Source organism: Chanos chanos, chromosome 1, assembly GCF_902362185.1.
Source record: "Chanos chanos chromosome 1, fChaCha1.1, whole genome shotgun sequence".
Lineage (NCBI taxonomy): Eukaryota > Metazoa > Chordata > Actinopteri > Gonorynchiformes > Chanidae > Chanos > Chanos chanos.
The window spans coordinates 36,185,852-36,239,226 of NC_044495.1; the positions used below are offsets into that span (position 1 = coordinate 36,185,852).

General features: G+C 41.0%; 1 protein-coding gene across 1 annotated transcript; it reads left to right on the plus strand.

The window, feature by feature from the left end:
- Positions 1-14,717: 14,717 nt before the first annotated feature.
- Positions 14,718-45,116, plus strand: tspan18b (tetraspanin 18b). Its single transcript, XM_030777859.1, has 9 exons — positions 14,718-14,954; positions 30,541-30,621; positions 40,847-40,942; positions 42,737-42,931; positions 43,176-43,250; positions 43,346-43,444; positions 43,742-43,918; positions 44,334-44,417; positions 44,827-45,116. The coding sequence occupies exons 2-9, from the start codon at positions 30,619-30,621 to the stop codon at positions 44,872-44,874; spliced, it is 777 nt and encodes a 258-aa protein (XP_030633719.1). The 5' UTR covers positions 14,718-14,954; positions 30,541-30,618; the 3' UTR covers positions 44,875-45,116.
- The last annotated feature ends 8,259 nt before the right edge of the window (positions 45,117-53,375 follow it).

Genomic DNA, 53,375 nt, shown 5'->3' on the forward strand with positions numbered 1-53,375 from the left:
TTTTTTCTTCTTCTTTATGAGTATTATAAAATAGGAACGCAGTGTTCAGCTCTTCAGAAGGGATGGATTTAACTGTGTGCGTCATTAACACTTCTTAAATGTTACAGTGATCCCAAATAAACTTGACTTTTATTACCATGTACCATGTACATCTATTGCTGAAACACAGAAGACATTTCAATGTGTTTAGGTCACCTCATTTCTTTACCCATTGGGACCAAATGCCGACAAGAACAGAGCAAGTATAGGATGTTAGCTTCTCCATAGAATTTCTCCAACCCCCAGCTAAATTGTATATTTTTTTATTTTTCCACAGTCCTATTGCAACATTTGTCACTTACCTTCACTCACAGAACTTTGTGGCAGCACAGTTAAAACTCTCCAAGTTGCCACGATGATTAAAAATGTTCCTGTTTTGTCAGTGATTAGTTTGGAAACAACAGTGCTAAAGCATTAGTGAAAACAAACAGAGACTGAGAGTCTAGTAGGCTGTCGCGGTCTTTGTGTAACTGTATGATGCTTATTCAGAAAGAAACAAGTGAGCGTTAGCAGCCTGCTCATCACTGTTCAAGCTGCTTACTATGCTTTTGTCAGCTTTAAGGAGCAGATGGGCACAAGATGTCATTTCCAAAACTACAGACGGAACGTCACATCTCCCGTCCTCTGGCAAATTCACTTTCATCAGAAGTTTATTATTTCTCCATGTTTTCCTGATCCATCATCCAATCACTTAAAAGCACAAAATGGACATCCAGTCGTAAACAAGAACAACGTGGTCATCAGATCACTGCATCGAAGGCCCGTTAAACTGTTCCACTGAGAGTTCAGCGTGTGGCACTACCTGTGAGAGGAGTAATGTCATTATACAGGCTGAGCTTAGGTGGCTGATAAAGTTTTACACATCACGAGAGCTGGCGCAGATTCACGATAACCTTATTAAAACAAGCATGGCTATCAAGCCCTCCATTTTCTCAAGTCATTCATTTCCCTCTCCACGTTGCACCTGGTGTCTAATGATGACTACAAATCCCTTGTGTGAAGGTTGTGCCCAGCTAACAGTGCAAGGCCCGGAGCTTTGGGAATGGTACGGATGAATATCCTGGGAATGATGGTCCAGTGTTCCAGACATTCTCTAAATGTTCAAGCTTGCAAAATGTGCTATGAATGTTAAACACAAAATATTTTCATTTATGTGTTGTAACATTCTTTCATTATAACTGTCAAATGCTTTCATCTAACTTTGTAAGAACTTCTGCCCAAAGTCTAAATTCGGCAGTTCCTTTAACAAGAATCTGAGAACTGGACAGAGCAGGAACTGATGATAGAAGAAAACTTTACAAAATGCTTGAGTTCAGTCAGTTGGGCTTTCTGGGGTTATTGTTGCGTTAAAGAGGCTGCATTAAAAGGACACAGACCCGTTCAAAACCATGGCTTTCTGAACTCCATTTTGCCGCTCGCCAGTTTTTCCAGTTTAGATGTACTGTACTCAACAGTTATATTTGATGAACTCCTGTACATTTCTGTATGGAAATATTATCAAAAAGCACAGAAAGGCCTTGCCTCACATTGGATGTGGGTGCATCCATACTTTCCATACTTGGCTGACTGGATGTAAAAAGACTGCGTCCTTTGCTGCCAGTAATCACAGCGGGGAATCCGCTGTCCTGGAGAACAAGCGTTTAGCTACAGAACGTTTGTCAGCATGGTACATAGAAAAGTGAGGGGGAGAGTGCTGTGTCTCCATTTACATAGCTCTATAGATATTATTCAGGTAACATTTATACCTATAACCACTGAAAGCTCTGAACTGGAGGTGGGCTTGAACAGCGATATGTTGTAAGCGAAAACCCTTTCTCTTTTTGAACCAATGGTCAGCCTACGAAGTAAGATGTCAGATTTTTTACTGCAATTCTAAATGAGCTGATAAAGACTGTGTGTCTCACTTTGATGTTTGTTTTCCAGAGTTTTCAGGTGCCCCTGAAATTTAGCAAAACACATACAAATATGAATTGGCAGGCATAGATATTGTCATTACAAAATATAGACGTCACATTGGAGTGTCTGAGTCGTACGTAAAAGTGTGACAAAGCGTGTAACTCAAGGCAGAGCAGCTCAAAAGACTTCAAGAGCTTATCTTTTTTTGCAGAAGCCCTCCAAAAAAGTAAGAGGTCATCCATAACTTCCTCACCTCTCCCTCACTCGTTTCCTTCCTGCTTTCTCCCAGGGCCTCTTGAGAATAGAGGAGAAGAAGGTTGACTTGCGTGTCGTGCCGTTTGCATCCTGCAGAGATGAAAAGGGAAAGTGACATAGAGCGGACAAAGTGAAGTCTCCCAATGGGCCTTGCTGTCCTCCCATGTCAGTGATGTGAACATAATGGAGTCCAAAATAAACTCCGGGCTCACGGAGTCCGAGCTAAGTTGCTCTGAAGAGGGTGACATCACCCTCAGGGGATATAAGGTGACCAGTGTGCTACCCTTATAGCACTGACATGAGTTGTCAGTCTCCAAAAACTAAAAAAAAAGGCCTGTCTATAGCAACCTCAACTCAAAGGTCAAACCAGCTTACACAATAGTTTATAAAGTTAACAAAGGAGTTTCTAAAGGACAGGACCAACACACTGAAATGGTTACTGTGTGTGTGTGTGGGTGTGTGTGTGTGTGGTGCGTGTGTGAATCAGCTTGTCCAAGGGAGCAATTATTGTTATCTCAAGTCTTACATCATAAAGTACACAGGAAGTAAATACATGAGGGGGTAAAACTTCTACCTATTTTGCAGGCTTCAGCGAAATTCAAAACATATATCTTGCTTATTCCCTTTGTCTGTCTACCAAATATAAATAACCTTTCTGCAGTTGTCATATTTAAGACAGCAAATTGGCACAGACCCTTGCAGCGGTAAAGTTATGTGAAAAATAACCACAGTGATCTCCTCACAGGTGTAGTGGTTTTGTTTAGTTTGGTCCAGGTCATAAGGTCTTGCCAAGAGGGACAAGCAAGCAGTCACTTTTACCCTTGAGCCAATGGTAAAACCACTCCTATTGGAATTTCTACTGCCTGGCCTGATTTACGACATACCCAGTCACACATGTGAACCACAGCCCGACTGACCTAGGAGGAATGGCAGACGCAGCGCTTAATGGGAGCTCTCTGTACGTAAAGGAGGCCTATGTTTTTCTAAGTCATCTGGTTTCTATTACTGCACACTGCTGAGGTTCTGTCTGGTCTGCCCCATTAGATGGAGAGAAAAGTACAGTGTGAAAAGAGAGAGAGAGAGAGAGAGAGAGAGAGATAGAGGAATGGTGAGGGTGAGATTTAGGGATAAACAAAATCTAAGCACCTGATTTGGAGATAACAAAGGAAGAACAGGAGGGGAGAAAATTGGAGAAGCGAGAATCGGTCTTATTGGTCTTGCTCTCTTTTTTTTCTTCTGGTTTGAACATTTTTTTGTGGAAAAATTTGATGTTAAACAGGCCAGAGAAACTGATAGCACTCACAGTAGTGTAGTGCCAGCTGGCCAAACCTTGGCACCTCCAGGCAGAATAACTTAGAGCACATGCTCTGGCACGAGGCAGGGTAGAAACACCCCCCAATCCCCAATCCCCAAACAGAACATCATGCTTACTGTTAACCATCTCATGATGGAAGCTTCAGTGTGGATTGCACTGTCCACCTTGACAAAAAAAACCTCTCATTTCTTGAAACAGTGCAAGAGGAAGGGGTTGGTGTGATAAGTGAGAGGGAGAGAAAGAGCGAGAGAGAGAGAGAGAGAGAGAGAGAGAAAGAGAGAGAGAGAGAGAGAGAGAGAGAGAGAGAGAGAGAAATTATTTCTTTGGATTTCTTTGACCATAGACATGGGATTCAGTTCTATTTGATTTATCTCACAATAAGACCTTTTATCTTTGTGTCCCTCACAAGTTTCCTTTCATACCACATATCTTGCATCTTATTGCACTGGTCCATTTCACTGAGAACTATAACAAGCAGAAGATTTAAGCAGCATCTTGTAAAAGTCCAGCGTGTAGGCTGTCTTAGCCAGATGGGTGAAGATTCTGTAGGTATCACAGATGAATGGCAGAGGGGATTTTGACACTTCTAACAGCTTGTTGCAGACAGCTGTCAGGCAGGCAGGTTTTGTGGGTTGGATTGAACTGACAGTGTACAGTGTGTGTGTATTCATGCGTGCGTGTATGTATGTGTGTGTGTGTGTGTGTGTGAGAGAGAGAGAGACGGTCTGTGTGTGTGTGTGTGTGTGTGTGTGTGTGTGTGTGTGTGTGTGTGTGTGTGTGTGTGTGTTTGTGTGTGTGTGTGCAGTCCTTCCTCCATGACCTACACCAGGAGCTGAGACTCCCCATCGCTCATCCCTGACAGAATCCCTGTCTCTCTTCCCTAACTCTCCTGTCTACATTTACAGTATATCTCTCTTAGTTCTTTCAGTTTATTTATTTCATTTCCTACAATGCTCACACAGGACATTACTGAAGGAATAATTTATGTGTCTCAGCTAAATTATTCTCAAGTATAAAGTACGTTTGTTATTTGTGTTCATTTTGCTTTTATGACCTAGAAATACAACAAGCAATTCATTTTCAGATACATATCAGAGCTCAGTGCTTAATTTATGTTTAATCCTGGACATTAGTCGTACATGCCCCACTTAATGTTTGGTATCAGGAATAGCTGTGGTCAGCCCAGGCCCATTCCATCACTGCCTCCCAGTGAGGTCCTGGTCCAAGTGCAGTCTTGTCATGGTTGAAGCCTGAGGCTAAACCACAATGGGAGCATTGCAAGTTCTCTTTCTCATTTTACTTAATTAGAACTGAAGGAACCTCCACAAACAGCACAGTCCAAATCACAGTACATTCCAAGAGGTTATGAAGGATTGTCAGATCTCATGTGCAGTGCTCCCAATTGCCTGACACTGATTTCCTGTCAACTGTTACCTGGCAACAGAGTGAATGACAGTGAAGAGGAACAGGAGCTTTTAGTTGAGAAGTCTTGAGAGTTCTGGGTCCAGGGGGAATAAAATGGGTGTAAATTTGTTACATAAGAAATTTATCATAGGAATTTATTATACCAGTTATTAAACCAAGGCCCCTTCTGATATATATAACTTTCATTTTTGTTTTCTATGTAGCAGTTAGCACTTGCTTGAATTTTTCTTTTCCTCACACAGGAAATTTTGCCATGCTTCCACAGTAGGCAAACTGTGCAGTGATTTGAAAATGAATTTTTACCACCTTGAATATCGAATCAGAAAATGCCTTTTTGCTTTTTACATGACAGCTCACAATCTTTATCCTCAATGGAACCATGTTGTAGTACTCAGATACTAATAATACTAACCCTTTTTTCTTTTTCTGCCACACGTCCCAAGGCTGTGTTGTACTTTATCTCTCTCTTTCAATCTTTTGCCAGCCTCATCTTCTCATCCTGCTGGTGTAGAACTGAAAACGTACCCCCTCTTTCAACCAAAGCCCCCTGGGAAATGTCAAAGCAAAGAGAAATCATGTTTGTGTGCTCAAAACTTCAGCGGCACTCCCTGCCTTGTCCCAAAGTATGTGTGTGTTTGCGTGTGTGTGTGTGTGTGTGTGTGTTAGCACATGGACGTCTGTCAGAACCTCTTTGGAGCTCAATGTCTAACAGGAGTAAATCTGTCAGGCACCTTGTAAAGATATTCCTGTTTGGGACCAACATTTCCCACTCCTTCCCCCCTTTACACATCATAAAAAGATAGAAAAGGATGCAAAAAAGGAAAAGAGAAACTAACATTATTTGATATCTATAATACGGTTTCCTCTTCAACCTCAAAATAATTGTTCTTGTCGAGTCAGTTATAAAGCAGAGCTTTGTTGAATGTCCCTGATGAATTTTTGAAAGGCATCAAAGCATCACTGATAACCAAATGACCACTCTTTCCTGTTGTGTTGTGTTGGGATGGTCTCTGTGAAATAAATGTACATGCATTCAGCGTAATTATACATGCTGTGTGCTTGTTTGGATGTTACATTTTCATACTGCTAGTCTGTGCTCCAGGAATAACGCCTTCTTTGTTTGCGAAGAGACAGTATTCACTCACCCTGTCTCATGCGCCGAATCCTCCGTTGCCATGGCGACAGAGCGGTTGTAGTGTGTCAAATGTACCTCTTCAAAAAATAATAAGCAGAAAACAATACAGCATACACATATAGAGCACTTATAATTTAGACCCGTTTTTTTAAAACATATCATTTATATATATATATATATATATATATATATATATATATATATAAATTATAAGTATTTTCTTGCCCTGGATAATTTCATAGTGTGTGAGAGGTGTATTACACAGTCTGAGATCAAGCAAGATGAAGGACATGGACATATATGTAGGTTTGCTTCTTGACATAAACACATCTATGTCTGGATCTTTGACCCACTTTATGTTCATAAGCCTCACAGGACAATAAAACAACATATAAATATCCATTTTAAAAACCTCAAAATATAATTTTAAGAAGGTTTGTAAATCATAGTGCCACTAAATGAGCAAAAAGAACTTAAAGTTTTCAAATGTAAAGTATGTTGGAGGGTGTCAAACCAACTTAGAGTTGGGATAATAAAAAGATAAGCTAGTTATAAGGTTTAGTATTGGTTAATGTCACTGTCACATCTACAGATGTGAGGTCATAATACAGAACAATTACAAGATTGTGATGTCACTGAATGGCAAATCTACAGTTCTGTGGGATCACAAAAAGGTTTTACATGTCACTCAGACATGGAAAAAGATTCTCATTCCAAAGTTAGACAGTTGACTTTGGAATCTATCAGATAAAACGCTTAACACTTTTGTCCTCTATCAATTATATGTCTCCGGAATGGTCTACTGTGAGGCTTGATTAATTTTTATGGTCTGTAAATGTATGTCTCTCCTAAAACATGACTGATTTCTTGATTTTGTGACTCTGTTTGGAGTGTTCATATAAACTGTTCATAACAGTTATACCCATTATTGTAAGTCTGTGAGTTCACAGGATAATACATAGACCTGCATCGTATTTATTTCCATGACAGCACATGTGCAGCTGTGTGAGGTCACAGAACAGAACATCTTCTAGATTGTGGAGTCGTTAAACAGCACATCTGTGATGTCACTAAGCATGACATCTGTGAGTCATCACACCACATCTACAGATGTGTCACTCAACCTATTTGCGGATTTTTGATATCAATACAACATCATAGTGTAATTGATAACGAAATGACTGAGGTCAGCATATAAAAGAAAGTAATAAATATAAATTTAGACTCTTGTCATTTTGTTTGATGTTTTTAAGACTCACTATGAAAAAAAAGTAAAAATAAATAAATAAATAAATAAATAGATAGATAGATAAATAAAATACAAGCTGTGTTAGTGCTCCCTGGACTACATTATGAAAGCACCCTCACCAAATGGCATTGAGCAAATGGTTGAAACTGAACTAGTCAGAGCTTTGTATATTTTATGTGTCTGAGCACTTAACAAAAAGTGTTTTTGCTCTCCCAGCCCTCATTTTCTTCCATTCCATCTTATCTTGCCCCCCCCCCCCCCCTCTCTCTCTCTCTCTCTCTCTCTCTCTCTATCTCTATCTTTCTCTCTCTCTCTCTCTTGTCCTCTCTCTCTCTCTTTCCCCATTCTTTCTCCCTCTCTCTCTTGTCCTCTCTCTCTCTCTCTCTCTCTCTCGTCTGCCCTACCGGATGCTGTTAAATGTGTTACATTATTTCACTGTAAACTGTAGAAAAGAGGATTTCCCCTCTGGGTCCCTCTTGCTGTGCACCACAGTGACAGATTAAATCACAAGCACAGCCTTTTGAACAGGATATATTTTTCCAGCACTCTAAGAGAGAGATGTATGGAGAGAGAGAGAGAGAGAGAGAGAGAGAGAGTGAGAGAGACTCAGGGCAAGAGAAATAGAGGAAAAAAACTCTCCATTTTCCACGTTTTCTTCATTTTTCTCTCCCTCAAGCTGTTTTATTTAATGTGTCCTCTTCCCTTTCCTGTAGCTTCATATTCTCTTCCCTCAAAATTGCTGTATTATACGCCTCTGATCATTCATAACTGTCATGAATTAAATAGCCATTATCCCAGCTTCATTTGGCAAGATACACCGTACCTTTGGCTCAGTAATTCTCTGTTTGTGTACTCTTTCCCCTTAAGACATGAGCGCTTGGAACGTTTATTATCTTATATTAAAAATAGCAATGCCGGTATCTTTTTTTCAGCATAAAAACACCCATAAAATCGTCTGCTGAAGAGGCTGCCTTTCAGTTCCTCGAGGTGGGTGGCTGCATATGTCTATCAGATGCCCTGGGTAAATCCTCATTAGCTCCTCTGCTTTTCCCTAGACACTACCTTCCATTCTGGGCAAAGCTGAATAGAGATTGAGGAATAAACTCATAACTTGTTCCATTTTTTCAGCCCCCCCCCCCCCTGCATTTGCGCATTCTGTCACTTTCCTACTCCAAGAGAGTGGAAACTGCTTCAATTATTAAGTGGATCCCCCTTCGGGCTGTAGCGTCTGTAGAGTTAGTGGTAATTAACAATGAGTTTTCTTCAGGGTAAACAGCTTAATAACCAGGAAGGAAGCCTCAGTGGGAGACCAACATGTGAAGTGTTAGGTGAACAGAGATTTGCAACTTTTCTGCTTGTAAAACTGTACAAGGGGAGCATAGACCAGAGGCGCCTTTGTGAGGTTTGTGTGTATCTGGGAAACATATTTGTCACATAATTGCATCGTCCCCTTCCACTTCATTACAACACGGAAATTTTAGCCCACACAATACACATATATCTTGTACAGATGTTGCATCAGTGAATGAAAAGGAAAGTGGATGAGCAGAAAACGATGTGTGGACCGAGTCTTTTTTGACCACATATTTTGGTCACAGGTTTCTTTCTCTCTTTTTTTTTTTTAATTCTAAAGGGAATAAAGCATTCAGTGAATTGATTGTTTACCAATGACTGAATGATGTAAGCAACTCTTAAGCTTAATTCTGGTGGAAGCTTGACTTCTGCCCTGTTTACACTGATGAATCACTGTTGTTTAATCTGTGATATAATCAAGAGCCATTATTGATCCCACGTTTAGCTTTGCTGATTTACGCAGGATGTTTTTAAAGTACTTTTTTCCCTTTCACCATAAGCTCTTAATGGCAAAGTTGAGAACTTTTGGACTGCGCCTGAAGCTGATGTATCTTTTTTACAGAATAAATGGCTAGGTATGATCTCATTTCTCTAAATTTAGAGATAAGCCTACAGGAAGCACATTCACACACACACACACACACACACACACACACACACATGCACGCAAAAAGACATATACACATAAACACACATATTCACATGCACATACACATACACACACACACTCTCTCTCTCTCTTTCACACACACACACACACACACACACACACACACACAAGGGCCATGAATCAAGCTGCAGCTAATTCTACAGCTAAGTTGGTTTTGGAAGTCTTACATGACAAATGTTTTACGGTTTTCCCCTTGGAAACTATTTTGTTATTATGATAATGAGTCATATCAGTTACAGTCTGCAGAATATAAAGACAGGAACACACCCAACTGAACAATTCCTGGACCATCTCCTGTATCAAAAAAAAGACAGACAGACGGACAGAGAGAGAGAGAGAGAGAGAGAGAGAGAGAGAGAGAGAGAGAAATACTAAAATGTTTTCTCATCCAACAAACAGATTTACATTTGTGACATGCTACTGATATTTGATATAATCTCTTTTTTTCTTGCTTGTAATAGTATTCTCCCTTTTCTCCCCATTTTCCCTTCCTACTCCCAATGTTTACTGTGTTAAAATTCATATTATTTTGAGGGAGAGGCACCCATAATGATCATATTTGTCCCTGGAACAGGCTTCTGCCATACGCAACGAGAACAAAACATAACTTCTCCATGTTTGATTGACTGGCCACATGGACAGGTGGTGTACCCCGATGATTGTAGCATTGATTGGCAGAATATTCTAGAAGGGATAGTGGTAATAAAGAGCTAGATAGCAGTGTCTCAGAGACAGCTGAGCCCTGCGGCACTTCTCCTCCACCAGCATCCCATCAAACACCTCCCCACCCCCCAAACTCCAGGTGTAGCAGCTGGCAATGCTGTTGCTAAGGAATTACTGGTATCTAGGCTGGCTTTGGCTAAGCTGCTAAAGATGGGGAGAGCACATGCTTATCTCTCAGGTGTACCTGGTAAACACATGCATTCCTCTTCTATCAAAGGAGAAAAGCAGCCACAGAAAGAATTTTTCTGGCCGTATGGCTGCATTAGCGTTACCTGGGCCGGGTCCAAAATCAGCTCTGGGAACATCATTACTGGCCCACCAACACAGGGCAGGTTCAGGCAATGCCTCTCAGACAGTGTGGAGAGTTACGGTCTGATGCTGTGCTAACAGGTTTTCACATTAAACTCAGCATGGCCTTCAACAGGCTAGCAGTAGTAGTTATCAGGAGAACACAACGGGCACCTTATTTCTACTTCATCTAACATTCTCCATCTAGCGTTCCCCTATCTATGAGAGAAAATGGTACATGGAGAGTGAGGAGAATCTTATCAGGACTAGGACAGACATTTGTTCAAGTGTAGCTTTCATGGAGGAAGGTTGTCTACTTGTGGACTAGGCCACCGAGTCACCTAACAAAACCATATGATGTCCGGCAAATACTGAGTTATACGGGGCCTAAATCACAAAGTTCTTCAGTTCACAGTCTAAATGTCCAGTCCAAAGTGACACAAATTCAAATGTCTCTAAAACCTCTTAAGACCTTAAATATAAAAGACAAAACAATTTTCCTCGGCTAAAGCTGGCATTAAGTACAAAAACCACCCCAATGGCAACTCTGACCACATGGTAGAGCGATGAAGTCCATTTACTCTCTTTCTAAAAAGTCCCATACATGAATTATGGACTGTGGTCCCAGTGGTGTAATTGAACTGCAAAAATATGCCCTTTCAATGAAAATGGAAAGGAAATAAATTAAAGTGGAGACAAATATCTCTGTGACAGAAAAAGAAAAAAAATGGATGGATGGTTGCCCTGCAGTGAATCAGATTACCGGGTGCCGGAGAGAGGAGGGTGACCAATCCATAGCTGCTTCCTTGCCCTACTTTCCTCCGCTCAACTGGCCAGGCCTCATGGGAACACCGGAGGTATATGGTGGGTTTCTACCACGCTTGGCCTGTCACAAAGTGAAAGCACAATGCAGACAGCTGAGGAGAAGGGGGGAGGGGGGCCGGGGGATGTTTAAATAAAAAAAACGCAGAAGACCATGCTTTCCTTGTCTTTCCCACTTTCCCCCTCAGCCTACATCCCTACCTATTCCCCTCTACAATCCGCTTAGAAATGTCCCTCGTTTGCCCCTTGTGAGAGACGAGCTCTTGCGGTCGATGCTCACTAAAATGAGTGGGTCACTATTTAGAGCCAAGTGGAAATGGTGGAACGACTATTTGCTGCCTTGCACATATTCCAGTGTGACTGGACAAAGTGTGCTGTTGTCAGCAAGACTCTACGTTCGCCAAAGATGCGCAAAGAGCTTCTCCTGAGTGTCTGACCAGTGATGCGACGAGGGATTGCGTCAGTGTCTCTGTGCACATGCCACGCAGCTTACAGTTCACTACTGTGTTCTCTGGGAACATAGTATTCGGTGCATTCACAACTGAAGGACCTTAAAAAACATAGAATAGTAAGATGAAGGCATTCACATTGATGTTGTCTCACAACATTAAAGTGTACAATATTTCTGTTTCAGTGACTTTCTTCCAGTATTCTATCATCTACATGGTATGAATCTTCAGCAGGTGAGAGAACAGCGCTCACAGTGATTCTCCACCTCAGAAGAAACTACAGATCCCAGACTGCAAGCTGCGTCACTGTGTAAATGTACCTCCTAACAAATGATTCATGGAGGAGAGAGCACATGGATCAACCTGCTTAAACACATTTGAGATTTTATTTCCTAATGAATTCAAACACATTGCCCTAATCTAATCAGTTGTACCAAGTTTACACACAACAAACTGGAGATCTTTTAAGTGAGACGAGAAAGCAAGTTAACCGAGGTATACAGACTGTTCCTCCAAGCCCAAGTTAGACAATAAATCTCTGAATATGTAAGAATGTAGTCTCCTACCATACACCAACACTGTTTTGTTGTTTCCATGTCAACAAACCTAAAGTGTTATTCTCAAACATGTGCTAAAGGCTGAAGTTTTTCTATAACCCTCATTCCTTTTTGGTCATCTGTACCAGTCTCATCCTGTCTCCTGTTATGGCCATAAACAGAGTTTACGCACGGTTGCTAGGTAACCAGTAACACACTCACTCCGCTCAGAGATGCTTTGAAACAAAAGGAGTGATTTGTTAGTGCTACATACATTCTCTTACAACTGTTCCTGAACTCTGGTCCTACTCTGCAGCTCCTGCATGCAGTGAATGGCAACAAATGTCTGGATCGCATGATGCCAAGACTTACTATATGAGTGTGTGAAAAGTGTATCACTAGAATGATAAAATAATAATGTCTGAGGACAATATGTAATATTTTAAAGCTAATGACCATCATAGATCACAACTTCTCTCTCTCTCTCTCTCTCTCTCTCTCTTTTTTTTTTCTTTCATAATGAATTTGTTTTTTATCCCTGGCATCTTAATGCTCCGGACTATTGCGTCTCTGCCTCTAGGGGCAGAGAGGACAGTGTGACGCATGCAGCTCGTCCCGTGGGCACTGTCTGATGCCCCATGACAGAATGAGGCTGTCTGGATAGTGTGTGTGTGTGTGTGTGAGAGAGAGAGAGAGAGAGAGAGAGAGAGAGAGACAGAGATTATTTGGACAAAAGGGAGTGGGGTTAAATTTACTGGGGTTGTATTGTGTTTGACAACACTGTGTGATGTGGGCATGTTCCCATACAAGGCAGGTTTACATTTGGTGGTGGGGGGCAATAAGTATTTTAAGTAAATTGTAATAGTTGTGTAAGTGTGTGTGTGTGTGTGAGTGTGTGTGTGTGTGTGTGTGAGTGTGTGTGTGTGTGTGTGTGTGTATGAGAGAGGGAGAGAGGTTGTGGGGGTGCTTGTCTCTGAAGGGGAGGGGTTGTAGAATTTGCATACATAAGTGGCATGGCGTGATTACTGTTCTGTTCTTTCTAGTGGCTGACTCAGTCCTCCATCTTCTACAATAGGACAACCGTTTTCAAGACACAATGTACAATTAGAACAATTCACAGTTTTCATGGAATGAAACAAATCACATCCCAACTATTGAAAAGTGTTCATGAAATGAAATGAGTAACTAATCACAGATGTTACACACATGCAACAACTTCTTGAAGCTCTTGAACACAATACATAGTCATGATTTTTTAAAAGAATCAGTTTATTGAAGCTGACACTCTACATAAAGTGTTTGGTTTTCTCTTTAATGGCATTCCTGCGTGTTGTCTGGTCAGTGTTTCATTCAGGGGGTGAAACATTGCTAAAAACAAATGGAAAAGCTTTTAAGCTGTCCTTTGTGAAAGCAAGCTAATAAATGCTCATCAAGCCTGAGTTACACTATTGTGTCTCCACTCACAGAAAGCCCAGAACAAAGTAGTTTTTGGTTTGGTGCCAGTTTAGAGACACAGGCAAGAGCAAATAAAGCATTTACACCTCTATCCTCAGACACAGTTTTTAGTGACTTGTGGAGAGGTGTACTTAGTTTCTTGTGTTTTCTTGGCAAACACAAAAATGACCCTGTTCGCCCCCGACCCCCATTAAGCTTAAATTCTTCCCTGTGACATCACAGCACCCTTGCCTGAGCAAGAGTCATTTAGATAATGTTTCAGACAACAGATGCAGACCACCAGTCACATGTGTCTCTTCACAACACACACATACGTCTCATAAAAGGAGACTGACATATGACCTCCGTGCACAAATCAGCTTGGCTAAATGAAGCAAAAGTATGTGTAAGTTTTATTTTAGATCTCAGGTCTTGGGAGTTCCCCATTTGCATTAATACTTATTTACAAATGGAAAAATAAAAACATTAAACCGAATCAGAAAGTGAAGCTTGCCTCCCACACACATTTGTATTAGATCGAAACGATGGTGAACAAAGCCTCCTTCCTCTGTTCAAAAATATTCTGTGTGCATTCATAAATGCGCTATTCTTGCCGATGAAATGGTGCAAAGTAAAACAAATCACTGCGGTTAATCAAGCTCAGTAACCTCAGCTGAGATGATTTAGAGCCGAGGCAGGGAGCCTGGGGATATCACGTATGCCACAGGGAATGTCAGTGTCACGACCCGCGAGGGAAGTGAGGAAAAAAGATCATTCTACTTTTCTTATCTGCCTCACCATCTGTGGAGGTTTAAGGACACGAGGGGTGTAGTTGCTTTGGCCACAGTGCGCAGTCTCCCCCCACACTTGAAATGTACTATTGTCATTTCACGGGTTAGTTCAGAGAAGCGCTTTCAGTATCCAAAAGTTCGTTAACATCAACCAAGCGTCATTGGAAATTTGGGTAATTAACAAGTTAAACGATGCACACTTCATGATAGTAGCAAGTAAGCAGTAGGCGTGTACGTAAATTGAGTGCCCGCCTCAGGGGTTGGACAGTTTTGACGGTCGTATTCTCGGCATGCACCCGGTCGTAGAAAAACTGTTTGCATACCAACCTTAGCTAAGGGAGGCATGAACACACTGAAGCAATAGCGGAGTAGTCTCTGGATTTTATTATCTGAAGCCTGAAGTCCGTTGTTTTCTCTGGACGGTGAAGGGAACAGTTCTTCAGTTTCACCAGTTTTCCCTAGCATTGTCTCACCCAGTTCTCACACACTTCTGAAGCATCAAATTCATTCCCGTTGCGTCTGAGTGGAACGCTACATATCGCAAGCAGTGGTTTTGGAGGGGTTGTATTTTGAGGTAAGAACTATCGCTAGGCACAGTTACTCGCGACAATTTACTAACGTCAGTGTGGTATATAAGGTTTCTAAAGGCTTAGCCCTAATATAGCACTCGTGGAATAGTGGTTTAAGGAATAGCACGTCAGTGAAGTTGATGGTTGTCTTTTCAGTTATTTCGCAGCTTCATGTTTATGTTGTCAAAAGAAGATAGATTATAGGCTACCAACTGTAAGCAAGTCAACACGATTGCTATACTAAAGCAGCGTTTATAAACGAATTTTGAAATTAGTGCATGAATGTGCTTTGGTTTAGTTCTGTATTTAAATATGGTTTTGGTTGTCCTGCCAGTACTTTTGTTCTTCTATGTGTCGTTTTGAAAATAATGAAGAAATAGCTGAAAATTCTTCATGCGAGCTTCCCCGTTCATAATCTGCAGTTTGAGTTGAAAACGAGCCCACGAACGTTTTTGTATATTACTCCCAATGAATAAAAACGCTTAATTAGATACTCAGCTCCAGGGCAGATACCAAGTAAGTGATTGTTTCTTAAGGATTTTTGGTGATTTTTATGCACTTAGTCTAAACGTCTACTTTGGATTTTTGGACGTTTCATAAATTTTAATCACTGAAACACGGAATAGCACGACCATCATTAAATACAAGATGTTATTCTCAGAACAGTTTCATCAATAGACCATTAAGTCGTAGGTAAGAGCGTTTACATTAATGTAACCGAACAGTAAATCTGTTGGAAAAAAGGACGCTCGACAGTGAAGTGAAGGCGTTATAATGTTAACTTTCAAGCTGGCGGTTTTCCCACGGGGCATGACAGCATGCAGGAGGTCACATCACAACTGAGACAGTCTCCCCAGACATACGAGGTCAGCAGATGGATGTCTCCATTGGTGGCACCTCTGCTGTAGGGCAGGGGCTCAGTGCCAGTTTGAATCAGTCAGGGAGGGCATCAAACAGAACCTCGCTCTGTCTGCTCATCTTTAAATTACACTGTGTGATAGCTCTGAATAGTAATTGTGAGCTGAACTGCTGGACCTTTTACAGGGAATTGTTTAAATCTTTACTGCAATGTCACATGGTATAATGTGTAACCGCTACAGTGCTGACACAGACGCTGCATGTTTTCTTGTAATATTTAAGATTATGGCCAACAGTACAATTAGTCATAAAAGTTTAATTTCTTAGAAGGGGTTTGTAGATATTTCCTACGTACCTTAGTAATTAAGATACGTGGCCTCAGATACTACTTGCTGCACTTGTTCCACTGCACAGAGAGACTCCAAATAAACTGGGTCTCAATTAGTCAGGCACTTGTGCATGAAGATATAGGCTCTAAGGGATCCATTAAAACAGGTCTTGTGTGCTTTTGAATGGAGCTAAATGCTTTTGTCAGAAACTGTAGTAGCGCAACATTACTAATAGTCAAGTAAGGATTGCTGGAGATGAGTACTATCTCTTTTTGGCATTTGAAGTCAGGCAAAGAGCTTACAGAACTTTGTCCCAAGCAATTTAGTAATCTCACTGAATAACTGCGATTGGTCTGATAGCTTAAGTTAGTTCAGATTCCGTTTTGTTAATCGTCAATAAGAACCTGATTATATTTTGAAGCGTCACTTATAAATGTGTCACGTCTTATCTTTGTAATGCCCCTGACTCAAAACCAGTTTGATCTGGTCATCACCTTAGCCATTAGCCCAGTCTTTGTCTAATGGCCATGGATCTATTGACTAGAGAGGATATCCTGTCCAAACGGATGAAAAATCCAACAGACACACAGACAGGAAGCCAAGCTGGGTACAAATTCTCAACACTATTCCAGTTCATGTTTCTCTTAACCCAGACAGAGGCACCTCTCCGTGTTTCATATACATGACTGTCCCTCTACAAAATAGCTTCAGTAAACAATTTAGGCCATAAAATGTTTTGGGTCATGCCTCCACATTATCATTATCAGCAGGTCTCCACAGATCAAAGTGTATAGTATCTGTCACACAGTTGTATAGACCAACTCGTAATTTTGTTCTGTGTGCTGAAGTACTTGCCAGCTTTGTGCTATAGGTTCTCCATATGTCCATGAGGGATTCAGGTCTATAGTAATAGGGCAGGTGAAGCATTACTAATTAAAATGTGGAGCCATTGGATATTAAAGTGCAATTCCACATCAAGTAGTGCTGATGTTGAGCGAGAGGGTCCCTCCTTCTGAAATCTCATACCTGCTCTCACTCGAGCGAAACAAGCCAATTGTCAAGGCTGTTTTTGTGCCCATGCTGGCTTGCTCTGAGCTAATTGTTCCAGGTTTAGCTCTCCTTTCCCCTCTCAGTCACACTTTCATGTAACTCCTTGCTTCAAGCTCACCTCCATTTTGGTGTTTTGCAAAGAGCCTGGAGAGAAAGGGGAGGGGGGGGCAGGCCTGGCCCTCAGTCAGTTCCCAGCGCCGTGTGTCAGGGTATGTCCACTCGTGACAATGGCAGCAGCCGTGGGTCTGTGGAGAGGTTGGAACATGAGATAGAGTGCCTACTGATTTCATGAGCAAATTGCTTTTTTTTTTTTGCTTTTTTTTAGCTGGAGGACTCTCCATTTAGTGTGTGTGACACAGTGTGCTATTGCCGATAATGAGTTTTGGCTCTCTTTGCCTCTGAGATGTTGTATTTGAAAATGTAATTTGCCTTTTAGGTGGTCAGATTAATTAATATGGAGTGATATTGTGCCTCAACCATAGACTGTCTGAGATTAAAACAGGAGAGGCCTGTTGAGAGGTGATCTACTGCTAAAGGGTTTTACATGTGTGTTAAGGCATGCATACATACAACAGTGAAAAAACACACACACACTCACCAACACACGCACAAAACCTTGACATTAAAACACAGTAAACAGCAGCAGTCTCTTAAACACCTCTGTACACAACCTTAGCTGTAGGAATTGAAGTTCACTTTAAAAAGTGAAGTCCAGGAATCACCACTATTCACAGGCTACTCTCCTTTATCAAGAGGAAGCACACTGTTTGTTTGCACCCTGGCTTCAAGGATTCCGTGGGCTTATCTTGTATTCGGGCAATTTCCTCCATTATTGCTCGCGTTGAGCGCATTATTGGGTTAAAAGGTATGTAAGAGACAAGCTGGGACCTGCAGATAGCAAAGGGCCCAAAACACATTATACAAGTTGGTTGGCGTCTCCATCAGGAGTCACTCATAAGGTCCAGGGTGTTAAAAAGGCTGATAGCAGAGCCGCTCTGCTACCTTCAAGACATGAACTGTATGTTAATGCAGAACGCCTTCTACCTGTGTTATACCACAGTGTCTGTTCTGTTGCTAAACTGGGGAGCTTATCCTTTATGGACAGTTGACTTGGTCCTTGGTAAGTATTTGTTCTTGCAGCTTGTTGAAGCAATGCAGCAAATGAATAATTGATCAATGAAAATAAAAAAAAAAATTCACAAACTGCTTCTTCAGCGTAGCCTCAACCATTTCACATTTCACTGCCCAGGGTTCGGTCGATCCAATTAAATGTATTATGCTGAAATCAGGAGTACTCGTCTGTTGATAACACAGACTTATGAAATGGAGGATGGGTTAGAGAGAGCGCATTCATGCAACTTATCCAGTAATGTCATAGATGGAAATTGGGTCTATAGTTCTACTGCAGGTCAAGCTTTGTTTGGAATGTGACATATTTTGTTTCTTTGGCAGTTAAACAGGGAATTCCCAGTATATTTATTTGTGACACTGGTGAATTTGAGACTGAAGCAATGCAACATGACAGTACCGTTTGTTTTCGATCCAACACTATCCAACAGTGAGGTCTTTCATTTGGATATCCTGTTGTGTTTAACAGACATCTTGTGTGTTACTCATTTGTACAAAGGGGTTCTTTAGTGCACTGAAAGTAGGTGTAGTTCACTTTTTTAAAATGTTTTCGTCCCATCAGTGTGTGCTGGACACAGTTCTTCTCTCCGTGCGGGCTCACATTGCACTGAAAGCGGTCCAGACTTGTTTTATTCAGCCTCTCCCATTGACTCGGTCTGACTCTGGTTCACTTCTCCTGACTCAGCCATATTTCCTCATGGAATGGGACTCCTCCAGCTTCTGGTCTTTCTGCTTTTTTCTGTTGTTCTAGCCACAGTTTCAACTCCAAATTCTTCCCCCCATTCCCTCCCTCTACTTTTTCTCTCGCTCTCCCCCCATCTCTCTCTCTCTTTTTTTTCTTGGTTTTGGCACCATTTCTATGGTATGCTCCTGTGCATTCTCTTTCACATTGTAAATGCAGGGGCTCCCACAGACAGACTTGCCTTTGTGTGCTGATAGCATGCTGTGGGTTTGTTGTTGTGCTGCTTGCCTCTACTCTCAGTGATTGTTCTGTCTTTTTTCCTTTTTCAGACATTGACAGTATGCCCTCTGAATAACACTCATATGTTCACACACACACATGCACCCACAGAGAGAGAGAGAGAGAGAGAAACAGAGAGAGCGAGAGATTAATACAGATTGTAATTGTCTTGTGGGGCAGAACCAAACTAATTAGTTAAATATTAATTAAAACAAACTAAATGCATGTTTGGTGTCTTCGATCACTTGTGCCTTATTAACTAGAGGGCCACTGTGGTTGCGGATTATGACTTGAAGAGGGATGTTGTGCTAAAAGGGTGCAGTTACATTAAACTTACAGACAAGAATGCAGACTGAAAGTATGATGTCTGTCCCCAGGCTTCAGCTGTATTTTGAGCTGCGGTTGAATTTCAGACTGCCTTATGGAGCTTTGGATCTAACTGAGCATGATTTGGGTCTGACTGACTGTCTATCAGCGCATTACAGGGTCTGAGGTAATAAAGTCCAGAACACACATGCAGACATAGACACACACACACACACACCCACACACACACCCACACACACGTTGACAGAAAGAGAAATCCACGGACGAAGAAAAATAATGAAACCTCAAAACAGCTTAATTTTTTTTTTCTGGAATTTGCAAATTGCCAGTACCAGTTTTGTTTAGCTGTGGAACGTTGGTTGTTATTGTGGATGTATTTGCATGCCTTTGGATCACAAATGATAGCTCGCAAAAAAAATAAAATAAAATGTGGAGCACCAGGGTGCTGAGGTAAGCCAGAAAATGCAGTCTTTGATTTATGAACAGAAAGACAGAAACAGTGAACTATGTGACATAAATAGGTTATCTGTCTTTCCACGCTAGGGTAATTAGAATATGTAATTATACACCTACACGTCTAGATAAAGTACAATATGAAACTGTGCATGTTTGTTTTTCTAGTTGGTTTAATTTTCACTCTAAGTCAAGTAATGTGTTGAACCTTTATAAATAGTCTAAATGATGTCTGGCCGCACAGATTAGACAAGCTGTACTTACCCTGTACTTCCCCAAACCTAGATTTTTCCTCGTAATTATTTTCTGTCCCACTGGCTTACTCTCTTCACAGGTCCATTAAATGCACTGTCTGCCTGCTTGCTCTCACAGAATTAAATGGTGGCCTTGGGACTATTCGGTGCTCTATTAAATAAACTCCTCTGTGGTTTTAGCCTCACCTGCGGGGAGAGAACTCATGATGGATGGCAGTGCAGGAGTTACTTGATTAAATATCAAAGGTTTATGACCAGGTATAGGTCACTGCTGATGGAAAATCAATACTACTGTGTCAGTAAAAGGGAGACATTCATGTTCAAAACAACTGTTTGTTTCCTCTGGGATGCTTCTAGAAAAGCTAACATGGAATACAATGTGAGTTAACGGTAGATGACTACACACAACAATTACCACTTTCCACATGGGTAAACAATTAGCAGGAAGGGCCCAAGACTGACTCATGATTTTTTCATGTCATATTTTAAGACTTTCTGCCAGCTACTACTGTTAAGATGTGTGCACTAAGGCTTGTAGGTCACTGCACTAAAAACATTTGCGGCAGAGTGGCAATTTGTGTACTCTTGTTGTCTACAACATCAGACAGCTTTAGTTCTCGACATTCCACAGAGAACCAAGAGTCAAACTTGCCCTTTTTGTTCACATTTCACTATAGCAGGAGATACCCATTCAGACAATTAATACATTTGACAATTACAAGTTAAACAAGAGTCTAAACCGCAAATCAGAAATACAGTTGTCATTTTTACAGAACCAGTCATAATAGAGATTTCATCCCAGTCCCCTTTGACAATGGCAAATAGTCACATCACAGACAAGTAGCATCACAGGAGTCCATGAAAACATGAACTTCACCTGATTTGGGTGTTTTGTCTGATGGACAGCAAATTAAGCTTAAGACTGCCTTCACAAAGGTTTTGATGTATAGCTGTCAGGAGCCAATACCGTTGGCCGCTCTCCTGGCGATTAGTCATAGGTTCTGCTGCCAGCTCGTAGCCACATCTCTCTGACCTAATTATAACCACCTGTTTGAGATGCGAAGGCTTGGAGGATTAGGAGAAAGGCAGCAGAGGCATCAGTCCAGCTGTTTGCTTAGCGGAGGAGTTGGCCATATGATCGGCTTAAGTGATAGCACTTGGCAGGAATCTCAGGTCTCATGTGTCCACGTTTTGCAGCAGAGATGGTGAAAGTGAAAACAAAAGGGATGTAGAAAGTCTGTAGGCTGTGTGTGGCTTGGTTAGATGTTTCTTTGCCAACATCTCTTCGGCTGCCAACTGTGTGTTTCATTGTGTTTGGTTTATGAAAGAGTTGGGTTTTTCCAGAGATAACGCATTGGAAAAGTCGCTGTCTCTCAAATGGGATTACTGCGAAGAACTCACAAAAATACAGTGCAAAACTAATTACTCATTATGAAGGGGTCAGACTGTGATTTTTAAAATTGAACATGTGTTCTCTTTATCAGTCTTGGCTGCTGAAGAGGAGGTTGTTTTGCTAAAACATAAAAAACAGATGGTTCAGTCAACTCAAAAACAAAGGCGTCAATCCCTCCCCCAGAAATGGGGTATTTTTCCACACGTTATTTAATCGTTGCGTCCACCTTCAGTACTTTCCTTTACAGGATGGACTGAGTCAAAGACAGAAGCTTTTTGTCAAGCTTTGTGGTATCTGCTTGCTTTTGAGGAGCTGGGGCAGATTTGAGAACGTCTGTCGTTCAGGCTTTATGAGTGACACGCCTATATTTTATCTTCTGCGCCTTCCCTCTCTTACTCATTACAGAAGCTCAGTGCCTCCAGTAATCCTCTCTTTTTCCATCACTCATATCTCTGTCATTCCACCCGTTTTACTCAAACTCAGTCTCAGGCATTGAAATCACTGACGGAGATAAAGACTTATTTTCATTTATATCCCATAATCCCCCAGCAATTGTGTCTGCATTTAGAGACTTCCATTACCTCCAGGTCTTGATACAGATTTTGTGTTTTCTGAGCCTTCTTGACATCCTGTGAAAAGATATGCAGTAGCCTGTTTAAGATTATGTATGATAAAACTACTAATATTTCTATGTGGATGGATTTTTACTAAACAGTTATGCTACTGGTGATAAGCCCCTAAATCACTTACACCTAACATAACAATACAACATTACAAATATACATACAACTCATATTGCTGAGTGAGATGATCAGTGTTTAGGGAAATGGAAAGTTATTTTGTCGTTTGAGAAACTGACATAAATGTTTTTGCTTATAAAGTGTATCCAGATGGTGTGTTTTGGTTCAGCATTTGCAAAGTGATCCAACAGAACAATTACATGCCTGAGTCACCCTTTCTCTGTGTGGTCCTCATTTTGTTGAGTAAGTCTGTAGAGGAAAGTCTGGGGTTCTGTGCACGCTACCATAAAAATTACAAAGATTACCAAAGACATGTACAGCAAGTGTGAGCTCTGGAAATCAGTCTGTACCTCTCCGTACAGATTACCCATGTCTTTCATCTCTTGAATCATAATGAATTCTCACTCAAGAACTGAGTATCTGCCAGTATTACTCAACCATTCATCTCAGAGGAACACAGCATATTAAAGTGAGGTGTTTAACAGATGGAAAAAAATTTCTCTCCATTCTGCCTTTAAAACAACAAAAATGTTAATGGTTACTCAGTTCAAAAATATGACATTGATTGCTTCTTAGTCACATTCCTCCCCAAACTGTTAAATGGGAGAGCCTATGTAAGTCAACCAAGAGAAGTCAAAGGTCTCTTTTGTTAAAATCTAACCATCGTGGGTTTACTGCCCACAGCGTCCCTCTAAGCTTAGATGAATTAATTTAACCTTGGTTTGTGACTTTAGCTCTTGTGTTAAATGCACAGTCATTAGCCTAATTTAACTGGGCTTTCCTCCTTTGAGAAAGTCACTTGCTCAATAACGACCTCGATGGTGTATGTTTTTGATAAATGTGAGTCGCGGATCTGTTTCTTGGACTTTGCACACACATTCATCTCTACTCTTGCATCGTATCCATCATCTTTTGTGGTAGAAACCTATTGACTTGTGTTTCTTCAGGGACCTCCTTTTGGCTGTTCTCCAGATGGAGTCATGTTCCACTCTTAAACCAGTTCCTTTCTCCAACTCTGTGGATCCCTGTGATGTAATTCTCTCACAGCCAGATGTAATTCTCTCACAGCCAGACTAGTTGACATCACTGAGACTAAATGACATCAAAACAACAACAAAAGGGCAGCCAATGACCTGCACCATTCTCTTCTGCTCCTCTGATATCTGCAGGGCAATAAAGGTTTGACTGCTCTCCTTTGGTGGTTCTTGAATGTTTTTTTTATTACTTTGGGTTAGGGCGATAGTAGCTGGTGGTTTTTTTCCATTGTGGAGGTTTTGAGGTTTCTCACAGCTTGTTCTTGGAGTCTGGCATTTATGTTTGAGCCCGAGGATTGAATCTGCTTTTTTGGAGTGCTGTTACATTGAGCATGATCTCTACAGACATCTCCCAAGCTCTTAACTTCCTTGACCAGGAGATGGAATACTTCTGAAATCCCTGTGAGAGTTTTATGAGAGTGTTGAGTGGAAAAATATTCAGCTCTTTGTGTTACACCCCTCATTCCTTAGCTTCCTCCTGGGACTCAGGAAAAGGCGGAATATCTCCCTCAGGAAACAAATCTTCAGCTCTTCTGGGAGTTAATACCAAGGGGTATTAAGTTTTGACCAAATTAAGATTAAAGAGCATGGGGTTTTTAGGAGGCCCTAAGGGTTAAGCAACGTCCAACTTCCCCAAGTTATCTTTCAAAAGCCAATCTTCCTCTTGTCAGAGTGGCTCGGCCCCTTAGTCGTGTGTGTTAAAGTATGGCCTGAGACACTTAATACACATGCGAACTATGGAACGCTGGTTGCTTGATGTGACTCAACTCTTCTACCTGTCTGTCTAGAGTAAAAGTGAGTCAGAGATGAGTCTCATGCAAAAAGCATTGAGATAAGGCATTTTGGGAGAGAACACATGCATGTTTACGAGGGAGGAGTTCCACTGTTAATCCCGTACCCCCGGATAGGAAACGTTGCAGCTGCAAGGCTCCTGAGTCTTGTAACCCAGTGTGAGTCTTACCCACACTGGTCCTGCAAACCTGCTCATGAAATTGGCAGAGCCTGGTGTTAGCGCTAAAGCCCACAGCTATATCAGACCTCTCACTAACTAATTCAACAACAGCCAGGCTGCTTCTCCATCTAGCCCTCCTTCTGTTCTGTACTTGGCATTATAGAATCCAAATCATCTTCCCAAGCTCTGCACATTTAAACAAGCAGCTTTATTGAGAGAACTGTTGATTGCATTTTAATATGAACATCAAAAAGTCCCAGCATGCCAATAGGGCTTGCGGATGTTGCATTGTTTTCTCGATCTAATATTTATAGCTGTGTCATATCCAGTATGTTGACACGTGGGAGCAGGCATACTCTCATGGGGAACGCGCTGTGGGGGTGGGCCCATTTAGACTTGACAGACAGAAAGACGACATAGCGTGAGCTTTGACCATTTGACACTCATTCCTCTAAAATTTTGTTTTCTCCTCCATAAGCAGCACGCCACTGTGTTAGGGTAAGGGTATTACCTGACACCCGGAGGTTTGTTTTTCTGTTGGCACAGCATGTGGCCTGATTAGCGCTTGAGAAAGGCCCTGGTGCTTCTTATGCTTGACAGGGAACTGGCTATGCCTGTGCAGCTGGTTACAACACAAACACTGACAGTCATACGCGCAAATCTTCAAATCAGTGGTTAGACCTGCGTATAAGCAAACTCGAAAGGTCCTTTCCCTGGTTTTAATTAAGGAAGTCTTGGAGAGCCTCGGGGTGGTGTTTCCTGTCCTTTCAGGCCCTTTGATTTGAAATGTTTACGGCAGTGTTTGTCAGCACAACTAAATAAATATTGCATAGGGTTTAAGGAGGGGACAAAAGAAAAAAAGAAAAAAACAAAGTGAGGGATGGGATTGGTTATCACGGAACTCATCCTTCTTTCCCAAGACAGATACTAAGATTGGAGAGAATAACTGATGCAGGCACCCTGCCTCATGAAGTGTTCAGACAAACTTGTCACAAGTTACTTGCTTTGTGTACTTGGGAAACGTCACAGCCGGGCCTAACAGCTCAGACTGCTGTATAGTGTTTACCATGTTTTAACGAGAGCCTCAAATTGACAACAGATGTTGGCTTTACACATGCTTAAGATGATAGTTTGACTGAAGAGTGAACACACACGACACTGAGAACCTTGAAATGTCTCAGTGGAGAAAAAAAATTATGGAAATACCTGTTTGACGTTTAATTTTGTTCACATTTAAAAAAAAAAAGAAAACAGTAGTTGCATGTTAACACAGGGAAGCAGGACTCAGTGCTGAAGAAGCACATTTGCCTCTTTTATGGATAGGTGTGTAAAGGTGATGGGAACATAGTTAAACATAGGTGCAGGACAACTCTTATAATTGCTATGCCGTGATTGAATGGTTGGGGTTTTTTTTAAGATTTGGTGGAAATACTTAACTGTCACTTATTGATCTGATGAAGGAAATCCATAAAATATTCCCTGTCTTTCTGGCTTTCATGCTCTCTGCTCATGCTGAACCGCTGGTCCCTAGACATGCTGATCTCCTTCTTGTTTATATTTATCCTGTGTTTCCTCTGGGATCAGTTTGGTATATTTTTGTCTTACAGCCAGGATGAAGCTCAGTATCTCCTCAAATAATGATTATGAGTCTTTTATAGACGGTTAGCTGAAACACAGTTTTCCATGGTGTTGATTAGGTACTGCAGCATTATGAAAAGAAAGAAATTCTTTGAGATCTAGTGAAGGGGTATGAGATGCTCTTTGTAGAGCCCATTGCATTTGGTGGGTGACGGCTAAAATCATTTTTTGGGAATAGAACAGTAAGTGGTTTTATATTGCTTAGCGGAATTGGGGAATGTCATCCAGGTCATTGTTGAAGTTCGGTCTGTTTTTTTTCAGAGCACAAATCTTGTAGATAACATGTGAATACTGTTCTTCCTGTCTCACTGACAACAACTCACAGAAATATAGTAGTGGATATGGAAAGGAACAAGGACCCTTGTATCCCAACAGATGAACCTCATCCCCCCCATCACATTTGCTTCGTGTCGTGAATAGAAAACTTTTGCCAGGGAGGAGCAACACTCACTCCATCTTCTTGCTGTTTGTGTAACCTCCTCTCGAAAGCTTTTTTTAATTGAGCCCCCTGGGCCTGGTGCTTTTGAAAGCTTCCAAAACCTCCCCCCATTCCTCACAGTGCTAGTGATGAGCCCCCTCACACGCACGCACACCTTTTAGCCTCCCTGACCCAATCCGACAGGTCCCCTTGCTCCTACTTTTAATCGCTAGGCTTCAAAGCTCAGTTTTGATGCCTCCCCCAGCCCCCTCCCCTTGTCCCCAGAGACGGGTGCCTGCTTGGCCTTGGGGCCTGGGAAATGAGAGAGGGAGAGGAGGGAAACCAGTAAAAGACAACGAGTAGTGCAGTTTGTTAGCACAGCAGTCAATGTACACTGGTGCAGAAAAGGGGGGGGGGGGGGGGGTTGGGGCTTGCTGCTGAGATGCTGTCTGCATTAGAACACCCTCTCAACACTCTTGTGACCCCCCCCCCCCCCCCACAAAAAAAAAACACAAAAAAAAACAAGACACAGGACATGGTGAGGGTCGCTCCTGCTGACACCCTTTGCAGCAATCAAAACTAGAGCAGCTGTCTCCTCGGGCCAGCGTAGAGACAAGGCTAAATTAACCTTAATGGCTATAACAAGAGGATTCTCATGTAGCTCTCCAGCGCATCACTCTCAAACTATGGCTAAGCCATGCTAACGAAGGAGCTGTTACAGCCTTTCCACAAGCATCACTGGCTAATACAGTCAGCATAACATTTGCATTTGAGACACATAAAAAGATAACTTATCACGGAATGATATGCCAAAACTGGATATTCGATAAACGCACAGGATCGCCTGTTCAGAATGATTTTTTTTTTTTCATAAGACTGTGTTCAAGTCCAATTCAGTCCACATGGTGGTAGACTGAAAATGTATTAAAACGGGTGTCATAGACCTCTCTCTGAGAAAACTGTACTCATGTCAGTAGTAATTAGGTGACACAGCGTTCCTTCATGCACTTACATTATTTTGATCTCAGAGCAAAGTATGTGCTTGTCTGTCTTATTATCTATGAATGGAGTAAATAATAAAACATGTTAAGAGCTTTCTCTTCTCTTTTTATGTATTCTGTTTGATTCAAAGCAAAACAAGAGCAACAAATAACAGCCGTGCCCCATCCATCTGTGCTGCTCTTTGAAATTTTCCCAAGTGTTGGGTTAATAGAGCAAATGGGATGGATGGGGGAAAGAGAGAGAATTTCTTGTTTTGTTTTTTTTTTAACGGTATTTATGTTGTATGCATCCACTGACGTTAGTCCGAAGTCCAGAGTTCATTGTTAGATTGTTTGCTAAATGATTTTGGTGAAATATGAATCATTTTAATACCCGTTGTACATTTTAAACATTAGACCTTATGCTTTGGTTTATTTCGAAAGATTCGAGTAACAAAACAAAACAAAAGGTCTCAAGTGGTGTAGAGTATAAACAAATATCAGCAGATAATATTGCTAAACAAACGTGTCATTCAGCCTGTTGAGGAAATCATACACAGGGTGTACTGTTTCAGTGACACTGAAAATTTCTTTGCTTCCTCTGAAAGTGACAGACTTCCTGTAGGACATGTCACTCATCAGAAGCACTACTGTATCATGGCCAAAGGGCTAGTGGTTCAGACAAAGGGCTAGTGGTGTGGACGTTTTGTGCAGGAAGCAGCCAAGGACACAACATGGATGGGAAATCCTTTATTACATGTCCCACAAGAAAAAGATTTGAACTTTTTGGGCAAATTTAACTGCTCAGTGGTTTGAATATGCAATGAAACATTTTCTGCCCAGTGGCAGATGCCTGTAAGCATGAAATAATGAGATGTGCAAATTTTCCATAAATCGCTGTTGGATCCTCAGGAACGGCTAAGAAATATTAGGTTGCGCAGCAAGAGCTACAATCAGACAACATACAAACTCCTTCCAACTCAATTTCCAGCAGAGCACAATAAATTAACATGATGATGGATAAGACACAGACAGTGTCCCCACACTCCAAATGCCACTGATTTGCGAATGGGAGTGGTTAATTTGAAGGTGGCCTCGGATGTGGATGCTAATGAGCTCTATTGTGTGTGCTGACTCCCTTTACTCTGGTTTGCCCCCCTCCCACACACACACACACACACACACACCAGTTGCCATGCCTTTCCTGTATGGTTTTTGCTTCAGCCTCATTTATGTATGTTCTCATAGCTTGGATGTATTTTCCCCCCACACTCAATCCTCTCATTCACTACAGTAAGATGGAGATTCAATTGGTGCTCCATTTTTTTCTCCTGGTTGCCATGGAGACTGGACAATAATGACGACCCTCTCACCACTGTGGCTGTATGAACTAATAGCACTATAACCGTGGGCTCAGCAAGCACTTTGTCACTGCGAGTCCAAGAATAGTTTATAAGGCAGCTCTGCTGACTGTATGTCCTGGCCACAAGCACTGTGACCTTTTAGAGCAATGTACCCACACTTGTAATAGATTGTTCTCAGAAACCAGAAGTTGCTGCACACGATACTGGTGCTTTATCAGTGTTTAGATACTGTCAAACCAGTGTCTTGGTAAAGAACGCATACGATCATTGTGTGTCTCTGTAAATGTATAAGGCTAGATGGCATGGGGAATCTCACAAATTAGTTAGCAAATCTCAACAGGCAAAGCTTTTTTTAAAGCAACAATTCATTTTTTCACAAAATTGGCTTATATATTGGCACTGACACTACTGGAATGAATGCCGATGTAAAAACTAGTGCTTCAGTGGTCTTTGAAACGATTTAGGTGGGGTAAGAGGGCTGGCGCTGCAAATGTGTGGGTTTACTTTATTTATCTTGGTCATTATTATCAGTGTTTACTGCTTATGCACTGATTCATTGAGATTGAACCAGATTTTGTCTTGTTGATCCAAAGTTATAGAAGGCAGCGATGAACTGTGTGAATATGTGAACTGGTTCTCTTAAGCTTCTTACACTTTGAGTCCTCTCAAGATCTGACTGCATATTTTTGTAAACTACAGCTTGATGTTCTCTGGTGTTCTTGGACGTCTTCCCAAAATATTTTATCATGCTTGACTGGGTTGTCAAGGAGAAGTTTCATTCCATTTTTTCTTTAAGGTCAAGACCATTCCAGATTCAATCAAGCTACATTATGGAGACAGTGTTTCCCTAACTCTGCCTTTTCTTTTTTTAAATTCTGCACTGTTTGAAATGAGTACAAATCGATGTCATTCAAAATAGCATGGTGACACCCCTTTGTCTGTGAGTTGTAGCAGGGAAATAAGCATTTTAATTGGCGGACTCTTCCGTGTTGCTATTTGCTGTCGGGAGACACTTGTAGCAAAGCAACACAAGCTGTGGAAAGTTAAAAGCATTTTAGCTCGTTAACTACGTACGGTTGGAGCTCCTCTCCGACAGTTAAAAAAGTTAGCTTCAGGTAATTAGCTAGGAATGCTGCTGGCAATAAATTATTCATGCACTTAGATGTTAATCAAGGAATAGCAGCGGAGAGCACAACCAAGCAATATAAGAGGGAACGTGGGATACAGCAATAACAGGTAATTAGCAGAGCGAGGAAGAAAAAAGAGCTTAATATCTAGTGGCAGCCATTAATATTTCACCTGCTTCCATCTCCGATCCAATTGCGGGCCCAGTTCAGTTCGATTGGAGACAGCATGTCGCTTGCCCTGTCCCCGTTAATTTTAGCCTCCAGCTGCGAAGTGAAATTTTCACGTGGGTAAAATGTTGGTGCTGTTTCAGATCTGTTTGCCACGGGGAGTAGTAGCATCAATAATAAATGTCAAATCTCATCATTTTGAATCTCACTTTGTACAAGATCAACTGTAGCTGATTCCCGTATGTACTATAGAATTTATTTGTAGTGTCGTGCAGAATTTATGTACGCTGTAGCATGATCTGCAATGCTGGATGATTTGCATCTTGAATGAGGCTATTGCCTGTTTAATTCTAAGGCGATTTTTCCTCCAGTGGTTCATAAGCAGAGTCTGACCTCTTTCTGTATTTCTGCCCACAGCTGATGAAAACAGAGGAAAAGAGGAGACAGAGGAAAAACATCCGTTTAACCTGATTCAGGCAGCATACTGGAATACTCATGGTACGTCATTTTTCTCAGTGTTTCTCCCATAATGAATTTATGTTGAAATTTCCCATTAATGTTCTGTGTGACTTATTCTTGGGAGCTGTAAATTGGGTGCACTTTGCACCACACAGTTCTAACTGCACTGCAACTGTTTTGATTGTGACGTTTGACTTGATGCACCCATAGGCTAAGGATACATTACACAATTCACGGTTCTGCTCCCGATTTTTCGCCCGTCCCTGACAATTTCAAAGAGTGAAATCGTAGGATCCTAAGTGCAGCGTGTATGTCGGCAGGCGCAATATGATCGAATGAATGAAAGAATCGACAGTAACCACTGTCTCCAGATGTCAAGATTTAAAGAGTTATGTAGTGTAAGCGTAAACCCAGCTTAGGGCCTTATTAAGCCAAGGTTGACTAAGCAATAGGCAATGGCAGCCTTCTTAAACCGTAGGTAGATGATCATCATTAAGCCCGCTGTTTGTGGTAAGGCAGTGCTTCCCAATTCAAGAAAGGGCAGTTCATCTTTTTGGCAGCGTTGTCACTTAATTCATCTAATCATCTACAATTGCCATTGTAGATTAATGGCTAAAATCCATCAGCCTCTAACTGGGCTTGTTAGTGGCTAGAACAAAAATAAATTGCAGCCCAGACAATGGAAAACACTGTTATGGCAGAGTGCTAGTTTTAAAGAAAGAACAAAGATGTGAGATTGCTTAGGGACTGGAGTGGAGATTGGAAAACATTGGATCTGGACTTTCCGTGGCATTTTCCAGTGCCTGTCCTGGGAACCCACAGGACGCCAAAACGTGTGCCTTGCTTCAGAATTTACAGACCTTGTTAGGGACTAGTCACAGTCTAATCACAATCTGAACCAAATGACCAATCACAGCCTGACTAAAAGTATGTTTGAAAAAAAAAAAAAAAGCATGACCAGCTGCTCCTTACTTATTACATATTAGTTGCAAACTCCTACCAGCCTTGTTATAGCTACAGCAAAAGTTTCATGGGCGTCTAAGTTGTCTTATCGAGCAGTTCACAGTGCTTCGTTCAGCAGGTTGGCTCACCGAAATGTAATCTCGACGGAAAAAAATTCACATGGACCGAAAAAAGATAATTGACAGAAACTTTGGATGAATCCCGTTGTTGACAGCCTTGTTTGGCAGGCTAAGGGCTGCTGCTTCACAAAGCTTTTGTCGTACTGTCAACAGGATGGAGTTGGGTCCCACACACAAGCCGCTAAGCATTGTCTCGGGCTGTCACACCGGTGCACGGCAGGTCTTTGTAAGGACCTGATTAGCATTGAAATCTATTGCATTAAGATTCCAGACGCACACCAGCAGTTGACATGCTTGGTTACAGGGGTTAAAAGGCCCTTCGCTAACAGAGCTGCATCGCTGCAAAAAGGGATATAGTGTCACACCACCCCCTAAAATAGGAGCTTATTCAAGCCGAGAAAACAAAATTGGTGCTTCCAGGAAAAGTAGTGCTTCCAGGGAAATGTGAATGTGTCCTAGAGACTTCATTTACAATGATGCAAAATTGTTTTTCATTTGTCTCTGCTCCAAACCTTTCTTCCCTTTTGTTTCCTCTTTTTCTGTTTTAACCGTGTTTCAGCATTTCCTTATTAGGCAGTAACTAGACTTTTGGTATTTTCAGACAGCTGCTATGTAACCCTAAGCCTTGTATTGGCTAGGTAGTCTGCTTTGGTCTTCAGTAGTGTTTTTGTTTGAATCCTTAATCGGCTTGTAACATTAATATTAGAGTATGTGCCCAGTGCGCATGGGATTCTAAATTGATTTTATGATAGTGTATTAATCATGTATGCTTCTCTGCCTAACATTGATTTGTTGGTATAACAGGGATGTGTGTGTGTGTGTGTGTAATAGAGCTGTTGAAGCAGGTGGCTTTGTCCCCGAGGAATGTGTCTGAGATGAGGTGTCTGTCTCCTCCTTTAACAACTGGGCTTGTTGTCTGACCTGCAGTTAGATGCACACTACACTCACAGTAACACATTCATATACTCTCTGTCTTTTGAGGCGAACATGATTAGCATTGGTATGTTTATAAAGGAACAGATGGTGCCCAGATATAACACTATTGGCAGGAGTTCAGAACCTCGCTATCTGTCCTCCTCTCAATGTCTGAGGAGTAAAACTGGATATGTGTCAAACATTTGCTCTGAACACACCCCACTCACTGACAGTATGCTCCCTAACCTCCATGTGAAGGAGAACATTGTCTCTAGTTTTAGTGGTGACTAAAAGTGTAGATACTGCTTTCCAATTCTGTACCACGCAGACAGAAACTTCAGTAACTGCAAAAGTGCAATAACAGCATTGAGATACGTCCAGGGAAATACTTTCTACTTCATGATAAATCAATTTGTTGTGCTGACTTTGCTGTTTGGATATTTTTTTTATGTTGCCTGAGTGCTTGAGACTGTTACTCCTTCCATCAAACCAGATTGGCAGCGGGTTTTGCATCTGCCTGAGACACCTAAACAATTTCTGGTAATGCACATTGGGGGCCAGAGGTCCTCCTCCAGATGACAGCGTGACAGGGCTGTGAGTGATCACTCATTAGACAAATGGCCATCCAAGCTGTCCCCCATCTGTACAGAGCGAGGCTCTTCTGGATTTGCACTGACAGGGACTGGTGTTAAGTGGCCTTTCCAAACAGCAGTCCAGAGACAAAGGTGTCTTCCCCATGCATCTCCCACAACTGCTTTCTACAGAGACCGTTAGTTCTAGTTAACAGAGCACATGCGTGTTCTCAGCCTGGGAATTTTTTTTCCTCCTTTTTTCCCCCCATGCGATGGGGCCTTAAGGGGCCTTAAGTCTTAGTGCGGTATTTTGAGTTGTCACAATAGTCTGCGGTCAAATCCTATGTCATCATTCCTTATGCATTTTCTTTCTTCTCACCCCCCCCCCCCTCACAAAAATACATGTTATGCTTCCAAGATCAATAATCTCAGAGCTTTGACTTGAGAGCAGATAAGAAGAAACAGAGATTTCTTAAAGCGTGCCTCTGTGAAAGATGCCAAATTTTGGGCATGAGGTCAAAGTGAGGTCAGAAGTTGATTTGAAAGTCGAAGAGGAAGGATGTGTACTTTAGAGACAGAGAGCAGATGTAGATACTCGTCAACACTTTGTGTTGACACAGTGCACAGTGATTACAGACAAACATATTTTTCCCGTCAAGTCAAGTATTAAAGCTATCCTCCTGTGTGTCATGCTATCAGACCAGTGTTTTTCCTGGTGGTCACGACTGTTGGGGGGGGGGGGGGGGGGGGATTCTTTTCCTTCTCTAAAACAGTATCTGTTATTGTCTTTGTTTACTCTGTCCAAGCCATCATTGACTTGGTTGATATAGATATTTATCTCCCCCAAAAAAAGAGGCCTGTTGTAAACAAGAAATATATTTAGGCCCTGAGAAAGAACTTTGGTTTGTCTTTTTTGTCTTTTTTGCAAATGGGCTAAAAACAGCCACTAAACAACCTCTTTTTCTTTAAGCCCTTCAAAATCAGCCTTTTTTTTTTTTTTTAAAGAATTTTCAAGACTATATGTACACATGCACCAGTTCTCTGCTTCCATTTATGAGAGCGTCATTTCATTACATAGGGCAGCTGAATTGAGTGAGTGTCTAATTTGATATAGAGGGAAAGTCCAGTGTCAGGGGAATATCCCTGTGGATTGCTGTCAGGCTCGGATGAAGCTGTGTTGATGTGTTGGCTAACACAGCGGCAGAGAAAAGATCGAGGGAGTCGGAGAGTGCCTCGACAGACAAAAGAGAAGCAGTCGAGCTAAATCGATTCTCAGTCAGTCAGCTGCCTATGCCCAGTATTGATCCATTTCTGTAGCAGCGAACAGTGACTTGTCTCATTAGATAGAGTTGCTGACATGATTAAATATGGAGGCATCTTCAAAACTGTTCCATGTCGAGACTTCCTCTCGTTCAGTTTCGTTTGGAAAAGCTGCATTGTGCCCTTCATGACGGGTCAATCTCTCTCTCTATCTCAACAGAACCATTGACTTCACTGCAGATAAGTTGTATTAAACAGTGTTTAATGCATAGTGTTTGCAAGGCTATTGAAGACAGCACTGAATTTGCCCTTGTCCATCCTGCTTCTCACAAAATGTATCCTTGGTAGTCACTTCAACCCCCTACTTGCTCATCTGTCTCCAGTTGTCAGTGATTCTTCGTTTTTTTGGTCCTATTCACATGCTTCCTTTGGCACCCGTATTCACTGACCAGTTGTTCAAAAGAATAGTCTGAATTCATTCATTCCCTAAAGTGAATGCTCTCTATTCATTGGTCATTTGACAAAAGTGAACTGGCTTCATTCATGTTTCGGTTGCACCTGCAGCCTTGTAGTGAGATCTGACAGAACGATGAATCAGTTCATCTCTGGATAGAAAAGTAATTTTCTACTGCTGATTCTGCCACCAGAAACCTACAATGCATATTTTATTCTCATTGAATTTACTCCCTCAAATCTCAACTGTACTTGTTTTTTTTTTTTTTTTAGTATTTTATCTATTCCAAACTCGTGATCTTTCTTGAGAGTTGATTCAGTTCTTTGAGTAGTCATTTGTGTGATTCACACTGGTAAGCTATTCAGTAAAACCATTGCAAAGCTCTTGATGAGTTTTTCAACCAAAAGAACTTGGCTGGGGTAATCTAAAATTGTAAGAAGAATGTTACCAGAATTTATCTGTCGGTGTCTTTGTCCACCTCTGGTTGGAAGCATTTTCCACTAAATCAAACCTTTGTTCATGAGGGGATCAGCTGCCTGGTTGGAGGGCTTAACTCTTGATTCTCTGGACTCAGTGTGGCTGTTAGCATTAAGAATGTCTTTCACACAAGCTAGCTTTGAGATGCAGTGTTATCAATGAACATGCTGTAGCTATTCTGCTATCTATTCGTTTTCTACTGCACGGGGCTTTTCCTACGCTAATTGGAGGTTCATTAAGGGACAGTGTCAGCCACACGGGAGATACAGTTTCCATCTGCCAGCATTCTCTTTCCTTTAGTCCTGCTTTCCTTTACTGGACTTCAGCAGCCTTATTAGCCAGTCCACTTATTCCAGTACACACCCAAGGCTGTTTAATTTAAATGAACTAAAAAGTGTTTCTTTCACACACATGAATGTATTTAAGCATGGCCAAAGTGAACTCCCCATATTACAGTCACCACACCTGTTCCAGGTTTGTGGGAACGAGGATAACTGGAAAGCCACCTAATGGGGTTAATTACACGCCATCATCACAGGGTCAGCGACGCCAAAGGTGGTCAAGGGCGCAGTCTTCACTATATCAATGACACAAGCAATATAGTGTTTTATGTATGCGTGCTCAGGGCCTCATGGAGTGGATGGGGAAGCTACCATGTCCTTGTCCGCCAATGATTAACTTGTCCTGGGTATCCTGGGCTGATTGTGGCAGACAGTAGATTAATCATGGTTAAAGTGTCCTCCTCAAGGAGAGAGCCTTTGTCCTCTCTGTATCAAAAAAAGGCCCCATTTTAAAAGAGAGCACACAAGGTGATGGGGCAGAGAATTGTGACTATTGAGTAAGTGGGATTTTAGACTCCCAATCGAATGTTTCCAAGACATTTATCAGGAGGTAAAAGGAAAAAAAACTATATTGAAGTCACAGACCTCTAAAACGTTCAATAACGTAGTACTGATCTCTCAACGATGCTCAAGTGTGGTTTATTTTAGTTCATTCTTATACATGCATTTTGTATGTCATCTGTTGAATAGCATGTGAGTTACAGTAAGCATGAAATCCATTAGCATGTTTATGAGAGAGCTTGGCATTTCATCTACCATTTGCCTTTCTCTTGATCTCAGGTAAAAAAAATGTGATTTGCGTGCTGATGAGTAATGATACTGTGTTTATTATGCTTGTTTATTGATTATTTTATGGTGGCTTCGTGGCACGTACGACCAGTATTTATGCTAATTGAAAGATGATGTGTAATGTGTTTGTTGACTATTTTGACTTCTGAAAAGCATTTAGAGTGCTATTAGAGTGCCTGGAGTTGATATGGCATTTAATACAGTGTTAGTCATTTATCATTGATGAAATATTTGTATTGTGTTTAAATTCATTAGTAATGTAGGTCTGCTAATGTTATTGTGTGCATTTTTTGTATTATGCAAGCCATGCATAGACCTTTGTCTTGGTATCAAGCAGTTCCCTTCGACTGTGAAAAAGTGGGGGTGTTTTAGAGTTGATGCAGTCAAGCAACACACAGTGTTTTGGCCCTATATCAGCACCAACTTTTTTACTGTGTTTTTTTTTCTTCCTTTGTTTGGTTTTCTCTTCTAATCTGTAATTATGTGGAATATGCATTGACTCCCACACCACATTTGTCTTAACTGTATTTAGGGGGGTAGAAGTTGAGAACATGGAGTGATGATACACACCAGCGATAATAAGTATTTTAGGTATGTAGTGATATGTTGTGTATATTTTGCTCCCTCCAGATGTGGACAGGATATGATTGTATTTGGCAGACTATGCTCTGTTCTTGTACGTGTTACATGCATGGGAATGACAGTCAAAGAGTCACATCAATTATCCTTCACATCCTCCTCAATGTTTCCTGTGGAGCTGGAATCGCAGGGTGTCTGGGTTTTATCCTGGTCTTCCTGCTTTGTTTACACTAAATGGAAGTTTAGACAATAGTGTGTGGACATGAAATGCTAACAGTGTGTAGACTTCAAGAAACACTTCATAAAACACTCCTGCTTCTTCTAACGACAGTTAGCAAGTGTCTCTTTGCATTCAGTATCTGTGACCAGCTGCTCACGCACTACAGATATGATTGAATACATGCTGTCCATAAGAAGAAGGACACTGAGTGTAATACTAAAAATGTGCACATCCACATTTTCTACAGTAAGCTACAGTAAGGCATGCAGCAAATACTATTACTTTTTTGCCGAGGCTAAAGTCATAAATCTTCGACGCATCAGCTCGTCATGTGCTGCCTCGTGTTTTAACGTGATTTTACTGGTAAAGCCATTTACTGGTAAAGTTAAAGAGTAACAGTGGAGCTAAGTGTGTCAGTAGTCACTAGATTATACCTTAGGACACAGTTAATATTGCGTGTGTGTGTGTGTGTGTGTGTGTGTCTCCCTGTGTGTGTGTGTCTGTGTGTGTGTGTGTGTGTAGTACCTCACCAGTCCTGTCTGTATACTTACCATATCATTGCCATGTCTGAACCCTGAGCTGTCAACAGTGTCCTTGCCCTCTTTCCTTTTCCCTCTTCCTCCCTCAGCTGGCTGGATTCAGCGTCAGTCTCACACCTCAGAGCATTAGAGCTCCAGCCACAGCGTCAGAGGCCCTCCACCCACAGAGAGATGATCTGAGCCCCTGTCAGTCATCATGTGGTTTGTTGTGTAATTGTGTTTTGTCAGTAGTCAAGTGCTTTGGTCTGGGGCATATCGCGTGTGTGTGTATGTGTGTGAGGGGCACTACGGCAGGGGTCTGTGTGTATCTGCATGGTCCCTTCCCCATCTCCCTGGCTGTGTCTGATCAATGAGGGCTGCAGTGCCGTGGGAAATTCCGTTCTGTTCGCTCTGCACTTTCTCCTGGGCAGACTAGGGTAGGGTCCACTGGCGTTTTGATTTATACTGGGGCGAGCTGCTTTACACCAGAGTGCTCCAACTGGGAGACATATATTAATCCCCCGTGCACTGTAAAGCAGCCGAGCACAGCGGTTGTGTTTTAACACAGAAAAAACAGAGGCCTCCAGAACTACACCTAGGCTTTTAGAAACACACACTCAAAAACACCACAACTCTCTCTACCTTCAGACGACCAGATATCCCAACACCCAGATTTTAAAAGGAGTTTTCCAATTCACACGGATAACTGAGAAAAATAAGAAAGGAAAGAGTCGACCAACAATTGTTGTGCGTTAATTTATTCAAATCCCAATTAAAGCCTCCCTCAACAGACTTATGTTTTGTTTTTTTTTCTTTTCTCTCTTTCTTTAGAGAAGGTGTAATTAAAACAGTAATAGCCCCAAGGGTTCTATCAGCACTTAGGGGAAAATAATCAATATCTAGGCGTATCAGGATGATCGAAAGGATTAATTTAGGTTCAGATCACCTCTAAGTCTATCCCTGCAGCTCAGGGGAGGAGAGTTAGAGCTGAAGTCGTCGCATTAATTAAGAACAGTGAATTCTGACGTCTTTCCAGACCCGCTCCAGCTGTGAGCATGAGGCTGTGTCTGCTGCTTCAAGGTCTATTGATCCGTTACAACCGTGGATCAGAACACCTGGGGAGTGCTCCATCCTGATTTTACAGTGAATGGCCCTTGCCTGGACATTATGGGATGATGTTTTGTCAAAGAAAAAGGAGAAAAAAAAGTCTGCACAGAAAATGAGTCATTTTAAATACTTTTTCAGGAGTTTTCAGACTGGATTAGTCTACTTTCAATGCTGCATCTCCAAAGGAGTGCCCACTCCCGCCCCCCCCATCCTTTCTGCCTTGAAAGAGTGTTTGACGTTTGACATTTACCATTGTACGGTTGATAAATTGAATAATTTGTAAATTGTAGATTGAATTGTGTGTGTGTAAAATATATATATATATATATATATATATATATATATATATATATATATATCAAATTGTGTATAAATACTGTGTGTGTGTGTGTGTGTGTGTGTGTGTGTGTGTGTGTGTGTGTATATATATATATGTATATATATATATATAGGAAATTGTATGTAAATTGTATTTGTATACATACACACACACACACACACATACATACAATTATACAATTTTTTTTGCTAAAATCATAGAAATTTTAATCTACAATAGAAGTATGTAGATTGTGGTGGGTTGGTTGGTGATTATATCTGTGCATTTTAAGGCAGTGTAGTTTGTTCTTTAGAAAAAGTAAATCTCTATACATATTTTTTTTTTGGTTCATTTCTCTCTTTTTTTTTTTTTCTTTTTCTTTTTACAGTTTTATGTATGACAGTTTCAGAAAGCTGTAACACCTTAACGTGTAATTTGCATTTTACTTCAAAAAACCCTAACCTGTTAAACCTCACACTTCCTCCATGAATTTGTAGTTTGTGGTTGGCTTCTTTTTGTGCAGTTTGATGTATGACATTTTGCACTCTGAAAAATTCTATTGGAAGCCGTAACAGCAGAACGTGTGTAGTGTTTATTCATTTAAACGTGTGTAGTGTTTATGCGTTTAAATGTGTGTACTGTTTCAGGTAGAACAGCTGCGTCTCCCAGAAGGAGGTTCGTTAGCTTTAACACCACTTCCATAAACTTGTAGCTGTGTAGTTACTGACGTTCACCGTGCAGTTTTATTCAGGAGAGTTCGCTATCCGTTCAAGGCCACATGGATTTAGCTGAAACTAGATGACCACGCATTATGGTATTACACTTCTCACATTTTTCTCTGTTTTGGATGACCCTCTCAGATAGCTATGTAATGGTGTGTGAGTGTTGGCAGGTTCTGGGCCAATCCAGATTATGACTGGTCTCTGATGGAAGAGCTCCAGTTTCATTAGAGTAAAGTGCTGCCTTAATAGGCCCTCATCATAGAGAGTGTTTTATCAGGTAGAGGGATGGCTCTACTGGAACATGAGGATCTCCCCTCATTCATTACACTAAAAGGGAAGCACAGGCTTTGGGTGAAAAACGAAAAAAACCCCAAAAAAAACAGCCTCAGTTTCTTTTGTAATTCACATGAGGACTTGGGGCTCATATTGCTAAAGTGCACTAAAACACACGGGGTCTTGCAGAAAAAAGGCTTTTCCTTTGTCGCCAATGCACATCCCATTGAAACTGCCCAAGAGCTTGACTATGCTGACTGCAAAGCTCTGCATAGTTTTTTTTTTCTGTTCTACAGGAGAAGGAGTAACAGCTGAGACCCGAAAATAGTAGTTTCACTATTTCTATTCGTGAAGCTTTGCACAGATGTAATGTAGATGTGATATTTTGTAGCATTTACCAAGATTGTGCATGTTTATTTGTGAGTGTGCCTCTTTGCTTTGCTATCTAATGCAAAGGGCAATTGTACAATGTAGTTCTCCTTGCTGTTTCTTTCTCTCTTTCCTCTGTCTTTGTGTGTGTGCGTGTGTGAGTGTAACTGTGCATGCGTGTTTGTGTGTGTGTGTGTGTAGTTAAATAACTAATAGTTAAATAACAGGGCTCTCTACTGATGTACATGTGCTGTTTTTTTCTCACAGGGGCACGGAGAAGCTTCAGCGAGAGGCACATCCATGGAGGGTGACTGTCTAAGCTGTATCAAGTACCTGATGTTTGTTTTTAACTTCCTTATCTTCGTAAGTATTTCCTGCTACTCACTTTGACACATCCATAGCATTTCTGATATCTGTTATTGAATGACTGAAGTCACTGATGACCATTAGCCAGCAGGTGTTGGTTAGTTGGTGTCTGACTGTTGGCACCATAATGCAGTGTTTTGTAGCTGTAGTGCTAATAAATATGCATTCAAACACTGATTTGAACATCTAGCCAGAGGTAATGAAAATATTTAAATAACTACATCTATCAAAATACCAAAATAGAAATAGGGCAGTTTAAAAAAAAAAAAAAAAGTGTCCTGAAAACAGTCACTCTGACATTCATTTTCATTTCATTCTGATTCATTTAAGCATTTGTGAAATGGATTATTGCTCTATGCCAATCTCTGATTCGTCAGCCGTGAACAATTAGACTCAGGCGCATCGGCTAATTTTTAGCTCTTCTCCACTTTCTGTGTGTGTGTGTGAGAGAGAGAGAGAGAGAGAGAGAGAGAGAGAGAAAGGGAGATGGGGGAGAGCAAAACGAGAAAGTGTAAAGGAAGGGCGATTCTTTATTCTGTCAAGCGGTGCTTTGATCAGCTGTCTGCTCTGACACCTTTAATGTTGGGCCTGTGATTGGTCTCGACTGGGAGTATTACCAGGGGCATCAGGGTGAGACTGTGTGATCTACTCTGATGGAGTGAATTATCCTCACAGATAAAGCACTCAGGCTAAGACTGGTAAAGACAGCAATCTTTGCTCTGCATATAGATATCTCAGCCAGACTAAAAAATATCCCAGAACTATCTGCTGTAGGTGTCACTATCAAAGTATAGCTTAAACTGCATTGCCAGCTGAAATTTACCGAGACCTCCGTTATACTGCATTTACTGTGGAAAGAGTGAAATAATAATGTCTGTCCCAGCCTGATATCATAAATGCAGCATTTCTGAAAAATGTTTTCAGATTTGACTTAGAACCAAAAGAAGTTGTTGTTGGTGTGTGTGTGTGTGTGTGTGTGTGTGAACCATTTTATCGCAACACCCATTCCACACACACAAACTCACTCACAGACAAAGAGATACACACAAACCCACACACACCCTGGAGATATTTAATCACCAACCTGTCAGCTGCTCAGTCCTGTGCGAGTGTGTGTGCGTGTGTGTGTGTGTATGTGATGTATTGTGTAGTATAGAATGCCTTTACTTTGACAGGTAGCGGATAGCAGTGAGGGAGAGGAAACCAGCTAGAGCAACAGAGCAGCAGCCCAACCCCCACCTCTGTGTCTGTAACTGTAGTGCTAAGACTCCTCACATACACACCAGCTCTCCCCTTCCCCCCATCCTTTCATCTTTGGCAGCTTTCGCTTTTCTCACTCACTAGCCCTCTCCTTAAATGGGTTCCCGCTCTCATTTTAATCCTCTGTTCAGGGCACTGGCTGAGTGTTGCCAAGCTATTTGTATTTTCTTGTCAGAATCCACCATTTAACTTTGAGTTGATTTTATCTGAGAAAAGTGTGATTTCTAAAAATTGTTCCAATTCCCACTCCTGCAAAGTAAACCGTACTGTCCTTTTTACTCTTTGTTTAGACCATCGCACATGAACACACAAACCCATAAACAAATATCAGCAGTTCCACAAGACGCAAGCAATATTTGTTCCATATGAGCAGCACTGAACATCTTCAATGTATCTTTTCTTAGCCCATTTCTTAGACAAACCAGAAATTGAGCAGAGTGATTTTTGGATTCCTTCTCTGTATCTCCACCTCTTTTAAAATCTACTCAGTATTCTTATCTGGTTTCTCTGTCTCTCTCCCCTCTTTCTCAGCTTGGTGGCTCTTTCCTCCTGGGTGTGGGGGTGTGGGTGCTTGTGGACCCCACTGGATTCAGGGAGATTGTGGCAGCCAACCCCCTCCTCTTCACCGGGGTCTACATCATTCTAGCCATGGGAGGCATGCTGTTCCTACTTGGCTTCCTGGGATGCTGTGGAGCCATCCGGGAAAATAAGTGTCTTCTGCTCTTTGTGAGTGACGTGTATGCGTGTGTGTGTGTGTGTGTGTGTGTGTGTGTGTGTGTGCGTGTGCGTGTGCGTGTTTTATTGCCATGGGAAATATGATACAGTGAAATATGTGTTTTTGCAAACAGAAAACTGTGTGCCTCACCTTTATATGTTTTGTTTTGACCAGCAAGTAAACAGAAAGAAATGAGTCCTGTGATTGTACTTCTTTGTTTCACACACATCCCCCCACCACCCCTCTCTCTCTCAGTTCTTCATGCTCATCCTAATCATTTTCCTTGCGGAGCTGGCTGCTGCCATTTTGGCCTTCATTTTCCGAGAGCACGTGAGTGAGAAACAGATCATTAAACACCTGATATTCAGACTTAGTTTGATGATATGAAAAGGAACACCCATACCTTCTCATTATTGTTCACACAGCTGACCAGAGAATACTTTACTAAGGAACTGAAGAAGCACTACCAGGGCTATAACAACACCGATGTCTTTACCTCCACATGGAACGCCATCATGAACACAGTAAGGCCTTGTCTGCCACTCTACAAACACAAGCATACATTAGTGATGAGTTCAAGGGAATGATTTGTGTTTCGTTTTCTTCTGCCAAAAAATCTGAATTAAAGAGATTGAGATGAATTGGTAAGTGACAGAATGTTTCACAATAATCGAGATACTCTAGCAGTTACACTTGCTGGAAATCGCTCTACATGCGATTGGAGAAGTTCACTGTACGGCACTGATAGCCATGTTTACGTTATGTCACTCAATACATAGAACTGACACCTCTCTTTCTCTGTCTCTCTCTCTGTGGCACAGTTTGACTGTTGTGGGGTGAACAGCCCTGAGGATTTTGAGGGGAGCAACTTCAAGGTCATCAACCCTAAGGACGTAGTGCCCCTGGCTTGTTGCCGTAGGAATATTCACCCTGGAGACGTGGCCTATATCAGCAAGGAAGAATGCCTCAAGGGGAATATGCAGTTCCGCAACAACAAGGTTGGTTCTCTATCCTGCTGTCCATTTGCCTCTCCAGTTTCCCCGTTAGCAGTCAAACACGCGCCACCTGAAATGAACTAGAGCAGAAACACTCTGGATGCAGCGAGGATTCAGAGGCGCCACTCTTCTCTAGTGCCGATTAGTGCTTTTTCATGTTCTCAGCGCCAAATGAACGCTTCTGCGGTGTGTGTGTGTGTGTGTGTGTGTGTGAGAGGGTGCATGCGTACGTGTGCGTGTATGTGTGCGTGTGTGTGCGTGCATGTGTGCATCTGTGTGTGTGTGTGTTTGTGTTCGTGTTCAGTGGAGGATAGTGAAGAATCTTCTACCGATGACAAACAGGCATGTCGAGATTTGTGGTCTAATGCTATAGTGCTGACAGGTTTTTTTTTCCCTCTTTGTGTGTGTGTTGTGACAGGGCTGTTACTCTGCAGTAGTGGACTACTTTGAGATGTACATTTATGTGGCTGGAGCCTTGGCCATTGTGGTACTCACTATTGAGGTAAGATGGTGTTAATTAATTTCCACATATGCTTGTGCTTTATGTTTATGTGCAAGACCGAGTACATTTTTGCACTTCTTAACTGCTGCCAATCTAGAAGGAACGTTGTGCAGTTAGCCTGTCCTTTCACAGAGTGACACTGCCATCTTGTGGGTACTGATGGTCACACAACAATGGATTCACTGAGATTTTTAATACCTGTGTGTGATTGAATAACACAATGCACAATTTTTGCCCGATGCATTATTTTTTACACGTTATAACTATCGTGCACTGATTGCAGTTAGGAGGATTCATATTTCATATCCTCTATAACCTTTTGATCCTTTATATTTGTGAGGTAGAAATATATGTTAGTATTTGGGATGAGATGAATAAGCTTTGCTTTGTGTTTTTTATTTCCTCACAGCTCTTTGCCATGGTCTTCGCTATGTGCCTCTTCAGGGGGATCCAGTAAACCCAACACTCCAGAGGACTTTTTTTTTTCTAAAGGGAAATCACCAAATGATGAGACAAGAAAAAGCTTATTTGATTGGAAAAAGAAATTTTGAGAAGGAAAAAGAAAAAAATTTTGTTCCACTTTATATCTGCAAAATTGATGAACTGTCCATGATTAAATGACCTGTACTTCACAGCTGGACCTTTGGGGTACTAGGTGGTAGACACAAAAACACAGGTTTAACAAAAATAAATAAGTAAATAAAAAAAAAAAAAAATACAACCCATAACGTGTGACAGAGGTTATGTGAACTCTCCGTCATGAAGCCGTGGTGTGAATTGAACCAGGTCATAAGCAGACTGCATGAAGCATGATGGGAAGAAGAAAAGAAAAAGAAGAAGAAGACAAAGTAGAGGGCACTGCACTGATTTTTGGATGAAGAATATTTATATGGAGTGAAGTTGGCTTGGCTCTATAGACATTTGATTTGTGTTAGTAGTATTTGGCTGAAACTCTCATCCTTTTTACTGCCACCACATTCTTCATTCCATGTCAAGGAAGCGTTTCTTTAATGCTGTACAGTATTGTAAATCTTTGTTGAGAATTATTCCTCTGTGTGTGTGTGTGTGTGTGTGTGTGTGTGTGTGTGTGTGTGTGTGTGTGTGTGTGTGTCCCTTCCCTATACCCAAAGCTTGAAGGCCAACATCTGTTGCTTTTTATTTCTTGTATTGTGATGTTCATTGCTATAGTGATTGTATGTGATTTAGCGGGAAAAAATATGTGTATGCATTTGTATTAGAAAAAGATGACATTAAATAATTCTCTAATGTAGTTTTTGTCTGACTTTGTTTTATGCCACAGCAGGTGCTTGGGCTCATTCAACAAAATGTACTGTAAAATGATTCAAAGGTCCCATGACAGAACTGAAGATAAGTTAAGAAAGAAGATAAGAACTGTCAGATCCTGAGATATGAACTTGGTATGAGATTTGTGTGTTATGTTTTGCCATAACATAATCGTTTGTCATCCCGAATGTTGTTTCACTGAAAACACATCATTTTATAATAATTTCTTTATTAAAAAGTTTTACCCCTATGAGTGGACTATGCAAGAAGTGAAGATACACACACACACACACACACACACACACACACACACACAACAACAAACTACATTTAACTGTGGTTTGCTTACAGTTTTCTCAGTTGTTTGGGCACAATTTTCAAAATAATACAACTTTTTCTCAATGGTACTGATGTAACGTCCAGAACTCTGAGTGTAATTAAACACTGGCTACAAGTATCGGTCACACAGTCCTCAAAATCAAGAAAACGAGTCAAAAATATTCACAGATGCAACCACATCCGGAGCTCATTCTGGCTATGGAGTTCACATTCTTAAAACTGAAAACAGAAAATGTTCAATTCATTTGTTCTCACCTAAATGTATTTACATAATATTCTGACATGCAGAACAAATTGTGAACGCACAAAAGGATTTAAGAAAATTTCGAAAGGAAAAACCAAAAATATGACAAAAACTCCAGGACTATTATTCCTAAATGATGATAATCTCCTAACGTGATGCTATGTTCCTATTCATCATGTGCTTCACATAAGGCTGATTTTGAAAAGTTTGGCAGGAAACTATGACACTGTTTCTTCACACTGTACAATGCAGGACTAGAACTTTTGACTTTTTTGTCTGTCAGCCATCACTACAAAATGTTTGTCACCATCAAATGGAGTTCTATGGAGATAGGTCTACACCAAATCATTAAAGCAGTTAGTATGGCTTCCATATAGAAGTCTAGTCTAAACTAGTGAACAGGATTGGATGACTTCAAGTTAAGTCTATTCCATGAATAATCATCTCACCAGAATTTCTTGAGTCACTAGGTTGCATGAGCTTGATGGTTGAATAGTGTCAACTAATGCTTGTTGAGACACAAAAAAGGTACTGTTAATGGTTCTTGTTTTCAGAAATAAAGTAGAGACAGATGAAGAGTACGACAGCTGGGCAAAGCAAATGATGCACATGCTAGAAGAAAGAGAGAGCTCAGATTACTGTAAGAAACAAACCTCAGACTGTTGGGAGTCTAGCGTCTGACATCGTCAGGTTCCAGCAAACCTGCTAGACAAGGTTTTGTATGCTGTTGTTAGAAAGGGAGGCTCAGAGCTAAGCAAGGTAAACTGCATCCATTTCAGACGAATCGTGACTGGTGATGTAGTTTAGGAAGAGTGCACCATAATCAAACCTTTATGAAGCTAATGCAAGACGTTTTAGAAGGAGGCATTGTCAAATAGAGAAACAGTTATCCACATTGTCTACCACAAACACCCTCATGGGAAGAGTTAAAAAGTTGATGTCCACCTTGTACAAAAACAGGACCAACAGGCTGCACAGTAAAATTTTGCGGTCTTTACTCAGAGATGTGCAGGAATTTGAAGTCCCCGAGATGACTGAAAAGAAAGAGGTTTTCTAATTGCATGAGTTTGATTTTGGGTGTCATAGTACATAGCAAAAGTATAGGTCACCGAGAACCCTGAGAATCACTCTTGGAGGGATTTTGTACATATGTAATTTACATTTATTCATCTAGCAGATGCTTTTATCCAAAGTCACTTCCAAGTTAAGCAGATGCTTTTATCCAAAGTCACTTCCACGTTAAGCAAAATATAATCCAATCAAGTAGCAATTAAAGAGCTGGCTGTGGTGGAAGTGCCGTGGCCAAGTTCAGTGATTGACCATATACAAGTACAAGAAAAGTTACTGGTTGAGGGAGCTAAAAGAGTAAGTTACGCTCAGGTAGAAGACAGCTAGAAGTGCTAATGAGAAAAATGCAAGAGAAGAGGCGATTGCCCAGAGTGACGGTTGAAGCAGTGCTGATAGGTAGGATGCTATAAACAATAATTGACAAAACAGCTACACTACCACAGTAACAACAAAACAGGTTTGCTGCACCATAACCTGAAGATATAATGTGCAGTTAAAGAGAGAGTATATCAAAAATAAGCACTGATTAATTCCAGACACTGATATGTAAGTCATTTGAACTATCAGTCGACATGTAAGGGATCAGTTGTGAGGGAGTGGGTTAGCCCACAGATCTGGTGGTAAAGTTCTTGCAGAAGAGTCTTTCGGCACTTCTTGAAAAGTGTGAGGGACTCTGCAGTTTGGCAACTCATTCCATCATCCAGTAGCCACATATTAAAAGAGACCAGCTTGTGACTTTCTGCCACACGGTGGCAGAGTCACCAAATATCCTTTTCCCAAAGACCATTGTGGGCGAGATGGAACAAAGGTCCTGATGTAGATTGAGAACCATTCTTCAAGAGATTTTGAGGGGATTGTATGAGTCCAAAAACCTCACAGTAAGTCATGGTAAGAAGAAGGAATTGAACGATCCAAATGTGTAAATTGACAGACACTGAATATGCAGACCATCCTACATCAAAAATTGTGTACCATATAGAAGATGCACTGTCCTGTTTAAATTGAGATCAATGGTTTGGTGTGCTTCAGGTGCCCTTGAGTGACGAGGACAATGAGAAAACTGTAATTATTTATCTAACAGATTTTCTATCAGTTCAAACAAATATCACAATTGGTATGTGAGCCGCGGCTGTTTCTGAGTGGCTTATGGAAAAGATGGTTATAGATGTGAACATACTCAAAGTACTTAGACAACTTATTGGTTTTTGGCAAGACTTTAGAGGAGCATGAAGAAAAGTGTTGAATTGGCCAAAGGCACAGAGCTTATGTTGGACAAAGCTCAAGTTTGCAGGACATCTGTCAGTTGTGTTGAACATATTGTCTCACGAGAAGGGACTCCAACAAACTGTCAAAGACAGAGGCTGTGATTTTGAGGGCTAGGCCTGAACATGTATCGGCTTTGGGTTCATTACTGAAAAATACATGGAATTACCAAAGCTTTGTTAAAGATTTTGTCCGAGTCAGCCAGCCCTTAGATCAGCAACTGTGGGGCTGCAGTCCTATGATAAAAAAAAAAAAACATTGACTGGGAATTCAGTACTTTGAACTAAGAACTTTGGGAACCTTCATTTTTTGCTGATCATTACACCACATATGCTAAACAAGACTACAAGTAATCGTAAATACAAATGCTGTGGGGGAAAAAATTCACTCATTATTTTGTGCTCAAAATGGTGGGTTTGGACCAAGGAAGGGATATTGGGTTCTGTCAGTTAATAAAAGAGCTTTTTGCTATGTTTAGGATGGAACATCATATCTCCCACTGACCGGCAATCCAAATGCTTCAATATTGCATTGCTTGATATGTTGGATACACTGATTTCTTTATGTATGCAAGGGAAGCAAGAATGCCTGTTGACAAATTTTTGAGTGTCAGGGGATGGAAGTCTGTGAAGTTAGAAATTTGGCAAGGAAATGGAGCTGATAGCTACCTCTGAAGTAGTGAGATAAAAAAAGACAGGCAACAAGCCATGTTATGATCTGAAGGTTTTAACATGGCTTGACACTCATATTGAACCTTGAGACAGAGTTTTTATTTGAAAATATAGGGTTACATGGGATATAGAAAAAGGAAGATCAGTGGAAATCCAAACCTTAAGGTTTTTATTGTCAAGTGTTAGCCTATTCAGCCTGAAGCCAGAGGTGGAACAAAATCCATGAAAGTTCTGCATCATCTGTTAGCTCTTGCAAAAGGCTCAAGATTTTAACCATAGACAGATCTGTACCAACACCTGATCTGTGAGCACTGAGGAAAAGGGAAATGGACAGCAGAGGACAGATTGTAAAGAGTTACGTAAATTACTTCAGATGACAAAAAATACCACAGGTGCCACAACAAAACTGACGGATGAACAGTTTTGATGATGGTGGGAGTCGGGGGTGGGGGTCTGAAGATGAGGGGATCTGTACTCTAAGTCCATGAGTCCTTGAGGGATGAAGAGGAGAGTGTCTGGAATTTCAGAACCATTCAGCTTGGATCTGGTTTTCCCTGATTCATCAGAAGAAACTGAGCCTAACCGGATGGAACAACATGATTAGAAACCAGCAAATCAGCTCTTTGCCCTGGATGTGACTCATCTCAGGGTCTGAGTCTAAACCTGGGAATTCTTGCCAGTGGGTCTTCATGGTTCTTAGAGTCCTAGAATCCAAGAATCCGAAAAGCATCTTGTTGCTGTCTGCACTCACTGTGAATTCCAGACTTTGTAGATCCACACTCAGCCACAAATTGGGCCAGGCTTTACCAAGAACTTTTTTCTCCTCCCAAACTTGATTTCTGTTGCTGATTATACTTCTGGATACATCCACGATTCATCACCACCATCCATTTGTTACTGTCAGACAGGTAGGTGAGAGTAACAGTTGAGAGTAACAGTTGACACAATATTTTCACTCTTCAGGTTAAGGGGAATTGTGGGTGAACCAATCTCCTTTTTTGACATCTCTGAAGGCTTTGTTCTGCTGCATGTCCCATGTCTCAAGGGCTTTGATCTCTAGGGCTTCGTGTAAAGTGGGTTGATGGAAGGAAAGCTTGATGACATCATTCATGCAGTGGTGTTTGACAAAAACCTGACGTTGGAAAGTCTTTGAGGTATTTTGTTGCAAGCTCTTCTGTTTCTGAAGCTGAAGGTCTGTGTACATTCCATTCAAAGCTTTTTCAATTTGAAGTAAACTGGCAGAAAATAACAGACAGGCATTTTTTCATTTTTTTATTTTGTCCACTGACCTTTCGAAACCTACTTGACTGTCAAGCCCATGAATGGAAAATTTCATTTGGACATGTTGGTGTACATCATGTTTTTTTTCTCCAAACATACCTCTTTGATTTGGCATCTGAAGTGTATAGCCCTCTCATCACCATATATCCCTTCACTGACTCTTCACCTCACTGACTGGGCAGACTTTAAAGAAATGAAGCAGATATTCTCAGTTATAGGGTCAGACTGATTGTATCACTGTCAGTGTCAACCACATCAGCAGACCATCAGTAACTAAAATGTCCCACATGGTTCTGATGAGTTCTCAATAAATATGTAAATCATAAAATGTCATTGAACACCATAACCTCAAGAGCAAAAAGACTGAAGGGAGGATGACAAGAGTATCCAAATACACACCTACCAGATGTATGATGTGACAGGAAATAGGTCACCATAGTATACAGAACAGGATGATGTGCAACTGTGCAAACAGGAAATAGTTCACTGGGAGGCAAGATAGCAGATTTCCAAGGTTAGAGATCCAAGAAAGTGAACATTGTTTGTTGATTAATAGCTCAAATATGTCATTATGGGGAAAATTATCCTTAATCTTCAAAAATAGCTATTTAGTTGGAACTTCAGTGTGGATGAGGCCTCAACCATAAATAGCATGGAGAATCAATGTAATTTTGGGTCTCTCTAGGTTATTCTAGAAAATAAGCTCATTGCAAGAAGCTGCCACTGGATTTCTTGAATTAACAAGCAAATAATCTTAGGATCCTCTGTGGTAGATGAATATGACACTGTGGATTTTTTTATTTTTTTAAAGTAGAAAATTTGAAAACAGACCTGAAAATAGAGATTTAGGCAGTTTCATTAGAAATAAGTCCTGACAGGCTATGCAGTTATATGAAAACAAACCATGACAGGGTGGTGAAGGAAGATGTGGGCCTGTTTCAGAGAGGAGGGGCCAGCACAATCCCACAGTGGTTTATTTTCATAAAAGCTGGGTAACCAAGAGTGCTAGCTAACACAGATTCATGACATTATTTCTCTTTGTCTGGCTTCATGTTTGAACAAATTAAAACACTACCAAACACATAACATACATTGTGTAAGGCCTCGTGCTGGGTAAGAATAGGTCTTTTTAATCTGTATGACATATATAAATATGTATATGGTAATTCAATGCAGAAAAGTCAGGATGAGTTGTGATAAAAAATAACACAATATTTGATATAAAAGAATAGTGTTGGACTCCTCTGGGTGTACAAGACTTAAAAAAAACAATGATCAAACCATTCCAAGTCTGGGTAATTTTAAGTTATTTTTTGTCTGTACATATCCACAAAATAATAACTGAGGTCTAGGAGATATACAAAGGAGATATAAACATGAAATATGAACACATAGTCTTTCTTTCTTCAAACAATGCAACACCTCAATTATTATTTTACATGCTTATACAGAAAATGTACAGAGACTATGTACGTCTGAAACTTCAGAAAGTTTGGATTTTGTCTCTGCTTTCATTTCCTGTGGTATAGATATCACAGCAGAAGGTGGCGCCCTTCCACTACATGCCTCAACCAGAATCATAGCACTCTGTTAATCATCAGTGTAACCTTTTATATCTTTTGTGTGTTATTTACACCTCAGTTATGTATTATAGTAATGGTAAAGAGGGTCTTAAAACCATCTGAATAAGTAAAAAATTGTAGGTATATATGCTCATATCTACCTTTTTTGCTGAAACATGTAAAAGAACTTAAGTAACAACGGAAGGATGCAAGTCAATTTTAGATTCACAGATTTAAGGGAATAAATATATTTATTTCCACATATTTGTGTCAGCAAATATATATTATTTAATTTTAATCAAATGACCATCAGTTTGATAAAAAAAAATCACAGGAAGTGTATTCATTTTCAGAAAGTCCTTTTAGTCCTTTTCATAATGCTTTTTTTTTTTCAATTCTCTACAACTCTTCCTCACTATTTTCTCAGTCTAATAGTTCTTTATTGGCTGAAGGTTTGGGTAATACTGCCAATGCAATTAGTAGATCAGTGCATAACTCAACCGGATCCAAATCTCTCACTGTTGCTACACTTCTGGCACTGATAAAACGTTGATGCATTATTAGGCAGCTACTTCCAATGACCTCCTCAACTTCAAATCTTGAATCGTGAGACCTGACTATTCCACCTTGTTCAAATTGAAACAGCATGTCCCTTTCCTTTTCAGAGGCGTTATTGTCAGAATGGTCTGGTCTGGTCTGAGTCTGGAGTGTAATGTGTGTAGTGGCAGTGGCAGCTCTGTTTCATGGTGCAGGACCCTCTGTGTCCTATATGTCGTACTGATTCAGATCAAGGGCTTGGGGAGTGTTAAGCAGCTGTTAAATCGTGATGCTCGGCCCTTGGCCCTTAAACTCTGCCTTTATAGTGTACGCCTAGGACGACTCCCCAGAGCGCAGTTTGGGTCGAGTCACACACACGCTGCTCATTAACACCAAGCTCCATGCCCTTCAATCAGTCCCCAGTAGCATCCAGTTCAGTTTCATTTCATCTTTTGGCACCTCTGGGATGGACTTGCTGGGGCATTCTGAACTTTGATTCTCTGTCTGGGCAATTTTAACAGAAAACATCACACATTTAATTAGGATTTTATTTGAACAGCATGACCGAAGATGGCTGTCTTTAGGAGTTAGAGTTGTTATGGATGGGAATCCTCTTTGTGTCATTTAATATTCATTAATAGTATTCATTAGATACATTAGATCATTAGTAAAAGTATTCATTAGACACTTTTAGAAACTGACACCTGTA

Bases quoted from the DNA above. Each gene is read 5' to 3' on its own strand.
- tspan18b (XM_030777859.1), top strand. The intron at 43,445-43,741 runs GTAAGGCCTTGT...TCTGTGGCACAG, and splicing joins GGAACGCCATCATGAACACA to TTTGACTGTTGTGGGGTGAA. The intron at 43,919-44,333 runs GTTGGTTCTCTA...GTGTTGTGACAG, and splicing joins TGCAGTTCCGCAACAACAAG to GGCTGTTACTCTGCAGTAGT.